Here is a 72,089-nt window from a genome sequence, read left to right on the forward strand (position 1 = left end):
TTTAAACCACCCATATTCCACTCGGAGCAGCATTTGCACACAGTAGCTACTGAGGCTACAAGTTCCAGGAGCATTTAAAACAAAGAGCAAGGAATTGGCAAAGGAAGATGGATTTGGCCCCAGGGCAAGAATGTTTACATACGGCCAGGACTGGAAGGGATGGATGCACTGGCAAAGAGCAGACAGGGAGGAGGTGCTTTGAGATCACATTCTACTGCTAAAAAAATGGAATGTGAAAGGGGAACTGTGGCAGTTTGAGAATTTTTAAAATAAGACATTTTAAACAGAAGAGAGAAGTGACTTTACCATTAAGAATTTATATCTATTTTAATCTAAGCTTGGATTATAATATAGTAGAAAAGGGGTGAAATTTAGAACTGATTTTGTAAAGAACAAGATAGGGAGGTTAGGATAAGTAATACCTTTTTTTAGAGTATATGAATAAGGGAATAGTTAAATAAATATACTGATGGGGCATACTATATATACTATAATGTTAGTGGATCAGATTGTATATTATATAATGAACGTGTAGTACGGTGTTGTATGCCGTGCCGTAGCCAAATTGAAAAAGCCCCCATGCTATTCTGCAATTGTTTAAGTTCACAAGACCATTTTAATTATAACTGTGCTTCTAAGAGCTCAAGTTCCTCTAAATTTTCTTGTTCTCAAAGCCTTATCTCTAGTTTCTGTGACATGAATTGCAACTTTCTTCTTGAGCTACTATGGTCCTTTTTGTTTTAAAATTTAATTTAATTTATTATATTTATATTCCGCCCTCCCCGCTTTCGCAGGCTTAGGGCGGATAAAAATAAGTAAAATAAAAAAATAAATACTCCTCTAATATAATCCTTAAGTTTGTCCAAATGTATTTTATTTACCTTCTATACCACCTCTCTCCACCACATTCAGTGCCTCAAGGTGCTGCATTACATAAATATACAATACAGCATACCTGGATATTAATTTGAAGAAGGGAACTTGGACTCTCAAAAGCTCATCCCCTGGAAATCTAGTTGGTCTTAGAAGTTCTACTAGATCCAAATCTTGCTCTTTGTACAATACAGCTTTTGAGTCTAGGCTAGTAACTAAGTTGAATGCCCAATGTTTTTTTAAACCACCCATATTCCACTCGGAGCAGCATTTGCACAGACAGTAGCTACTGGGGCTACAAGTTCCAGGGAGCATTTAAAATAAAGAGCAAGGAATTGGCAAAGGAAGATGGATTTGGCCCCAGGGCAAGAATGTTTACATATGGCCAGGACTGGAACGGATGGATGCACTGGCAAAGAGCAGATAGAGAGGAGGTGCTTTGAGATCACATTCTACTGCCTTTGGCTAGACAAAGATCGAGCAATGCAAGGAATTTGCAAGGAGCAGAGAAGAAGCACATACTCCCTCATGCAATATTACTCGGTACAGCTACTTTCTCAGCAGCAAAGGACAAAGAGATAGAATCATGTGGAATCCAAGCACAGTGGCTGCACACACCGCAGCCAGACCAACAGATTTCGAAGCAGAGGGCTAACTTGCCTAGACCCATCCCCATTAACAGCACTTGCCCTAAAAGCACATTCCAGAATTCTCACACTGACTTCTGGGATTTGTAGTTTACGTTTTAACAAATTGCGCATGGAAGGTTTACAAGGTGTCATTTCAGGCTGGTAACTCCGTAGGTCTGCAGAACAGCAGGATTTGGGTCCAGTGGCACCTTAGAGACCAACAAGATTTTCAGGGTAGCAGCTTTCAGGAGTCAAAGCTCCCTTCTTCAGATACTACTGCTCTGAATTTCTACTTTGTATAACCACACACCCGATTATTATACAGATAAGATAAACTCAACTCCAGAGGCAAACATACTATCTTCTTTTATCACTCTTGCCTGTTTTGTGTGACAACTAGATTCTGTTGCAGAGATTTTCCAACTGGTGATGTCTGGCCGGAACTGTTTATTTCTTTTTCATGCCTTTACACTTCAGAGAGACATTCTGAGTTCTTCTCTAGTCTAAAACCTTTTTATTCAGTTTGCTGGAAGTGTTTTCTTCACCTATTTCATTTTGCTATTGGATGCTTTTGGAAAATATTTTTTTGCTCCAAGTTTTGAAATTACCATCTAAAAAAATGAGGGTTTTTTTGTTATACTATCCAATAAAGTAATTCAAATTTGTTGAACTATTCTGGCTGTTCAGTTTAAGTTTGGGCTCATCTTTAAGTCTTGATATGGGAGGCACACACCTAGAGCTGAACTGGCTTGGCTGATGTATTTTATATTAACATTCATTCAACATTTATGTGCATATGCACACAAGCACCAAGTCATTACTGACCCATGGGGGGACATCGCATGATGATGTTTTCTTGGCAGACTTTTGTTACGGGGTGGTTTGCCATTGCCTTCCCCAGTCATCTACACTTTACCCCCAGGAAACTGGGTACTCATTTTACCGACCTCGGAAAGATGGAAGGCTGAGTCAACCTTGAGCTAGCTATCTGAACCCGGCTTCCGCCAGGATCAAACTCAGGTCGTGAGCAGAGCTTGGACTGCAGTACTGCAGCTTACCACTCTGCGCCACGGGGTTCTTTTGTGTGTGTGTGTTGTATGTAAAGTGTTTGTGTTACCGACTCCCTTGGTATTATAATGTATGTATATGAGGATTTCTGTATAATAGAACATTTTAAGAATTTGTATAGGATTTTCGCATTCCTTGCTTAAGGTCTTTTCCGTTTCCTGTTTCGGTATACAGGCTTCTTAAAAGACTTGTTCCTCCCCTCCCCCCCCCAACTGGACTCCCCCTTGGCCACTGGGCCTTTGGAGTGACATTTTTCTGAGCATCAGTTTTCTGAAAGTTCCTATCATTTCTCTTTTTGCTGTGAAAGCTACAGATCCCCATCTTGACTGATCATCTGATCCACAAAGATCCATTTCATCCTACCTGATACGTGATTTTTGCTCAGTTTTCTGACAATTGAAAAATTGCTAACGATCTACTTGAATTTTGTCACTTCAGTCTTTTCCAGTTTGTCTTTTGCATCAACAGTGCAGAGACAGACATCTCAACTCACCACCTGGTCCACAGGCTTCATTTCTATGATTTGATTTTATTCAGAGAAGCAGCCTCCTTTGGGGCTGGTGGTGCTTTTCCAAATATACCTTGCTGAACTCTGTGCCCAGCAAGGTGTATTTAGAAAAGCACCAAATGTGACTGTGTGTGTCCCTGGCCCACCACTATTTTCTGTTTTCAGCTCTGCTCCCTCTGCTTCATTGCTTAACCCAAGATTTCAACTCGCATCACAGCAAGTATCTTGTATTTCATGGAGTCCTGGGGGTGCAGCCGCATAGCTCTTGGGCATTTCACATGCAGGACATCAAACAAGCTGTCAGCCCCTGGCAGGTAGACCCCTGAAGCCCATCCGCAGTGAACACACGTTGGTTCCAGCAAAAGTAGCTTTATTAAAATCCATGCAGTTCAGGTCTCTTCTCCATCACGGAGTTTGGCAGAAGTGGCAATTCAAATCAAGCAGTCTCTGTTCTAAGTTGATTTTCCCACGTTCCAAATGACAGTTAAGGTTTTGGCGTGCAAGCCTACATGAGTTCTGTGAGAATCTATTTAGTTATGACTTTGCATCAGGTATACAATAAAGTATTCCCAGCATCTGGGAAGAGCAATGAAAGCTGGCATCTAGACACACCAAGGTCAGGGTTAGCTGAGACTCACATATTTCTCTAAGGGCCAAGCTACAAGTGACGAATGACACTTGAACAGCAAGTGGATTGAGTGGAGGGCAAATGAACAGGGAGGAATACACTTGCCAGGCAAGTGTCATTCGTCACTTGTAGCTTGGCCCTAAGATAACTGGGGAGGCCCGTTCTGGGTCCTAAGCAAGTAACATCTGCAATCTGGTTATGAACGATCAGAGAGTACACATCAAGTTAGCAATAAGGCAGTATAGTTTCAGCGTTTTACGGCACAAGCAATACAACAAACAGACATCATTGGTATGGCTGCACACAGACATGACACAAGCAGCGCTCTGCTGGAGAAGGAACGGCTTGGCTTGGGCTCTCCTTCAACATGCTGCCAATTCCACCATCTGTTTCAAACACGCAGAAAGGTTCTCCTACAGCGAATGAAATCGTCGAAAACTCTTTGTGAGGACACGCTAAGGGGTTACGAGGTCTGAGCCTTTCGGAATTCAGCTGTCTTACCGGCTAAGCAGCTGTTACGGAAAGGCTTTCTGGGGGAAACTCCCATTATAAGGGAATTATACTTTGTGCCCCCTTTTGACTGCAGCGAGATTGAATTATCTCTAGGTTTTTGCATACTTTTCTCTGTATGACCAAGGCCACAGACAATCCTGCTCACTCCCCACCCCTTTCCCATCATCACAACTCTCTCTATCCACTGATGGAGGGCCATGGCTCAGTGGTATAGTATCTGCTTGGCATGCAGAAGGTGTCAGGTTCAATCCCCGACATTTCCAGTTAAAAGGATCAGGTTGTAGGTCATGTGAAAGAGCTCTACTTAAGATCCCGGAGAGCTGCCGCCCATCTGAGCAGAAAATGCTATACATCGATAGTCTTATTCAGTATAAGGCTGCTTTGTGAGTCTGTAATTTGCTGCAGACACAAAATGGGTGCAGGATCCTCGGTTTAAAAATGAGGCCTCAGGTTTATTTCTCTCCAGAATTGCATACAGCTGCAAGCAAGCTTTTCCAAAACTTTGGCCAAGGCAAAGCTGTAATTGAATTGCCTAGCTCCATGTCTCTGCCTTGGGTCTTGTGATAAGACCATGCCCTGTGGTTTTACTGATACTGTTGAAGGGATCCATGAGCAATGCAGTCTTTGTCTATGGTTCACCTATTTGTGCTAAAAGGTTTTCAGTATCAGCAAAGAGATGTGCGCTATGGCAAGATATTTGTCCTGGCAGTTTTCAGGGGCAGAGTGTCCACTGCAAGAAAGAAAAGCACATATTAAATACTAGATCCAGCATGGAATAGCGCTAAGAGTCTTGGGGACCCCAATTCAAATTCCCACTGTCATGTTGCTTGCATGGTGACTTTGGGTCAGTCATACGCTCAGCCTAACCAACCTCACAGGGGTGTTGTGAGACAGACACAGATGGAGGGAGAACAATGTCATAAGCTTCTCTGGGAAGGGGGGGGGTAGAAATCTCTAAATAAACACAGTCTGACCAAGATACACACTCATAGATCCAAAGGAGTTAGCCATGTTTGTCTGTAGTTCCAAAATAGTATAAAGTCCAGTAGCACCTTTGAAGACTAACCAACTTTATTGTAGCATAAGCTTTTGAGAACCACAGCTCTCTTTGTCAGAGGCATTTAACAGATGTATGCATACATCTGATGAAGAGAGGTGTGGTTCTCAGAAGCTTATGCTACAGTAAAGTTGGTTAGTCTTAAAAGTCATGTGTGTGGCTGCTCCTTCCAACCCCTCCCTACCTGAAAGAGAAAAGTATGTTTCTTCTGCTTATTTTGGGAAAGGAGATCTCCCCGAATTCTAGATAACCCTCAATTCCAATTTTAAAAACTGGAGACTTTCAGTGTGAGGCAGCAGGACATACTAAAATGAATGAACAAATACACAGATGGAATCGATGCTGCTATCTTTAAGGAGTCCAGTTGCCATTTCTTGCTACCACGTTATACAGTAGAAAAGCAAGATTCAGGTCCAGATTCATGACCAAATAGATTTATGAGCTTTCAAGAGTCAAAGCTCGCTTTGTCAGAATCTAGCAACTCTATCTGAGGCTCCAGGCTCAATGTCTGCTAGCAGAAAAGATGCAAATTGTCCTCCAATTTTCCCTGAATTTTTGGAAGGGTGTGCATAATAAATATACTCCTAAAATCAGAGAATGGCAACAGCGTACTCAAATGTGAATCTGAAAAAGGTGCTTGCTCATGATACGCACTAAAAACTTCAGGGAGCTTCCAAACTTTTCCAGCAGGCATCCTTCCCTTTCACGCAGCCCCTAGGCTAAGACGTTTCCACCCCGCCTGCTTTTTGCAAGTTATTAGAAAAGCTCCTTCCCAGATCTGAGCTTAGGTGGAGCTGTTTTTTAAAGATTTGTTAAGAAAATAAAATCTCACTAGAACAATTTAGCAAAACTGTAGCTAGGGGGTGGGGAGAACATACCTCTATCCCCCCCACCCCGCTTTGTTTGGGCTTTACCTGCAGCTTCCGCTCCCTCCACAGCCTCTTTCCCACTAGAGCTCAAGGGCTTCGATCCCTACCCAGGCAGGAAGTGGAGAAGCAACCGCTGGCATCCAAGGAGACAGGCAGGGCTGGGCTACCTGATCGCAGGGCAGGAGAGGAGCCAAGGCAGGCACGCCAAGCTCTCCCTAGCTGTCGTTGGCCAGTCCCTGATGGCTTCTCTCGGGGACCCTGAAGGTAAAGTCTGAAGGGTATGTGCCTGCGTCTGGCTGGAGAGTGAGCGAGCGAGCAGCGGAGTGGCCGGTGAAGTGTGATCTGGGCTGGGGAGAGGCGGAGTCCTGGATTGTCCATAGGGGCGGACTCAAGGCACGGACAGCGATCCTCCCACACCGTGCCCCCTCTTTGGAATGCCTCTGGCTGCCTGCTTGGAGCAGAGAGGCAGAGGTAACCGTCGCTCACCTGGCGCTCAGCAAGTGCTGAGCTCCTGCTCAGGCTTTGCAGCCAAAGGTTACAATGCTAAGGACGCTTTCCTGGACTAACATGAATGGGAATAACTAAAGTTGCCAACTCTGGGTTAGGAAATTCCAGGAGATTTGGGGGTGGGACCTGTGGAGTGCAGGGGAGGGGGGCTTTGAGAGAGAGTTCTGAGGTATAACGACAGAGCCTAACCTTCCAAAGCAGCCATTTTTTCCCGGGAAACTGATCCCTATCATCTAGAGATCAGTTGTAATCCCAGAAGATCTTAGAGCCTTAGGTGGACAGCTGCGTTGGTCTGCAGTAGACGAGCAAGATTCAGATCCAGTAGCACCTTTAAGATCAACTAGGTTTCCAGAATATGCACTTTTGAGAGAACCTGCTAATCTAGTTATTCTTGAAGGTGCTACTTGACCCGAATCTTGCTTTCCTTTAGCCTTGCAGCCGTTCAGTAATAGCTCTCCCCGACCTAGTTCAGAAAAATCTCGCCGGGAACCCTACGATTTTGGACGAGCGTCCCTCCCAAATTTGTGCACCAAGTGGCTTTTTCTTTAAAGAGCTCCAAGCGCTTGATGAATCATCCACTTAAACGCCAAATAAATTAAGCCCTGCAGCGTCCCCTCTGAAGTTGAGCGTTAACTGCTCTAAAAAGCTGCCTGATCCAAAAAAAAGTTGCACATTCCTTCGTGTCCTTCAGCGAGAACAAATTTCTACCTGTCTCCAGCGTAATTTGACTACAAAGACTTTTGAAATTGTTTGAAAATAATTTAATTGTGCATGCCACGTGATTTGGACTTGGGTGAGTAGTTTAAGACAGGGGAGCTCAACTTCAGTCACGTGAGAGCCATGATCGTTTTACATTGTACTGTACAAAGGGCATTAAATGAAAGGTGAATCCCCCAAAGCGCCCAGATCAGGAACCCCATTTTATTGGGGGTCTCCTCTCTGATACATTCATAGCTGAATGCCAACCTCGTTTCTTCAGCAAGTCTTGATGCTACACACCTCTATGCACACTTAACAGAGGTGAGTGCAAGGAGACATGATGATGGCTGACCTGTAATTCTACACTTTGGAGTGATTTGGAAAGAAATCTCATAGACATCAATAGAACTTGCTATTGCATTCTGGTTGAGGTGTTAGTTAAAAGGAATACATTCATTAAAAAACTGAATCAAAACTTCAAAATGCTTATGATTTTAGAAAGCATGTAGTAAAATGGAGTGATTTGGGAGGATGCAGTTATTTACTACATTTGTCTTTCTTACTTTTTTTGGGTAGAATTTTTTATTCTCTTAATAGAGTTAAAAGCTCAATAAAAAGTGCTAAGAAATAATGAAAGGAGCATACAAAAAAGAAAAGACAGAAATTAGAAGTTAACAGGAAACAGTAATACATGTTTCATTTACCATTTTTCTCTACAACACCTATCTTATTTTAACATACATCATAGCTTAAATTTTTATCTCTCCAAAACTTCCTTTTCCAATACTGTCCCCCTTCTACTTATTTTTTTTTCCAAAATTTGTCTTATTAAAAATCAGAACCATAAATCATCAAATCATTTCCCCTTGTTTCATGCAGAAAGTCAATAAGGAGTTTCCAGTTAGCCATAAAAACAGATGTTTTATCTCTGATCAGAGCTGTACGTTTAGCCATCTCCGCTAATGCCATCATTTTCACAATCCAGTTCTCGATTATGTCTTAATTTTGTAGTCCAGTTTTTTGCATGGTTTACAGTACATCACCTTGCACTTTTTTATTGCAATCTGCTTGTAGCCTCCAAAGGGGGACTATAAAGAAAGTAAACACCACGAAGATGAAAAGGTGCAGTTTTAAGTTGAAAACCTATCTGAAACAGGATGCCGGTAGCCACATCTGTCCAAAATCTAAAAAAGCCCACATATTGTACCTTTTTATTGAGGCTGATCAAAATGACCCACAACGGGGTGCAAACTTTGGAGTTCTCCAGAGCTCTTTATCAGGAGAGATTTCTTAAAAGGGGAGGGAAATACACAAGGCATCTTTCAGGCCACAGTATAATGGCTTCTTTATAGTTGTAAAGATGGTACAGAAACAAACGGGCAGCCTGCATATATGTACATACATGTAGATAAATATGAAGCAAAAGCTTTAATAACCCCAAAATTAATTAATAGAGTCCCAAAATGATGAGGCAATACTCCCTGTAAGTTACAAGAGCCTTCAAAAAGGACTTAAGTTACACCACATCCCCATATCTTTCAGATTTTACAAACGAAAGATATAGACGGGCCTTCTCTAGCGCACGATTTGATGCATTCCCCTCTGCAGTTTTGTATGGGAGATTCTCTCACCTGCCTTTGCAACAACGTTGTTGTCCCTGTTCAAATAAAATGGTTGAAAATATCACACACATACTTTTGCACTGCGAATTCTATCAAGAAGATAGGATACAATTAATTATTCCACTACTTTATAGATTCAAACCATTACAGTATTATATGGATTTTAGTCCTGAAACCCTTCAGGTATATCTTTTAGAGGATAGTCAGAGAACTGTATCTTATGCAGTTGCAAAATTCTGTGTGACCGTACTCAGGAAGTGGAATCACTTAACAAAGGAAATGTTAATTGCTGGGAAGTGAATTAATGAAGTGAGTTTTATAGTTATATATATATATATAAAATCATCTTTTATGTATTTCTCCTTTTTAAGTATTTAAAACCTGTTCTTTTTTATCTGTACTTAACTTGGCTGGTCTTGCGACCATAATTAATGATTGATTGATTGAAATATGCAGTAAGTTCAGCTGTGCATGTTTTAAATCTAGCCAGAGATTTACAGACTTCAATGGGTGTAGACTGGGGTTTCACTATTCGTCAGTCAGTCTATGTATAAACAAAAATAAGTGTGCACTGTACCCAAACTGTACATGCGGTCACTTTAACTTGTTAACAGGGCTTTTGCCTACGTATTTTAGAATGTCTGTAGGATGCTTAGCCGACTTCCCCAAGTACAGGGTGTGGCTAATGTATATCAGGTTGCATCCCCTGGCATGCTGGGAAGGAGAGAAAAAAAACAGTAGAGTAAAAATACAAAAGTGTATAGTTGGGTCAAATGCGTGTCTAACTCCAGACAGGTATTATTACTGCATGGTAATTCTGTACAGCTGCCTAGAACAGGTTTTCTTTCTTTCTTTGCAACCGAGAACGGGAAGAACTTTTTCTGCCAGTATTGCCTGCTGAAAAGAATCCAATCTACAGCAGAAACAGCTAGAATGGCATAAGCTAAATTACGGGAGACATGAATTATTCCTACAGTACAACAGCAGCTCAAACACAGCCCTGTGCATTTAAGTTAACAAATTATGGCAGGTTGCAGAAAATCAACACATATAGAGGAAAAGATGTTGCCTTGTATCTCCTTGAAAAAACCAAAATGAGTAGATCGTTAAAAATCCTGTTTTTGTCCTTATTTGCCTACCAGTTAAGAGCAGAATCAGAATCCCCCCTTTTGTCAGTCTATGGAGTTCAAGTTACTCTGATTTCATCTCCCAGCCCCTCGCAGCAAGAAATCCAAGGTCTCTTGAGTCAAAGGTTATTTATTGAAAGATTATATTCAAAGTACAGGTGTCCATAGATTATCCAACGGCTGTGCAAGCTTCTGGCTGAACGCAAAGCTTTGTTGAGAATGGTATGCTGGTTACATGTTGCAGTATATCAAACCCTCCTTTCCCTTCCCCCCCATATGCCCAGCCATTGTAGAGGTTTGGGAATGTGAAAGTAACTTCTCCAAGGTCTGTGGCTAGCCATGCTAGGTAAGACTGTCCTGGGAACCACAGCTGTCTTCTGAAACCTGCAGACAAACAACATTGTAAAGTTACAGTAGTGAAATACATAACTAGGAAAGTAATATGGCAGTACTGTGGGCAGCAGACCCGACACCTTTAAAGAAAAGGTTGGTGGGATGTGTACCCTGTTCCTGCTGTTACCAGATGGAACTAAAACCTTTTGCGTAACTCCAAGATGGTCCAATACTGTATGGTCGCCCCCGAGGAAGCATCCATTGTGAAACGAATGAAGCTAGCCATTGGTCAGGAGGAATTATTGCCACTCCATGAATTTTGGAGAAAGTTCCTTATTAACTTTGTGGAAAGCATTTATGGAAGATATTGGATATTACTTTGTGATACGGACTCTTGAACAGTGGCAATTTGCCATATATTTACCTTTGGAATTACTTGCTGTGGGAATGTTTATTATCACAGATCATTGTGGTTTCTGGTTACTATGTAATTGGATTAGAATTGACTGGTATAGGAAATATTTATGTGTATACATTGTAGTGGACTGATAGTCACGTAATTGTTGAATGATACTTTGTATATGATAACTTGCACTGTTGGACATTAGCACTTTAGTAAACTTACTTTAATAGTATTTGAAATAGAGGAGGAGAGTTTTTTGGCTTTGGATATGTACAGGGGCACAGGCTTTTTCTTTGCTGGTGCTACAGCGGTGGAATGCCGTCCTCCAAGTTATTCTCTTGGTAGCTAGTCAGTTGGAAACTGCTGGGTGACCAAGCATTCTGGTAACAGAATTTGGCTTTCATCGGGACTGAAGGAATCCCCTTTACTACCGAAACTGTGTATTATGTTTTGATGCTTTTTACTTAATTTTTAAATCTACTGATCTATGTTCTAAAGACTTGTTCTAAATTTTGGTACATACTTGCAATATATACTTATCTATCATTTTAAGAACATATTCAAAAAATGCCTAGACACATGTGTATTCATCATTGCTGGGCAACTATGGCAGATGTACTGGTGAACTTAGTATCTTTTATTTGCCTTCAGCAGAACATGCAGCTAAAGAACCGGTGGAAGATACAGACCCTAGCACTTTATCCTTGGATGAGGTAGGCAATTCCTGAAATTTTGATGTCTGCACAAAGTTTATTCCATTATTTTAGGTGGTGATTACCGTTTTAAGACCAGCAGAATGGCTGGAGATGACCATTTCAAATTAGATATGCATATTTATTTAGTTTAAAAATATTTGTATGCCACCATTCTATACAAAGGTCTCCAAGGTCAACCAGGAATATGGTGAAACCAACATTGTTTAGAAGAGTATTGTTTGTAAAGGAAGCAATTGTAGTTTTAATTGCTTGTGAAACATCTTGGGCAGTTTCCTAAAATGGTATTTGTCAGACTCCACGTTGCGCTTGTTGGAGCCTTGGGGATGCCCTCCAGGTTGGCCTAAACGTCAAACCCGGCTTTGGGGAAACCTCAGTGCTGGGGAGAATTAGTGGGCTTACAGCACCCTCTCTCTCTCTGCTGGGTCAGCTCGGCTCCTTCTCTCTTACCCTCGTCTCCCTTGCAGTCTCCTCCTCCTCCTCGTCTCTCCCAGCTACTCCTCACTGCCTGCCTCTGCCAGGTTCACTTTTATAGGCCCCTGTCGTTCCACCCACTCTCCTGGGGGTATCTCGCTCCCTCCTGGCTGAGTGTCGGCTCTGTGAGCCAACTTGGGGCTCTCCCTGCCCCTTTAAGACCGTTCTGCAGGGTGTGCTCTGCTCTGTCACAGCGCCAGTGTTTCCCGGGCTTACCCCACTAGACCTGCAGTGTCTCCCAGCGTTGCACCTCCTTGCTTGGCCCTGCGGCCGCTTCAGTGGTCTCTTTGGGCCCCGCAGAGGGCTGCATAGCTGTGCCAGGCCTCTCTGCCGCTCCTGTGGCCTCCGGGAGGCCTGCGGAGGGCTGCAGCACTACACCGGTCCTCTCTATCACTTTGTTTAGTTGGGAAGAAAGAGGCTTTTCTTCATTCAAAATTCAGAGGTTGAAAACCCTTCAGGACATTTTCAAATATACCATTGAGAAAATGGGAATTCTTGTGCCAAAGGGAAAATGGTAAGTTATGGGGTGCTGACAATAAACCGCCTTAGAATTGTATGTTTATTTTTGAGGGAAACACTTCCTGAGAAGAGGTTTTTCTTCACTCCACGTGCTGAGGTTGAAAATCCTTGAGGATTTTTTCCATTAGCCAATGGGAAAATGGGAACTTTGATATAGTGCGCTGCAGTTCTCCAGTTTCCCCCCCCTTCTCGAGTCTAAAATAGGAGAATTGTAGGGCACCTGGCAGGCCATAATGCATAGCTGAGAAGCTGCATTTTGTCCAGAAATTGTGAAACAGAGAAATGAACCAAGATTACTATGCACGACTGGAAATCAGGATGTTGTCAAATGTTTGGTATGATATTGCGTTAACAAGGTCTCTTTTTGTTTCTTTGGGCAGACCGAAAAGTTTCCAGTTCAAGACACACGGTTGCCTAAAGGTAAGGGTGAGGTTTACATTTTTATACTTGAAACGTAGTTCAAGCATAAATATTACTTTACTGATGGTGTGAGACGTCCCGCCAAACCTGCCCTCAGCCGTCTTCCCGGGTGCCTCGGGGGAGGGGGGAGGGCTCCCTCCACCTCATAAATAGGCAGGGGAGGGCATTGTGCCACCTAATCCTCCTCCTGCCTGCTAGGTCGTGCCTCTGGCCCTCGCTCACTTGCTCTCAGGTCACGCCAGCATTCACTGGGAGGCTCCCCTTTTATATGACATCCTTATGGCCCGCCCCCTCCAGAGGCAGCCAATCTGCCTCCCCGCTAGCTCCTGCCTTGTGCCACCCTTCACCTCCACCTGTGCTTCCCCTCCCGGGACTGGCTCTGCACTTGCTAGTCAACTCCAGGTCCCTCCCCCCTTCTGGGCTGTGGCCCAATGAGGACCCTGCCCCACCTACCCCATCATTACACCCAGCCTCCTTCCTGCCCGAACCTGGCCTGCCTTGGGCATCTACTTTGACTGAGTCTCCCAGGGCTCCACCACCCCTTCCTGTCCCGGTGGTGTGAGGGCTGGGGAGAGTCCCACTGGGGTAGCAGCCAGGCAGTGGAAGCCGTCAGCATCGTCCCCACTGCCACCAGAGAAGCCAAAAAACGTAGGGTGAGGTGCCCGGCTGGGCCTGCCGAATAGCTGAGGTACACGAAGCGCAGCAGCAGACACCAATGCTCCCCTCAGCCCTGCTGGCCTCGGCCCAGATCGTGATGTGGCCAGGACGTCCATGGGCAACCCCGGGGGCACGAGTTCCGGCTTGTGTGTGTGTGTGTGGGGGGGTGGCTTAGGAGCTTTTGAGCCTTGTCAGCTGGCTGGCTGAGAGCCCAGGCTGAGGACGAGGCCAGAAGCCAATGGCCCAGAGGGAGATGGGGAGGGAGGACAAGTGAGACGCAGAGGCGGATTGGTCGCCCGACAGGAGGCAGGGGCAGAAGGGAGCTATAAAGAGGGGAGGTCCCTGAGACGCCGGGGAGGAGAAGGCTGGGGTGAACAAGGGCAGGTCAGCGAAAGAGAATGATAGTTCTCCCAGCGGGCAGGAGGAGGGTCAGGGTGACGCAAACCCCCTTCCCTGCCCGACGCCAAGGCTGAGGGAACTCTTCCTCACCTAGCCCTGGGAAGACGGCTGAAGGTGGGCCTCGGGGGGTGGCAGGGTGGCTCACAGTATGCTGTCAGAAAGGCAGAGATTCTGGAGAGATGTTAGTGTGGTCTTATCATTAGCATACTCAGGGAAGAAGTTGGGGATTGTTGGATCTAGCTCTTCACCTAGAAAAGCAGGTAAACCAGGTGGCAATGAGTGCCTTTTGTCAACTTTGTGTGACACAGAAATGGTCCTTTTTAAGACTCCACGTACTTAGCCACACTATTCCATGCTATGGTAACCTCAAGACTGGACTACTGTGACATGTACTCTGTGGGGCTACCCTTGAAGACCTCATGGAAAAGACAACTGATTCAGAATTCAGCTCATGGACTGTGGCCCACAGACAAGCATTTTTGAACCTGTCATCCCAAGTATAAGACAGATTAGCTGCCAATTCGCTTCCATTCTCAGTTCAATCTTTAAAGCCCTTCAGGACCCGAGAACCTCATGTTTGTGGGTCTACCTCCACTCACAATCAGATCAGGCAACGGGCTATTAGTAGTTCCTCCAGTCAGAGAGGTTATGTTTTGGTGGCTACACAGGTTTTCCAAGGATGTGAAAAAGGCCCCAACCATGCAATTTTTGAAATCTAGAGAACAAAGCTTTTCCAACATCAGTTTGATGGCTCCTGAAAGGAGATTCAAAATCAAAAAGAGTCCAGTAGCACCTTTAAGACTAACCAATTTTATTATAGCATAAGCTTTCGAGAATCAAGTTCTCTTCATCAGATGCCTGATCAAAACTGGGCAGATACAGAAGAGGAGGGGGAAAGAGAGAGAAAAGGGAGGGGTCATAAATCACAAGAAGGCAGAATGCAATTAGCATAGAGGCAATCAAAACATTCCTTTGCTTGGAAATGTAAACATCTCCTTTTGGTGTGCAGTCAGTTTGTAGCAGTGAAGGTGTCCAATTCCTATGTAGTATAAGCCTTCGGTAACCACAGCTCTCCCTGCCAGTTGCATCTGACAAAGAGAACTGTGGTCCCCGAAAGCCCACACCAGGCGTCACCGGGCTCCCCCAGATCACGCCTCTGTAAAGAGAATCTGTTACCTGTGGTAATGTGATAACCATTCATAGTCTCTATTCAGTCCCCGCTTGACAGAGTCAAATTTGCATATGAATTCCAATTCAGCAGCCTCCCGTTGGATTTTGGTTTTGAAAGGTTTCTGTTGAACCACAGCGACCTTTAAGTCTTTGGTGGAATGTCCTGGTAGATTGAAGTGTTCTCCCACTGGTTTTTGGACGTTTCCATTTCTAATGTCAGATTTGTGTCCATTTATTCTTTTGCGTAGAGGTTGGCTGGTTTGTCCAATGTACAGAGCAGAAGGACATTGTTGGCACATGAGGGCATATATCAGATTGGAGGATGAGCAGCTGTAAGAGCCAGAGACAGTGTAGTTGATGCCATTGGGTCCTGTAATTGTATTCCCTGGGTAGATATAGGGGCAGAGCTGGCATCTGGGTCTGCTGCAGGGCCTGGGCCCTGTGCTGGTGACTCTGCTGGCCGATTCATGATTGTAAGTGAGAAGTCGTTTAAGATTGGGGGGCTGTCTGTAGGCAAGGAAAGGTCTTCCACCCAGGGCTTCTGAGAGAGAGGTATCATTTTCCAGGATGGGTTGTAGCTCACTGATGATACGTTGGATGGGTTTGAGCTGGGAGCTATAGGTGACAACCAGTGGTGTTCTGTTGTTAGTTCCTTTAGGTTTGTCCTGGAGCAGACTGTTTCTGGGTACTAGTCTGGCCCTGTTAATTTGTTTCTTCACTTCATTTGGTGGGTACTGTAGTCCCAAAAATGCTTGTTGTAAATCTCTTAAGTGTGAGTCTCGGTCGAGAGCATTGGAGCAGATACGGTTGTAACGTAAGGCTTGGCTGTAGACAATAGACCGAGTGGTATGTTTAGGGTGGAAGCTGAAGGCATGTAGATATGAGTATCGGTCTGTTGGTTTCCGGTATAAGGTGGTATTTATTCGTCCATTATGTAGTTGTACAGTGGTGTCCAGGAAGTGTACCTGTTGTGTAGAGTGGTCCAGGCTTAGGTTGATAGTAGGGTGAAAGTTATTGAAGTCCTGATGAAATCTCTCAAGGGCTTCCTTCCCATGGGTCCAAATGATGAAGATGTCATCCAGGAATCTTAAGTATAGTAGTGGTTCCAGTGGATGGGAGCTGAGGAAGCATTGCTCTAAGTCCGCCATGAATATGTTAGCATATTGTGGTGCCATGCGTGTGCCCATGGCTGTGCCATTAACCTGTAGATATAAGTTGTCACCAAATTCGAAGTAATTGTGAGTGAGTACGAAGTGACAAAGTTCAGTGGCGAGGTTTGCTGTGGTTTTGTCCGGGATAATATTCCGTATGGCTTGCAATCCATCTGCATGTGGGATATTGGTGTACAAGGCCTCCACATCCATGGTTGCTAGGATGGTGTCATCTGGTAGGTTGTCAATGGATTGTATTTTCCTGAGGAAGTCAGTGGTGTCCCGTAAATAGCTGGGTGTGCTGGTGGCATAGGGCCTGAGGATAGAGTCCATGTATCCCGAGACTCCTACTGTGATTGTGCATTTTCCTGCAACAATTGGGCGTCCTGGGTTACCCGCTTTGTGGATTTTGGGTAGTAGGTAGAATCTTCCTGGTCGTGGTTCCTGGGGTGTGTCCGTATGGATGCATTCTTGTATGTCCATGGGGAGTGTTTTTAATATTTTATTGAGTTCCCTTTTGTATTGTTCAGTGGGGTCAGAAGGTAGTATTTTATAGAATGTTGTGTTGGAGAGTTGTCTTTCTGCTTCTTGTATATAATTTTGTTTATCCATGATGACAACTGCTCCACCTTTGTCAGCTTCCTTGATTACGATGCCAGAATTATTTTGGAGGCTGTTTATGGCCTCTCTTTCTCCACGGCTGAGGTTCTGCTTTAGGTGTTGTTGTTTGTCAATTATCTCAGCCTGAGCACGTCTACGGAAGCATTCAATGTAAAAGTCCAATGAGGAGTTACGGCCCTCAGGGGGTGTCCATGTGGAATTCTTTTTCCTGGAGTTTTGTAACGATGGTTGTGTATTGCTGGGTTGGGGGGGTGGGGGCTGCTGAGGCTGCTGTGATGGTGTCTGTTCAGTGCTTTGTTCGTCATTTTGTCCAGCAGAGTAGTTGAAGAATTCTTTCAGTCTTAGGCGTCTAAAATAGGCCTCCAGGTCTCCACAAAGTTGTATGGTTTGTGTGGGTCTGGCTGGGCAAAAGGATAGTCCACGTGAGAGGACTGATTGTGGTTCTTTGTACTTGCATTTCTGTGATTTGTGGTTGCATTTGTAATTCTAATCAGATGTAAGCTTCCCCCCCTGACCAAGAGGAAAGCAGATATAAACATCTTACATAAACTAACTAGAAATAAATAATTTGGTTCTCTATTACCTGAACTTGCCTTCCTTTAGAAATAGTACCTGCATCAGCAACAGTTCTTTTTGTACTGCTTTTAAGTAAGACATAACAGACATATAAAAGGAAACGTAAGCAGCACTCAGATTAAAGGGAAAATAATAATTTGAAAGTGGTCGCCAATCTGCTTGCAGCCGATTCTGCTGGAAAACATACAAAGCCAGGAAATCCTAATATGGACATAGCACTTTTATCCCACCAAATAAAGTGTAAGGTGATGTAAAGGTTTTACGAACTGTAACTTCTTACTGCACAATTTTGTTTTCATTGCCCATGATTAGTTCGGTCCATTTATTGTTGTGGTCCTTAGACCAAACATACAAAAACAAATGCATACTTAAAATCCACATTTAAATATAGTAAGAATATAAAGTGGTGATATTACAATATAAATATGCCAACAAGCGCTGACCTCCGGGAATATGTGCATTTATCAGACCAAAACCAATCCGGGCTTGCCCTGGCCGCTCTGGTGACTCTAGATAACCTCGGGCCGATCTTATCAACTTTTGATGGTACTTTCTGTGCCTACCACGGTGACCACAGGTCTTGGATAACTGTGTTAATTCTAGAACTAATACATGCCAATATAAATACCACAAAAATTTCCATAGCCTGAGTACTGCCAGACAGGAACCAGCTACTTGCTAAGTAATCTTGGTGTCTCTATTGGAAAGAAGTAACTCAAATCTAGCTTTTTCTGAGAGGCCCAGATTTTTTTCGAACATCGGGGTAATGGTTTGTCTCAACCTCTTACCTGGCAAGTACAGAATCTTTCGGTAAAAGGAATGTTCTTGTACTTGCCTTCACATGACTAGACATTTTCTATCTTGATCTTCATGAGTTGCTAAAAATTTAGTCTATGTGATGAAAGACGGATGCCAACACTCCTTCCTGCAAGGCAGCAGAGGTTGACCTCAGTGGCAAAATAGGCTTTTTGAAGAGCTGGTCAGCCCCCCCCCCTTTTCTTCTGCTGCTACATCAGTAAAATAGAGAGGGTGGGACTATATTGCCAGTGGACTAGGTATCTCTCACTCTCTACAAAGAGCATCCCTCACAACAACCGTACGAATCTATGAAGATTTTGGAAGGCTGATTCATGTATTAGCACACCATGGTTTGCTGTTCCAGTGGAACAGAGCCTACTGCAAGCTCAGATCAAAGGGGTGGCGTGGGGTCTCAAGCTGAGTTACTGAATTCCAGTATTTGGAGGACGCTGGGATTGATGGATATGATTTCTTTAGGCAGTGTTCAGCTACCGTCCTCAACCGGTCACTAAGAAACACGGCCTGTCCAACAGCAGCAAATATTTAAAGTGTAACAACACAAGAGGGGAAAACTGGACACCCACAAATAACAAAAAAAGGTCAACATCTATTTGAAAATATATAAGCATATACCAGAAAATAGTTGTCATACAAAAACTGCCCATTTTAAAAGCTGGCGCTCAGTTGAGTAACATGTATTCTATAACAGCTGCTTACAGTGCATTTCAAATTATCTTCTTTAGGTGTCATTTTATTTTAAGAAATGCGGCATACACTTCTTTTTCACATAAAGCCACTTGGAACAATCAAAACACTACCAATAAAGTCACCAACTTTACATTCTGGTGTAGGTTTGTGTATTTTTGAATAGATTTTATAATTATTTTTCATTTTTTCTGGGTTTCAGGTTTCCCCCCTCTTCTGTGGTTAGACTTCATATTGTTTCGGAGGGCTGCCTTTTTCTTTTGTCCTTCAGCAGTGCCTTTACCAGAATGTTGCGTATGTAAATTGCCATCAAGTTACAACTGATTTATGGTGACCCCAGCAAGGGGTTTTCAAAGCACGGGAGAAGCAGAGGTGGCTTGCCGTTGCCTTCCTCTGCAGATTCTTCCTGGTGGTCTCCCATCCAAGTACTGACCCTTCTAAGCTTCCAAGATCTGACGAGATCGGGCTAGACCATGCCGCCTTTCCTCCACTAGAATGCTGCATTGCTGAATCAACACGTTAAACCGTTCCCTCAAAACTTCTGAGATCAGTCTGAAGTTATAAATCTGTGATGCAACAAACCTCTTCTACAACAGATGTCTTCGGTTAGGGCACTCCAAGCCTCTGATTTAGGGAATGAATTTCAAACCAAAAGTAATGAGGATCCCTTTGGATTTATCACATTTATCATGTGGTAAATTCCTTTATGGACTTGAGGACGGCATTTATCCCTCTTTTGTTTTATTCATGCAACAACTTGGTGAAGTAATTTAGGATGAGAGGGGGTGATAGGCCCGAAGTCACCTTGTGACCTTTCATAGCAGATGGGAGATTTCAACTCAGGTCTCCCTGTTTCTCATCTAACCCCCTAAACCCCATAGGTTCCTTGCTCATTATGTATCTGTTTAGGCCTTCATTCATAGTGACTTCAGTGTGGTGTGAACAACCAACGGCTGATACAGAGCAAATTCTCACAAGTTATGTTGTTTTATTCCACCTTGAGTATTGTGTGTGAAACTGCAGGGTTTTAACCAACTTCTCTTCTTACTTGACAGCCGGAACAGACATTATCATTGAACTGAATTTTAGGAGATGGCAATACTGTTTCCCCTTTCAAGATCACAGAATGTGACTGACGGTTTCAGCTTTTTTGTCTTTTAGATGAGGAATACCAAACAGAACAAGTGACGTTGGAAATAGCATCTGTTAACATTAGAAGCCTAACGTCTGATTCAGGTCTAATACAACAGGTAAAGAAAACACTGCTAAGCTACCATGTAGGAAGGCTCAATGTCTAATTTGGGAGCCACTGCTAGAAGTGCCATTTTAATCTGGCACATAAAATTGGTCTCCAGTGTTGCTGGCAGCACTTTTAGAATTTTGAGAATGGGGAACGGGGACCACCATTTAAAAATGGCTGCCATGGGGCCAATCACAAAATGTTGGAAGACTGCAAGTCTCTGCAGACACAGAGGTGATGCCTCCAGGGACCAAAACACTTCCAGCTCTCATGAGGTGGCGGAAAGCCTATGTGCTTTGGGCCAGAGGTGCTTTGATGGCACTCCTTGGCATTGTCAGTTGAATACACTCCTGTGGTAAATTCTAGTAAAGACCCTTCGCTGACTGGGATGCCATAGATAGACATAATATTAGGTTAGGTCAACTAGTGGTCTGTTAAAGTACCTTCATATGAGAAGTCCCTGGTTGAATGGCATCCAAATTCTGGACCAAAGGAGCAGTATATGCAACTATAACTCTCTTAACATCTTACGCTCTGGTTTCTGGGGCAGCTGCCTCCACGTGGCCCCGCCGGTAATGTCCGCCAACTGAGAGATGGCAGGCGCCTAAGTGTGGTCTGGCTGTACCCATTCCCTCCGACTTGGTATTTACCAACATGGTTGGGGGGGCTGCACCGAAACCATGGATGCTGTGTCCACCAGTTATTATGCTCCAGGGATGCCCTTGGGAACACCGGGAACGCGTGCGTCGGGGCGAGAGGGCCTCTCTCTGGGCTTACCCTGCTGGGGTGTGGTGTCCTGGTGGCTGGAGCCAGGGCCCGGATTTGATGAAATACTGGACTGATGTACGCTGGTGTGGCTACCCAGAGCCGGTGATTATCAGACGTTCCTGTCATTGTGAGGGAAGGTGCCCTCTGAACTGGACTGGCCAAGAAAGGTTGCGCACTCCCATCTGCGGGGTGCGGTAAGAAAGTCCAGGAATGATTCACGTGTACCTGCAGTGGTGAGAGGGCTGCAGTGTAACTATCGATGGAGCGCGCTTGAGGGTAAAGACCTGGAAGAGGGAGGAAGGAAGAAGGCATCTCTTCCAGGGAGCAAGAAGGCTTAAGGGCGGTTGTTGCCATTACGTTACAAGAAGGGCAACGGCAGGAGAACGAATGCTATCGGACTTGTCAGATGCGAGAACCCACCACGTACCTTGTCGGATTTTCACCTATCCTGTCTCTCCATTCCCTAGCAAACCGCCACATTTGTTCCTGGTTTGAGGTATACACTGTACATTGGCTTCACTGGTTCGCACCATTCAGTGAGATCTCGTAATGATTACTTCCTTGGTCGCATTATGTGCGACTAAGTGCATGTTGCTTTCACTTTTGAAGATGACAATGATGGACGTGCCATCGGGGGCCAGTCACCCCCACTAACTCAAAAGAGAACACTCTGGCTCTAGTTAAAATGAGCAAACTTTAGTGCTATTATTAAAATATACATTAATCCTAACAATACACATTATGTTTACTGCTGCATTTGGATTTTCTCCTATATACCAACACGGCTGCTTGCTTAAAAAAGAAAAAGTCAATAGTGGAAAAGAGGAGGGGACCCTTGAGAGAATTATTCTCTGTATTTGATGGATGGGTGCTTTCTGTCTAATACTGAGATTTTAGATAAGGAAACTAATCTCTTTCCAAATCGGTTTGTGTTACAGAAACACTGAGTAGAGTGAGATTAATATCTAACGCCGAGATAAAGGCATGAGAAATTCTGTTTCTTCAAAAGTAGTCTTCTCAACGAGCAAAGCTGTGTGCCTCGCTACTGGGACCATACTACATAAAATTTCTGTGGTTTATTTAAAATTCATCACTAACGCAGTTAAGTTTAGACAGGTTTAGGGTGTCTGGTTGCAATGTATTCTATAACTGCATAGGTCGCCTGTATTTGCATGCACTGTTTTATGATCTATTCCAGAGAGTGCTGCAATACTCTCAGGTGACGGACGTTATATAAAAGCCAGCAGTACTCGACTGCAGCTATCTAAAGGGGAAATCCCTTCTGCTTTCATCTTTCACAGCTGTAACAAAGCTTTATCCGAGTTTGTAGTGCCCCTGGTAACCGCAGAAGCGGCAGCCACCAATTTTTTCCCCAGACCTTGCCTTCACCACATTCAGTTTGGTATTGGCTTCAGAGACCAGGCACCTCTTTTGTGTATTTTATTCTTCAACTGTTGATTTCTTTTTGGATTATTGTGTAAAACATCGCATTAAAAGGTTCATTCCTCTCTATCCCTCATTGTCTTACTAAATACTTTTTTCCAGACTGGGCTTCCGGGATTGATATTAACTTGCATAATTTTCTTCTAACGCCATTTGTTAATGCAAGATTCCATTTCTTTTCAGCCAGAAGATGACGATGATAACCAAAGCAGTACCGGAGAATCCCCCACAGGTAATATGTCACTCTCAGTAGTGCTCGTTTTTCTCATGAGCCGAACACCTGCTTGCATCAGTGATGTACTTGCAATTTCAAACATGCAGAATTTCATGAAATGTTGGCATCTACGCAGTTCAAGCAGCCAGCTGGCACCTGCAGTTGCATCAGAACTTGCCAGATTTGCAGAGGTGGCTGGAAATTGTCATTTTCTTGGCCTTCTTAATTTGGGAGGCAGTGAAAAGCAAGAACTCAGGTTGAGAAAGACTGGGAGGAGTATTTTACAAGGAAGGTAAAAGCCCTAGTCAAAACCCATCCTCTGTTTAAAGAGGGATTCCTCCATAGCAAATTACTCCCTCTCCTTTGGAAAAGGTAAGGTTGATGGTGTGGAAAGGATTTTGTGGGAACAGAAACACTACCACAGTCATTATTACCGTCCTCATTCCCAAATGTATTCTCTGCTTTATTCTCCAAGAGATGTTAAGAATTTTCAGTGCACAGTTGTTGATCTGCAGAAACGTTATCATGCGTATTGGTATTTTGACACTGCAAGTTGCTTAGCTAGATCCTAACAAAAAAAATTCAGTGGTACCAAGACTGTTCCAGGTCATCCTCTGAGTGGATACGTGTATATAATTGACATTGGGTTCGCTTGTCCTTTTAACTTGTTTGGGAGAAAATCCATACTCCTGCCATTTTTACGGGAAAGTTACCTGGACAACAATTCAAGACAGCTTCGCCACAAGCGTCTGTTCACAAAAATAATTTCTAAAAAAGACACTGTAGATATCTTTATTTCCAAGCAGTAGGGTGAAATCAGGATTAGATTGATTCTGCATAGAGCACCTTTTGAGACAGTAATGCTCCACATTTAACACCTGGCACCTCCAATTAGAAAGATCTTTCAGGTAGGAGAACTTGGAATGATCCTAACCCGGAGATGACAATAGCGGGCCACAAGGACTAGCATTCCTATTTTCCTATGATCTTTCATGAGAAAATGTCTATTTTATTAACAGTGTATGCAGTATATTGTGCTTTGGTATTCCAAATACTTATGTGATGGAAAACAAAACAATTAACTCCTCACTGCAACTGTCATTCTAGCTCCGATGAAATCATGCACAGAAAACGGCCCCTGCTCCATATGTACGTCTCGCCAGCCCATCATCAGCGACTTACTCAACGACGAGGACTTGCTGTATATGATGAGGATAAAGTTGGATCCATCCCACCCGACAGTGAAAAACTGGAGAAACTTTGCAAGCAAATGGGGAATGACCTATGATGAGTTGTGTTTCTTGGAACAAAAACAACAAAGCCCCACTTTGGAATTTTTGCTACGGAACAACGACCGGACGGTGCAGCAGTTGATTGACTTATGCAAGTTATACCAAAGAGCCGATGTTGAAAAAATGCTGTTGAAATGGTTGGAGAACGAATGGCCAAAGAGGGGGCATGGAACCTATCAGAGCAACTTCTGAACGTGAGAACAGCCCATATTAATTTCCACAATGGAAACACCAATTGCTAACGAGAGCAGCTGCTTGCTAATTCTTCCAGCATGACATTTTAATATATATCTGTGTAGCCAGTCTCTGTAATGACATGAATAGTCTCAGGGCCGTATTATTCATAAGGTTAACTAGGCTGAAGCCTAGGGGCCCCGCAAGGACTAGGGCCCCGCCAATTATTTTTTTTCTGAGGCACATCCCCACATAAATTACAACTGATTTTCTTATTTTTAGTTATTTTATTTTCATTTCCTTTGGATTTCTATTCTGCCCTCCCCACAAAGGGCTCAGGGTGGATTACAACATATCAAAACACATTAAAATTAATTTATAACAGTTAAACCATACACAGAGGGTCAGGAGTTGGAGTCTGGCACTTATTGTAACCCCTATTAATAAGATAATTAACTGCTTCCTTATTGAACCGAAACCAATTGTCTCTTCTATTAAAACAATTATCCATAAGTTATATTTTTAATACATTGTTATTCGCTTCAAAATATTACAGAACTGAATAATCATACTTCCAGAATGTGCTTTCCTGAAGAGTTCTACTCACGCAATAAAGCTGTTTTAAAAAATTGTGACTAGAATTCTTCAGGAGACCTTCAAAATGGTTACTGCAGGTGAAAGACTGAAGTGCCAGAGGGGGCTTGAAATACCTGAAAGCCAAGGGGCCAAGCCATGGGTTAATACGGCCCTTCCCACCCCCCACCCCCGAGGCAGGTAAGAGCCTGCTTCCTGAGCCTGCTTGCAGGGAGGGCGGAATATAAATACGGTAAAATAATAATAAAAATAATAATAAAAATGAAAACCCACAGAGTGCTATTCAGGGTGGTTGTATAAACTGTCATTTCTGGTGAAATAAACAATGCTTTTAGAATTCCTGTGCTGCTTCCATTGAGAGATGAATTAAAAATTGAGGAGGAAAGATGTCTTTAAAGAAGAGTCTGTATCTTTTACCTGTTGGTCCCTGCCCACCACATTAAATGTAAGGCCTGTTCCCACTTCTTTTGAGAGGACTGCTGTTTCTTATAAGTAGCAAACTAGGGCTGTTTCCACACTACTCACCTTCGTTCGGAATGCTGTGGAACATCGCGAAAAAAATGCAGAAGATAGCGTCTCACACGGATTTCGCACGACGAAGATGCTATCTTCCGCAGCGTTCTGGATGAAGGTGATTAGAGTGGAAACGGCCCAGAACTGCACTCTGGGATATCCTTGTGTGACTTCATAGGATCTGTTCCTTCTACTTGCTGACATGTGAATTCATGCACTTCTGAAATATCACCATAGCAGCTCCTAATTTGTTTTCCTTTCTTCTGCCACACTACTACGCTTTTAAGTCCCCAGTTGAGAATTGTCATTTTGACTCTACTTCTGAAGTTTCTGATCAGCAAATAATGTTCTTCAGAAAGTTGGATTTTCTCCTACTGTTTTCCAACTCTTAAGATATTATGTAGAACTTTGAAGTTCTGAAATGCGTAACAAAAATAAACTGATCCTTTTATGTTTGGGTTCATTTAATGTTTTGAGATATTCTGGTTCGAGGAATTAATTTGGAAAAAGTAGCTTCATTAATCTGTGCTGCCTAGAGCAGTGCCTTCCGAGTACAGAATCCTGCGTTGTGAAAGGACATTACACATTTGGCTCACAGAGAATTTTCAAGTCCCAGTTGGCCAATTTCTTTCTGGTTTACATCTTTTAGCGGTTTGAATTAAAGCCGCTGAATTTAGAGTGTGGTTAATATATCAAAATATTTTAAGAGTGATTAATCAAAATTGCTCTTTCCCCATGGCAATTAACAGATATGTTAGAACATGGTTTCTGAGACAGTTTGAAAATTAGTGTCAGAGCAAGTTGTTACAAAGCACTTATCTTGACAATGTTGTTAATAGCAATTATAAGAACCCTGTTAATAATCTTTAGTGATGTTACTGAAATGCTCAGAAATGAAGTTGGTAAAATCTGGATCCAAATGACTTTAAACAGATCCTCATGAATTCTTATGATTTTTATATTTAAATAAAACAAAAAGGCGGTCGTATTATAGATCATGTCCTAGTCTACAGAAAGCAACGAAACAATTTAATTTTAATTTATTAGATTTATATTCCGCCCTCCTTATGCCAGCAGGCTCAGGGCGGATTACAATTTACACGCTGATTTAGAATTACATCTGGCAATTCATACAGCTTAAAATTATACATTGTAAAACATCCAAAGACTAAAATACATATATATGTGTGTACATATATATACACACACATATACACAGTGGCACAATAAAATACACTATACATGTGCACAGGGCACCACCCTTTAGCCATCACCAGAGCATTACAGAGGATATTCAACAGATGGAGGATGTCGCTAGTGGGGTGGGCGCGACCCGTACTCAACCAGATAGGGTGGATCTGCCTAGCATCATCCATACGCCTGATGGAATAGCTCTGTCTTGCAGGCCTGGCGAAAGGGTAACAAGTCCTGCCAGGCCCTGGTCTCATTAGACAGAACATTCCACCAGAATGGGGACCAGGGACCTTCAACAGATGTTTCTCACGGGAACGAGGAGTCCTCCGGGGTTCGTATGGGGAGATGCGGTCCCACAGATACACCGGTCCCAGTCCACCAATCAAATATCCACCTATCTGTGGCACTGCCATGGTGCAAAAACGTGCTTTAAAAGCATGGGCACTCTTGATTTTTACATGTGGTCACCCCAGATCCACCATATAATCCCGTATCATGTCTACTGCCATAAATAGCATACGGCACTGCCACGGCACAAAAATACGATTAAAAACCATGGATCCTCATGGATACTCTCGATTTTTTCATGGTTCCTCCCCAAATCCACCATACAATCCCATTATCTTGTCTATTGCCACAAATGGCACCCAAATAAATCAGGCACCTACAGCTTTGTGACACTGCCACGGTGCAAAAACACACTTAAAAACCATGGATCATCATGGATCCTCTTGATTTTTTACATGGGGTCAACCACAACTCAAGATGAAATCCCATGTCATGTCCATGGCCACAAATTTAACCAGAGAAATTATGCACATGACCAAATAATGCACCACAGGCTGTTGATCCACCACTTTTTTCACCACTATGACCCCAAAACATGGATCCTCGCCACCCTCAGGATTTTGATACATTCCTCACCCTAAATTCTTAATGTCTCAGAAAACATCCCTGGACACAGATTGAACCATAGCAATCTCAGATCCATGTATCTGTGGCACTGCAGTTTTTTGGAAAAACTGCCTAAAATATCCTGATTGAACGCCAACCCCCCCGCCCCCCGAGGAGAGGTGGCTTGACCCCGGCCTCTCCGTGCCCGCCATGCCCAGCAGCCGCTTGCATCAACCACGTTCCTGCTGTCGCTGGGAATTGCAGCGCGCTTCTCTTTGGGCACATGGGGTGGGCCGCCAGTGAGCGGCCAGACCCCCCGCCCCGAGGGGAGGCTGCTCATCACCGCCTCCCCGTGCCCACCAGGCCCAGCGGCTGCCGTCAACACCCACCTTCTATACACTGGGCCAACGTCAACCGGTGGCTCTAATGGGGGCCTTGTATTGGAGAGGGTACAACTCCAAGATCCCTTTTGCAATCTTGTCCAAACTTGGGTGATGGCTGTAGGAGAGCCTGCAAAACACTCCTCGGGAATATGGTCTCTAAGTGCCACGGGGACCGTTCCACGCCCCACGAACCAGTTCGGCAATGGAAAATCTTCATTGCGGTTCGTGACCTCGAGATCGTCGTTGACACCGAACAACAAATTGCAGTCGTTAAATTTTTTTGGTTCGTGCTCATGTCTAGTTATCACACGTATGTGTGATACATGACAGACGAAAGAAGTTCTTTACTAAATGAGTCATGATTTAACTGAGATTTCAGTGCCCAACTATTTGTCTGCCTGTTTCTTCAGTTTGCTTTTGGTTTTAAATTTTGGTTTCATTACGTGAAGGCTCTTGCCCTAGATCAGTTACCGAACTCTGCTTGTTTAGAATTTACTGGAGATTTTCTTACAGCTGCTGACTATATGGAAAGTGAAATTAAAGTAGCTTCAGTGAACTGTTTCTTTAAGGAGGTTGTGCCCTGTCTGTTTGTCTGTGATCAAACTAGAGGTGCAAACTGGTGAGAGATACGTAGTCAATTTATTTCTCAAAAGCGTGAGAGGAGCAGATTAAAAACTGACACCATAACTGAATGGAACAGGCCTCCCAAATTCTGTAGACAGAAGTTTCCAGGATGGACTTGTACTGTAGGAGAACAAAATGCTTTATGGTGGAAAAGGCACTGCAAATTCTGTTATCCTGATTATCAGAAGTTTGTGACCGATTCACCATGTAAACCTCATGGTGGCGACATCTTCCTCTATTCGTTCAGAGGTGTGCCTCAGAGAAAAAAATGATTGGTGCTGTGATCAATATTCCTGGATAAACTGTGGTGTCCGACTGTGGCCAAAAAAGGATCCAAAATTGAGGAAACATTATTATAAAATCAAAAGTGGTGCCAGATCAGGAAACTTTACAAAGCACAGTTATATACTGCTTGAACCTTGCAGTGAAATTGTTCTATTACACTACATTGGAAATGAGAAGGAATTCAAGCCACTGCCTCATGGAAACAGAAAGACAAAATTTGTAAGAACACATGTTCAGATAATGCCTTCAATTACAGGCAAGATTTCAGATATAAATGCAAGGCCTTCAAAAATCTATCAACAGCTTGTAACGACCCTGTAACAGACTCAGCTCATGTACTTGTAGCTCAGCCTCAAAACCTAGAACAGGTAAGAAACCTACTTAAACTCTTAAGACAATATAGAAGAATAAGCCATAAAGATTTGAACAACTTTCTGGAATTTACAGAACTTCTTGAAGGCTTCATTCTTAACTATTCACTGATTCTTCAGTGATCGTTATTATGGGGCTACAGGATATTCTATCCAAAATTTGTAAAGTAATAATGACCGGTTTTGCCCATGCTCTTCTCATATGACACAACTTTCCAACTTGGAGACTTTTACTATCTACTTTGTTATTTAATCATGTTCTTTTTATGGAATCACCACTGCTTCCAGCAATGTTTATGATACATGATAGCAGAAGAGAAGATAATCACAGGAGATTTTTGAAAGCCTTTCGAAGCAGTGTCCTTTGCTTGATTCAGAGAATGTGGTCATATTGACGGACAGAGAAAAAGAGATTGAAAAGGCTTTGGATCGTGTGTCGCTAAAGAACCACAGAGTAGTGTGCTGGAGTCACATCTGTAGAGACATCATGTTCTGGCTGAAATAGCATGGTACTAATTCAGATGATACCAAGGTGTACCTTGCAGATATTGTCTGCCTTCTCACGTCGTCCTCTGAGAAGGACTACACACTTCCAGGGCTCTTTTTGAGGGGAAACGCGCTGGAACGCTGTTCCGGAACCTCCCTCTGAAAAGAGATCACGTGGGTGGTGGCCCCACCCACGTGAATCCTTTTCCTGCTGCCCGTATCTTCAGCAGCAGGCGGAGGAGGCAGGCAGCAGCAGCACACCAGGATTCCCTGGTAGGAAGTGGGAGGGGAGGCCCCGCGAGGCAGCATATGCGGCCAAGTCCTCCTGGCTGCAGGCCAGTCGGGGTGGCGCATAGCAGCCTACTGCGCAGCCCCTCCTCCCGGCTTGGAAGCTGGTGCAGGCCACAGCAGCCTTGTAGCCAGACCTGCGCCTCTTTCCTCTGGGCCTGTAAGCGGTGGTGAGTGTTCTCTCCCCCCCCCCCCACCGGGTATCTGTGTTTTGCTGGCTTTGTTCTCTGTGGTGAGCTCTAATCAGTCTAGAAAAGTACTATAGAAACACATTGTGTTACGTCCCCCCCCCCCCAGATGTACAGTGTGCACTTGCAACATTCGTTTTTAAAAATCTGTGTTTTGCCACTCGCCAAAACAATTAAGATTATTATCTTGGAAAACAAAAGAAAAAAGAGCATCTAAGATAATTAATGCAATTCAAGACAAAAATGGCAAAGTATTACACAAATCAATGGATATCACAAATTGATTTAAAGAGTTCTACAACAAATTGTACTCTTCAACTAACCCGTCAGCAGACAAAATTAATTTTTATCCACATCAAAACATATTAAACAATTAAAGGAGGAACACAGTTGTTAAATAACCCAATCACGAACATAGAAATTCAAACAGTAATAAAAAACTTGAAAAATAATAAATCTGCAGGACCTGACGGTTTTCCACCAGAATTTTACAAAAAATGTAGCACAATCATAACTCAACCATTGACAGAAACATGTAATCTTTTACTAAACATGGGAACACAGCCCCTCACATGGAAGGAAGCAAATGTAATAGTCATAGCAGAACCTGGCAAGAATCACCTCAATTCGGCCTCTTATCGCCCTATTTCACTTCTCAATCAGGACTACAAAATTTTTACTTTCGTACTAACCCAAAGATTAAACTCCATAATTAAACATTATATCCATCAGGACCAATCTGGCTTCATCCCAGGAAGAGATATAACAGACCCAATTTCTGTCAAGCCATACTAGCAATATATTCACAAGCCAAAGCAAAAATTCAAATAAATAATACAACATCAACTGAAATAAACCTCACTAGGGGTACCGGACAAGGGTGTCCTCTGTCACCACTTCTATTTGCTATAGCATTAGAACCTCTGGCTAATGAAATTAGAAGCAACTCACAAATTCGTGGAATAAAAATCGCCTCTGAAACTTGTAAGTTGAGCATGTTCGCAGACAACATGCTCATCTATATAACAAATCCAGAAACCTCGCTAAAACACATAGAGCCAAAACAGACGTGACGAATTTCACGTGTCGTCCACGCGATCGCACTCACACGTGTCCCAAGCGGGTTTTGCTGTTCACGTGCCGCCTGTGTGTTTCGGCACCCCCCCTACACGCGTTCGCCGTCGATCGTCCACGGGTTCTCGCTTGTGCTTCTGTGACGTGCTTCCCTTGGCGCATGCTCACTGGAAACCGCAGAGAAATAGGCCGTCACTGGCTGCACCTGAAGTGGCCGGCAGGTGGCGTCCTGGATTGCTCGTCACCATAAGTTGGCATCGAGCACTTGGGCGTCTATGCGCGCTGCCCCGGTTTGCCACGGTTCGCCGGACACTTGTTGGGGTTTGCCGAAACGGCTGTCCGAGGTGACGCGGGTGCCTGCCCCAAGAGCAGCGGGCAGGTACTGTGCCCATCATGACCAGCCCCCACGGTTGTGCAGACACCCTTTGGCACTTTTCTAAAGGACTGGGCTCCCCGGTCCCATGACGATTGTGTTAACGGCTTTAGGGCCGGATCCCCGTCGTGATGTCCGCCCAATGATCATTTTGCTGACATTCAATTTCCCGGCCGGTCCAATAAATCTTTCTTTGGGCGGGGAGGCGGGTCTGGGGGTGACCGAATTGGGGCGCCTCGTTATGATTGACATGTTTCGCATCCCCTTGGGGCACGCAGTGTGCGGAGGAGTACCGTCAGCCGAGGCGGCGGATGGTTACCGTTAGACAAGGGTATATTAGAGTCCATCCAGACGCGCCGCACAGCGTGGAGCCATGCCGCCTCGCGTCCGACCACGCAGCCCCTGGCGGCTGTTCGAGGCACGGATGCTGCTGGACGCGATCCTGCGCATGGGGCTCGCGGGGGAGCTCATGTGCAGGGCGCGGACCCATGCGCCGCAAACATGGGAGGCGGTATCCCACGCCCTGATGGTGTCGGGCGTTGAGCGCTCGGCGGGAGAATGCAGGGCCAAGTTCTCCGCCATCCGGGACCGCTTCCTCTGTTGGCGCCAGGGTGGTTTGCCCCGAAACTTCCCACACCGTCGCGCAATGGAGCGCATGATGGCGCAGTATGAGCGGTTGGCGGCGGAGGGACGGCGGTGGAGAGGTGAGATGCTTTTCCGCTTTGCGTGCTTTGCGCGGCCGTTACTTTCCTTGCAGGCCCCGCTTGCCGGTGCGGGGCCGGGCGCGGAACCGCCCCGGAGAGTGCGGCAAGGAGTGCGCGGTGCGCCTGCTTGGCGGGCCAGGGGAGCTTGGGAAGCTGTGTCTTGACCACGGCTGTTTGCTCTTCTGCAGGGGAGGGCCAAGGAAGCGGGACGATTGCGGTCAGCAGTGGAGAGGAGGCAGAGGAGGAGGCGGGCGTGGCTGGGCTCCGTGCGCCGCCAGCCTCGCCCACCGGAGTGGCGGCGGATAGCCTGCCGCACCCGGAGTCCGCCAGTACCGTGGAGCCAGGTGGGTGTTCCGATTGGACAAAGCCTTGATGGCGAAAGTGGAGCATCGGCTGGGCCTGCAGCGTTCCCGGGCACGTTCCCCTCTTCAGTTCGGTCAAGAAGCATGCCCGGACATGTCCCATTAGGTCAACGAAAAAGGTCAGGAGGTACCGCTTGCCAGGGAGATTGGACACACATGGAGCTCATTTTTGGGGAGGGGTGGCACACAGCTTGCAGGCTTGCAGGTGTGCCTGGACATGTCCCAACAAGCCAAAAAAAACGTGTGGGGAAGGCAGGAGGTCCCTCTGGCCAGGGAGATTGCACGCACATGGCCCTCCTGTTTGGCCAGGGGTGGCACTCAGCTTGAAGGCTTGCTCACATCTCCTTTGCGGCCTTGCTGGGCGGAGGGGGCCCTGGCCTCACCTTCCCCAGACTGCCTGCACATGTCCGAACAAGCCAAAAACAAGGTCTGGGGAAGGCTGGAGGTCCCTCTGGCCAGGGAGATTGCACGCACATGGCCCTCCTGTTTGGCCAGGGGTGGCACTCAGCTTCAAGGCTTGCTCACATCTCCTTTGCGGCCTTGCTGGGTAAAGGGGGGCCTGGCCTCGCCCGGCAGCGTGCCTGGACATGTTCCAACAAGACATAAACAAGATCAGGGGAAGGCTGGAAGTCCCTCTTTGCGGGGGGAAGGCGAACACATGGCCCTCCTGTTTGGCCAGCGGTGGCACACAGCTGGCAGGCTTGCTCCCATCACATTAGAGGCCTTGCTGGGTGGAGGGGGGCCTGGCCTTGCCCGGCAGCGTGCCTGGACATGTCACAACAAGCCAAAAACAAGGTCTGGGGAGGGCTGGAGGTCCCTCTTTATGGGGGGAAGGGGAACACATGGCCCTCCTGTTTGGCCAGCGGTGGCACACAGCAAGGCCAAAAACTGCAAGGCCCGGCTGTCCCAACAGGCCAAAAACAAGGTCTGGGGAGGGCTGGAGGTCCCTCTTTACGGGGGGAAGGGGAACACATGGCCCTCCTGGTTGGCCAGGGGTGGCACACGGCAAGGCCCAAAACTGCAAGGCCCAGCTGTCCCAACAAGCCAAAAAGAAGGCCTGGGGAAGGGTGGAGGTCCTTCTGACCAGGGAGATTGCACACACATGGCCCTCCTACTTGGCCAGCGGTGGCACACAGCTGGCAGGCTTGCTCCCATCGCCTTTGAGGCCTTGCTGGGTGAGGGGGGGCCTGGCCTCGCCCGGCAGCGTGCCTGGACATGTCACAACAAGCCAAAAACAAGGTCATGTCAATTAATATAACACGATCAGATAAAAACAATTTCCTCAGAATACAAATTTCAATGGACAAATAAATATCTTCCCTACTTGGGAGTTAATATTCCATCTAATTTAACCCACTTAATAAAATTTAATCATTTACAAACAATCCAAGATATGTAAAAAAATATTTCAGTATGGAATAAACAACAACACGATTGGTATTCTAGATTGTATTTCGCACCACTCCAGTATCAATACCACGCCAATTGATGAGACAGTGGCAGTTGATTTTTGACAAATACTTATGGAGCTACAAAAAACCTAGGATAGCATTCCATATACTACGTCAAAATACTAAAAATGGAGGCTTCAATTATCCTGATATTGAACTCTACACACACTCAATCTACCTCTCAATAACAACACAAATTATGAAATCTGCAGAAGGAACACTATGGTCACAAATTCTAGAACCACTACACTCTCCAATCTCAATACAGGAGATTTTATGGTGTAAGCATCATCTCAGACCGTCTCAAATTGAAAACAACATTTTCTGGTTGAATTTACTCAAAACATGGGACCACTATAAATCCAGATTAGTCCCACCAATATCACGTTTATTCAACCATACACATGCAAAACTGGTTCCCACCAGGCTGCAACATGATTGACCGCAAACAATGGAAATTCTTGTCCAGTATAGAACTCTGTGACGTATCAACTCATATGGGGATTTTAACAAAAAAAGAATTGGAAATGAAACTAAATACTACTATCCCATGGTTCACATATTTACAACTGACAAATATGGGAAATAAAATACATTTAAAGAATATCATGTCAAAACCAAAAACTCAATTTGAAGAGCTTTTGGATACAGATAACCAACAATGGCGTGGACTGATCTCCAAAATCTATAAAATTATCATGACTCTCCATAAACCAAAACAATATGCCTATAAAAAAAAACGGCAACAAGACTGTAGTGCCCTGATCTCTTCTGACCAATGGAAACAGGTATGGTCTTCCTCCACATTAACTTCCAAAGCAATAAATATAGAACTCCAGTCATTTAAAATTCTCACACGCTGGTATCTAACTCCTAAGAAACTATTACTTGTATCGTCAAAATATTCACTCAAGTGCTGGAAAAATTGCGGCAATGTTGGCACTTTTGCTCACCTTTGGTGGCAATGTCCTAAAATTAATGCATTCTGGGTAGAAATTCTAAAACAAATAAAGTTAATAACGAATTATGATATTCCATTAGACCCCCAATTAATTTTTCTAAACCTCTGGCAAAATCAAAACATACCTCCCTCACAGAAAGACCTAATCAACAACTTATTAACCATTGCCAAATCCTCCATAGCCTACTTTTGGAAAAAACAAACACCACCATCAATTTCTCACTGGCTATCTAAAGTATGGGACCAATTTATTATAGACAAAATAACAGAAAATTTAGTTAAAGACTCATCCTTGTCTAATTTTTATGAAAAATGGTGGCATTTTGCATCAGGAGAGCCTTTGTAAAGCTGCACTGGACTTAAAGCATGTGGTAGATCCTATTGTTAGGGTGGTGAACACAGAGCAAGGGCACTCCGCCATTGAGAGTTCAAATCTTTGCTTGAGGATGTGGAGGCAGAGTATGAAGACGTAATTTACCACAACAGTGTGAGGTGGTTGAGCCTGGGCAAAATGATAAAAAGTCTGGGCATTGCAGAATGAAATCCTCTTATTTCTGGACACGAAGGAGATATCTCATGATTTCGTTACAAAAATGGGATGTGAGGAGTGGAGATATGAGATGTTTGCAGCTGATGTATTTGAGAAATTGAATGAACTGAATGTGACATTGCAGGGAAAGGGGTTGTTGCATGTAAAATCATTCAAAGCAAAACTAGGTCTATTTGCAAGGCAAGCAGGTGAAGACAATTTTTGTCATTTCCCTTTATTAGGAAAACAGAAAGTGCCTGAAAGTGTTTCTGCTAAGATTAGGGATCATCTGCAGAGTTTGGAGGACGAGGTCACAAGAAGATTTCAGGACTTCAAAAAAATTGAGCCTAAATTCAATTTGCTCTCTTATCCCATGACTACTGATATTGATACAGGACCCGAGGAGCTGCAGCTTGAACTTATTGACATGCAGTCAGATCACACTGTGAACGAAATGTTTAATGCTGTGACATTAGTTGACTTTTACAAATCTTTGCCTGCTGAAAAATTTCCATGTTTGAAGAAATTTGCTGGGAAATGAAGATCAACAAGAGTAAATATACTCTTTGACAGACATTAACTTGCAGGCTGTGATGAGAATCTCAACAAGCAATCTCACTCCTGATTTCAAAAAAAATTGTAGAAAAGTATTCTAAAATTAAATGTGCTTGCAGCTATAGATATGAAATTAGCACAATAAATTGAATAAAACTACATCTATTTTATTTAATATATATTTATTGATTTTTATGATACAATTTATGCCTTTTCTGAAATGCAAAGTTAACTAATGAATGCAATCATTTTAAAAGGTGCGGCCCTCCGCTAACCTCCACTCCCACAAAGTGGCCCCCGAGCCAAAACAATTGCCCACCCCTGTCTTAAGTCCAATGGTTTAAATCTTGAAATGAATTTAATTTGTTACATTTAGGCAGTTGGTCAAGGCTTTGATCTGTATCTTTAAATAATCATTAGGTGCACTTAACATGCCTTGTTAAATTGGTAACTGGCAGTGAGGGGAGTGTCCCAGCTGCGAGACTCCTTGATTGTTTGATTCATTTGACTGTGTCAACAATGTTAATTTCAATGTGAGTTTATTTTGTTTATTGCCAGTATTGTAACCGCCCTGGAGGAGGTCTACCGATGAAACAACAGGTTGCACTGCCGGCCCTGTTTGTCGGGCGGATTCTTTGAACACTACTTCAACGTTCTGAAGAAAATTTATTTATTTGGCTGAGTAAGCTGGAGCCTTTCAGCCTTGAACTGGATGGTAACTGGTTGATGTCTTTCACTTGGGACCATGTCAGTGGAATTTACTTTCACCATCTCGGCTTTGGCAACGGGGACGTTTACTCATTAACTTTGGGCAGCATGAGGCTGTATTTACAGTGTTTACCGCCTCATTATTATGTTCATTGATTGAATGTTTTTCAGTAACTGCTTTGTTGATTTGTGTAAATAACATTGCTACTGTGCTAACAGAGTTCTTCACTGTGTTTATTTGGTTTATTCTCTTCATCCCTTCATGTGTAGTTCTCTACCATTGTGTTCCCTGAAAGCCACCCTGTGCCATGCCAGGCCCGGTGGCCACATTCCAACCAGTGCCGGGAATAAGCGCGCGCTCCTCTGAGGCCTGGCTGGCAGGCACATGGGGGATGACGCCGGTGCTGCCAGTGCTGTCCCTCCCTGCGCAGTCCACCCCTCACTCTGTCTTCCATTGCCAGCTCCACAGCACAGCCAGTAAACCCTTTGTCCTCCCTCCCCTGAAACCATTAGTGGGCCACGGTTCAAACTCAATGTATGAAGGCACTTTCGGGCCCTTTGGACTGACCCCCGTGTGGTGTGGTGCGGTGCTGTGTGTGTGATGGCCTGGTGCGGAGGGGCAACGACCCGAAGCACCTTTCATCAACAACCCTGAGTAGGCACCTGAAGAAGCACCACCCGTGCCTATGGTCTCCGTCCTTGGCCAGCGCAACATCTGTCGGGGGGTGATGGAGGGCCGCCAGCTCGTCTGATCCGGGATCGGTGGGAGGATCTGCAGAATGCACCCACAGCAAAAAGCCTTGCCCTGAGGGTGCAGCTGGTGGGAACGGAAGGGTCAGGCAGGCCTCCCTGGGAGAAGTTGCTCCCTCGGGGTCGGGGGTGGTGCCACTGAAAAGGGTGAGGTCTAGGGCTCAGGAGAAGGTGTTCATGTGGTGGCGGAGACAATTGCCCTGCAAGGATTCCCCCTATCGGTCGTGCCAGCACTTTGTCCCATGGTTCTCCATGCCGTCATGGCGCACCGACATGGTGCGCAGAGAGCTGACTAACACCCAAGTCCATACAGTAGACTTCACGGCCAACCTGTGGAGCGGCTGCCATCACGGCTACCTTGCCATTGGTAACAAGAGGACCTCCGCTGGCCCAAGCCAAGATCTGGCACCCGCAAAAAGATGACTATACAAACGAAACTGACATTACATGCAGCATTCCTCACTGAATACAGTAAAGAAAAAATCATTCCCAGGGGGTTGCGCTTACATAAGCCCCCTGGTATGTATAAAGAGGACGAATCTTTTAAGACACGATGGGCGGCAATTCTGAACAAGTGCTCTTGATTTGATGCTCCTACTGATTGAACGTATTGCAAAAGAGAAGGATGAGACTTTAGTTAACATTGAGAAGTTAAAAGAGGAATTGAAAGCCTCTTACACGGATGAGGAATTTATTAGTAGAGCTAATGAAGTGGATCGGGTGATCAAAGGGTGTGCGTTGAAACTCGAAGATCTAAAACTTAAAAAATTGAATAGAGACAAGAGGGATTAGTACAGGGAACATCTATAATTGGCAGGAGACCAGACCCTGTAAATGGGTGACCCGGGTGGATTTTGATACCACTGACCCTTCTGATACGGATCAATCAGGGGATGAAGGGGGACACACATTCAAGAACCAGACAGTTCCAGTACAACAACCCAGGAGGAGTTTTTTAGGACAAGGACGCCTCTCCAGGACAGGGAGATTCCAAACTTAAGTCTTCAACCTCTCCTCTAGACCCTTGACAGACACGGAACTCAGAACTTTGAACAAAGGTTTGGGGTATGTCCCAACATCTAAATATAACACCTTTGACACATGAGTTGATCTATTCAAATTGATCCGTTTATTATAATTAAAGAAACACTTTGGAAATATGCCTGGTGCCTATGTTAGTAGCAGGTTAAAGCGACGTTCCACTTTCGTTCCTCGAATGTCAGACGCACAAATAGATACATTCGAGCGACTGGTCCTGAAGGAGGTAACTGAAATAGAGTAAGAAATAGAAGACATGGCATAATTTGACTAGAGAGGAGCATACAGTTTTAACAAGTTTAAGAATGGATGACCAAATTGTGATAAAACCAGCGGATAAGGGGGGCGGGATAGTCATTTTAGATAAAAAAGACTACAAATGGGAGGTACAACGACAATTAAATGACAAGGAGTATTATTTACCAATAGATCATGACCTTACAAATGAAATCAGGAGAGTAATAAAAGTCATGCTTGATGAAGCCTTGGGTAACAATGACATCCATCAAGCAGTGCACCGTGATTTGTTGAATAACGGATCCTCGGGTGCCAATTTTTTACTGCCTCCCAAAAATCCATAAAAATACGCGCCCTCCACCGGGTAGACCTATTGTCTCTGCATCCAATTCTATCCTGGAACCGCTTGCCGTATATCTAGATGGCATTTTACAACCTTTCGCAGACAAAGTAGACTCCTATATCAGAGACACCACGGGCTTTATTACTTTTGTAGAAAGTCTTGTGCTCCTTAAGGACGCCCTTTTATTAACTATGGATGTACAATCTTTGTACACATCCATCCCGCACCAGGAGGCCAGGCAAGTGGTTGAGGCTATTTTGGATCTTAGACCTGATAAACATCCCTCCACACATTTGTTAGATTTGTTGGTCCTGGTCCTAGAACACAATAACTTTAGGTTTGAAACCCAGTTTTACTATCAAACCAAAGAGGTAGCCATGGGGTGCTGCTCTGTAGCCCCCAGTGCTGCTATTCTCTTTATGGGTGACCTTGAAACCCCTTTTTTGATCAAATTATCTGCCTAAAAAGGTATATTGACAATATCTTTTTGGTACTGAAGAGTGCAGATTGCAGAGAGGGCTTCATGAGTTGGATAAACAATATTAATCAAAACAAAATTTACCCATCATGGCAGCCAATTTTGCGTTACGTTTTTGGATGTGGTGGTCTTTAAACAGACGTCCACCAGGTTAGGTGTCAGGCCATATCGCAAATTAATATAGAATACACCTCGTTTCATTGCCTGAGCTTAAAGAGAAACATACCTTTTAGCCAATTTTCCCAAATAAAAAGGAATGCGACCAGATTTGGTGATTACAGTAGAGAGGCCAATAACATGAGCAGAGCTTTCGTATCTCGTGGTTATCCCCTACAAGTGGAAGAACAAGCAAAAAGGAAAGTGGATGTTGCCCCACGTAGTGATCTGCTTAGATACAGGCAACGTAATTTACAAAAAGAAAATAGAATCACTTGGGCTGCTGACTTTTCACCTCTCTCAGGTAAAATAACTGAGGTAATAAAGAAAAATTGGCACATTATTCAGGATCTTCCAGGGTGCAATAAGCCCCCACAGATTGGCTATAGAAGAACAAAAAGCTTAAGAGATCTTTTGGTGCATTCTGATTTAAAGCAACTGATTGTTAGGAGTGATTTGCCACAGGAACATTTTCCCTGTGGACATTGTAATATCTGTTCATTGAGTACTGATTTAAAGAAAGTGAAACATCCTGACACTAGATGCCCTTTATACTCTTAAGGATTTCTCCACCTGTATCACATCTAACGTTGTTTACCTAATAATATGCACTTGCACTTTGATGTATGAAGTACTTCACGCCCCATTCGTTTATGTACCCAAGAACATCTAAGTTAAGAACTTTGAATACAGAAGCCCCTCGCACACAACATTTTGAAACCCACCATAGGAATGAGAGGGAACTCAAATTTACAGTTTTGTTAAGAAGTTGTTGCTGAAAGCTGAAGCCAGGTAGATTTTTAAGCTTAAACCCTTAATGCCCAATGGTCTTAACCATGAAATTGATTTTTCAGTATTCTTATAAAATGAGCTTGTCTCTTCCCCCCTATAAAATCAAACTGAACCCCTTTTTAAAAAAACAACCTTTTAAAAACCACCTTTGAAAACAACCTTTAAAAAAATTGCTGCTAGCCGAAGCCAGGTGGATTTTTAAGCTTAAAACCTTAATTTTTCAGTATTTATAAATGAGCCAATCGAATTAAACCCCCTTTTAAAACAAACAACTTTTTAAAAATAACCTTTCCCATTGGCGTCTTTACTTTCTATGTATAGTATCTTTTAATATTTTTTTCTATAAATATTATTCTCAAACAATTTTCGATGGATTATAATTAGAGGTGGGAACGGTTCGCATAACGGAACTAATTCCGTCACGAACTTACCCAGTTCGTCCTTTGCGAACACGCGGGCCATGGGCTTGTGGTTTTCTCACGAAAGCGCCGAACAGTGGGGCTTTCTGTCCGTGTGTCCGTTGGCTCGTCATGCCAGGATTCCCACTCAAACAATTTCCTAGGCAACGGTGGTCCCCGTTTGGAACACACCAATCTTAGCCCAAGAAACCTTGATTGCCAGCTCTGTCAGCTAAACAGAGATCACCAGCCTTTCTGCATAAAAGATAAAGCGCGCGAAGCCCCGCTGCATTTTGCTGGCGCGGGGACGCGAGGTTGCTGTGGCGAAGTGTTTTTTTGGGAGAGCGCGGCTTGTGCCTTAGGACTTTGGGGCTTCTGGTGCAAGAGAGCTTTCTCTTTTCTCCATTTCTGTTTAATTTTTTTCTCCTCCTTTCTATTCTAGTTTTCTTGAGAGCACTTTTAAAAAAATCCTTTTACCGCATTATCGGGTTACTCTGATTTCTTTCTGCGTTTTGAGTCCTTGGGTTCTTCTTGGGCTTATTCCCCCCTCCCCCCCAAATCTCTTCCTTTTTTCTGGGTTGCCGGTGGGTTCTATTGTGCTCTGACGCCACCCACTCACAGACCCACAGTGGGTGCAAGGCAGCTTTGGGCGCTGTCTGCCTGAGTTCTTGCCTTCTTTCCCCCACGTTCTTTCTTGGCTGCTGATGAGATGCAAGGGGAGGGAGACTGCTATTAAGGCTCTGTGAAACACCCACTCCCTGATGACCAGCAGCACACTTTGGGGCGCTCTCTGCTTCACTTCTAAGCCTTTTTCACTCCCTAAATAGTGGGTGACTTGGGGGGACATTTCCAGCCTGGCTTTTGAGGTGCAGGGGGGCTGCTGCTGGCCTCGGTGAAACACCCACCCTAGGACCACTGGCAGCACGTTTTGGGGGGCTCTCTCTGGCTCTCTAGAGTGTCTTTTGTGGTCAGAACTCTGCCCCTAACCCAAGCTGACACACAAGCCCTGTCCCTGGCACCTTCTAAGTTTTAACCCCACACTTTGGCGGCACTTCTGAACCATCCCAAACGACCCGTGTTCGGTGCGTTGCCAGGTCTGCTATCAAGCAGTGGGGTGAAGAGGGCTGCTGAGCAGGGAGAAGGACAAGTGGAACAGGAGTCCACCCCTAGTAAGGCTCACACCCCTGAGAGCGCTGTGGGTGGGAGTGGAACTTCTAGGCAGGCTACCCCTCAGGAACTTGTTCCCTCTGGTTCGTCCCTGCCAAGCGAAAGATTCAGGGGGAAAGCTCAGGAGGCAGGAACTCGTGTACTGGCTGAGATGATAGCCCTGGATGGACTCCCTTTGTCTGTGTTGGAGGATGTGGGCTTTCACAGGGCAATGCATCATTTTGTACCCTGGTTCACGACACCCTCGTGGCGGACTGTTGGCCGGCGAGTCTTGCCCGCCATCTACAACTATGTGGCAGAGATGGTCAGGAACCAGCTGGCAAGAGCAAGAGGGCGGACTGTGCACTTCACAGCAGATCTGTGGAGCAGCCATCATCACGGCTACCTCGCCATCACTGCCCACTGGTGGCAACCGGAGGACCTCCTGAACACCGCAGTCAAATTGGGGGCCCGAGAGGAGGAGCCACCCCTGACGGCGGGCTACAGATTGGTTCTTCTCCAGGCACGGGGGATGGATGCGTATCAGAACAGGAAGAAAGTTGCCACTGTGCTGCAGGGTTCACTGAAGGGCTGGTTGTCCCCAGGTGTTGCTGTCCTTCGGATGCCGGTAAAAACATACTGGCAGACCTGAATGAGGCATCCCTGGAGGGCATTGTCTGTCTGGCTCGTAATCTGCACCTGGTCGTGGGGGATGCTCTCGGGTTGGGTAGCACGGTCAAGCCCAGCTGGGACCAGGGAATGTTGGAGATGCCGGGCCCGGCGGCCGCCGTCCTCACCCACCTCCTTCCTTTGCCGGGATTCCGCCCCGCTCTCCTCCCCGGCCCTGCTGGGCCCGGTGGCTGCCGTCCTCATCCACCTCCCTTCCTTTGCAGGGATTCCGCTCTGCTCTCCTTTGGCCCGGCAACTGGGCACATGGGGGGTGCCGCTGGTGAGCGGAAAGACCAGACCGCCCCGCCGACTCCCTGGGCATGCCGGGCCCAGCGGCCGCCATCCTAACCCACCTCCTTCCTTTGCCAGGATTCCGCTGTGCTCTCTTTGGCCCGGCGGCCAGGTACATGGGGGGTGCCGCCGGCGATTGGCCAGACCCCCCGCCCCCTCAGGGGAGGCAGCTCAGTGCCGCCTCCCTGGGCCTGCCGGACCCAGCAACAACCACCATCAGACCCCTTCCTTCCTGGCGGGGAATACCGCCCTGCTCCCTTCTCGCCAGCTACTCGAAGCCCAACCAGGGCCAGTGAAGGGGGGCGGCCGCCATCGATACCCACCTCTCCCACGTGGTGGCCACCCTCTCACCAGCCACTCGAACCCCAACCAGCATATCCTTCCTTTGCAAACGCCGCCACGTTCCGTCCTGCTCCCGCAAGCGCAAGGGCCCCTCTGAGGGTCAATCCCCAAAGTCCGGTGACAAGGAGGACAGTGGCCCAGGTCAGCTTGCTTGATAGCAAGCAAGCTGACACACGACGACTCGTTGTCCACTGCCCAAAGAGGCTCCTTCTGAACAGGGTAGCACGAGTTTCCTTCCCTCAAAGTGTAGAACACATCCTTTCCTCCCCGTTGGCTTTCACTCAAGTACATCCATTCATTGCCCATCATGGAGAGTTGGTCTCCCTGCCCCCGGGGAGGGCGTCTCTTGTTGATGCAGCCCCATAAACAGGTGAGTTTCGTGGGTAGGTGGGTTTTGTGGCTGGACAGGAGCACAAGTCTCTCTCCTTCCCCCAAGGGCGGGTAAGGGTCAGTGAGAATAGGGGAGGGAGCGTTGTTGTTTTGTCTCTTTGGAAAAGTGATAATCGAGGAACGTTACAAGAGAACCTTTGGTGGGGAAAGTCGACCGAAGTGAAAATGTGTGGGAAAACCCAGGCCTCCCTGAACTGAACCGGGCCCGGTCCGTTAAAAGTCCGTGGTCCGTCAAATTCTCCTTCAATGATTTAATATGGAACAAACAAATAAACAGACCCAAAAGCATTAACAAAAATACGTTTTTATTAGCAATTTTGCAGATATGGGACAAATTTAAAGCTAAACTAATTCCAGAAAAATCCAGATTTTCTTCATTTGTTAATCAGTCTTGGTTTCCTCCAGGTCAAGAATCAGATTTCATAAATATATTTCAACAAGCTAAGATGACAAAATTAACTGACATCGCTACAAATTCAGGCCTGATGGAGAAATCAGAAATAGAAAACAAATTAAAGCAAAAAATGTCATGGTTTAGATACTTACAGATTAAAAATATGATGGAACAAATCGGCATAAAATCAATAATGAAAACTCCCCTGACGGAGTTTGAAATGATATTACGATCTTATACAGCTCAAAAAAAAGGAATGATCTCCATACTTTACACTACATTACTGAACACACTGAACAAAAAGCAAATCCTTTGTCAATCCAGCTAGGCTAAAGATTGCAATGTAGATCGATCTCTTGAAACATGGAATAAGATTTGGACCTCAGCCATATTTAAATCAAATATCACTCTAACTAAGCTGCAAACATTCAAGATTATTCATAGGTGGTATCTCACGCCTAAGAGATTATCCTATATATACCCATCTGCTTCCCCACAATGCTGGAAAAATTGTGGAGAGACGGGTACATTTGCCCATTGTTGGTGGGGTTGCCCTTCTATAAAAAGTTATTGGGGAAAAGTGATTGAATCAATCAGAACAATTACAGGATATGAAGTCCCTTTAGATCCCAAAATCATTTTTTTAGACCAGTGGGAAGACTTAGCAATACCTAAGATTAGAAGAGAATTGATTGCAACTCTTTTTGTAATCGCAAAAAATGAGATAGCATTGGTCTGGAAGAAAGATCATGCACCCTCTGTAGATTCATGGTTTGAAAAAGTATGGAATCATTTCATAATGGAAAAAACCCATAACGATCTCTATATAGCTGAACAGTTTCCTGCAGTTTCTAAGTTCATGGAAAAATGGCTTCCATTTTTTGAATATGTTGATAAAAATAATATCCAGCCTAGATCAAAGATACTCCAAACAATTACTCTCTCTAGAAGCTTTACATTATAGCTTATAAGTTTTGTTGAACTATATAGCTTTTAATTGTATATACTTAACTCTCTCCTGTATCACAATTGTTTTGTACTGGTTAATGTTTCAAGTTATATGTGTATGTTAATATGTTGTAATGGTTTAACTGCAATAAAAGTTTAATAAACTGCAAAAAAAAAAAAAAAAAAAAAAAGTCCGTGGTCCGTGAAAGCCGACGAACCCGAAACTGGCGGTCCGTAGGCAAATGCCGGTCCGTGCCCATCTCTAATTATAATATATTTATTAATTGGGTTTTGGAACAGCTATTATCGCTGTCTGGGGTGTTCACTGTCCGTCTTCTGTGCAGCCCCACATGGGACTGCGCCTGCGCAGGCCTGCCGACCGGATTTTTCTTTTCTAGCAAACGTCCACTAGGGGGCGCACGTCCGATCCAATGCGCATGCGTGGCCGTTTCCCGCCCGAGCGACATTGGGCGACATCGCCCCCTTTCCCCTCAGTTTCTTCTTTGCCGCCAACCGGTAAAGATCTAGCTGTCCGCTTTGTGAGGAAACTTTTTTTGTCGATAATTCGTAAAGATGTCGGAGAAGTCGCTATTTAAGCGCTGTTCCACCTGCTCCACGAAGATGACGAGGACGGACGGTCACTCCGTGTGCCTCGAGTGCCTGGGCGAGGGGTACATTGTCGGGAAATGTGAGCACTGCCAACGGTTCACCCCGAAGGCTAGGGCTGAGAGGGCGAATAGGCTGAACGCCCTGCTGTGGAGAAGGGCGATGCGGGCATCGGGGGCCCCGGGTACCCCGGGGGGGCCGCCACCGGCTGGTGGGACGGTTGACACCCCCTCTGAGATGGAATCTGTCCGAGGGGCCGCTTCCACTTCGCGTTCCCGCTCGCCGGATCGCCGACAAGCCCTGCACCCGACCCCGGATCCGAAGGAGGCTGCGAGTTCCACGTCGGGTCGCAAGCACTCAACTCCGCAGTCGGATCCGACTCGGAAGCGGCACCGTTCCAGGTCCCCGTCGAGGTCGGAACCGACCGCCACACCGGCTCCGAAGGTGCCGAGGACTTCATCAGATCCGAACATCCCGGCTGGGTCGGTTCCCAAGCCGTCGGATCCGACTCTGACGTCATCGGCTCCGAAGCCCAGACGGGCCCTCGATCGGTTGTCTATGTCGCCGGCTCCGATTGACCGGAACCGAAGCTCTGATCCAACTTCAGCCTCCAAGGGCGAAAAGAAGTCGAAGAAGAAATCAAAGCACCAGCAGTCGACGTCGGTCCAGACGGATGAGGTCCTCTGGGAGAAGCCCTCGACCCCGTCACCGCACCTGTCGTCTCCGTTGCACCACTCCACTGATGACGATGGTGATCTACCCGACGCTCCACCTCGGGTTGCCGAGACGTGGCATGCTGATGACTATATGGGAAGGGCGGACCAGCCTTATCGCCTTCCTCGAAGTGGCTTTGAAAGAGAGGGCTCCCTGTATGCCAGCTCTCCATCGTTTGGCAGGGAGTATTGGGGTGACACTCGGAGTGAGTTCTCCCACTATGGTTCTCCCAGGCGCGTCTCACCTTACCAACGTTCAGAGCCTTATCAGTGCCCGAGTCCCAGCCCACCATCTGACCCGTCACCAGATGACATCATCATTGGGACTGGTCGTGTGTCACCCTCTGAGGACTACCGGCTCTATTCGGAGCAAATGGTTAGGATGGCCCGTTCTCTCGACATCGAGATATCGGCTGTAGACCCTAAGCCAAAGGACAAAATTCTACAATATGTCCAGTCCGGTAACCCTCCGACTATTGCTTTCCAATTCACCGAGGGTTTGGTGGAAATCATTCACGACATCTGTGAGAAGCCGGCCTCTGTGTACCTGGAGGCCCTGTACAAGACGCGGGATGACGTTTGTGCGTACCTCTTTGCACATCCGCCTCCTTCTTCCCTCATTACAGAGGAAATGCAGACCCGCCAACGCCAGGGGTCTTATGCGGTGCCCATTGACAAGGAGAGCAGGAAGCTGGATTCCCTGAGCAAGAAATTATACTCCTCTGCTGCCCTGACGCTGAAAATCTCTAACTATTCAGCCATCATGGGGGCGTACCAGATATTCCTTTGGAACCGTATGGCGGCCTTCATGGACAAACTGCCGGCAGACCAGAGGGTGTTGGCAAAGGTGATCCTCGATGAGGCCCTGCGGCTGTCTCGGCAACAAATAAATGCGGGCCGTGACACGGTTGATACCTCTGCAAGGGCGCTAGCATCCTCCGTCGTCCTCCGCAGTCACTCGTGGCTCCGCACGACTGCGTTGCCGGTCGAGACACGTAATAAAGTTGAGAATCTGCCCTTTGAGGGTCAATCCCTGTTTTCATCTAAGACAGATGACTACCTGTCGCAGAAGCGCAAAGATCGGATGATGGCCCGTTCCTACGGCATTCTCCCGACCAGACCATCCACCGAAAATCGGTTCCAGTATCGCCCTTCACAGGGCTATCGTGGTCGGCAACAGCGATACCAGCCGTATCCCCGTTATGGGTCCTACAGGCAATTCCAGCAGCCTGCAAGTTCCTTTCAGCGCTGGAGGCCTAGCTACCACCCTCGTCGCGGTCCCCAAGCCCACGATGCCAAAGAGTCAGCAACGCAGCCAAAGCAGTTCTGACTAGAATTTGAACAGTCTGTCATGTTTGGGAACAGATTGGTTCAGTTTGCCTCTGCATGGGCAGAAATTACATCCGATAGTTGGGTTCTTAAAATCGTTAATGTTGGATATAAAATTCAGTTTGATGTTTACCCAATGTTGTCTCTTCCTGACCACTCAATGCAATCCTCTTCTGATAACTTACAGGCTGAGGTTGTAGCACTGCTGGAGAAGGGGGCTGTGCGGGAGGTACTCCCTCAGGACCCCCTCTTAGGTTTTTACTCCAGGATGTTCCTGGTAGACAAGAAAGATGGAGGGGTGCGACCCATCTTAGACCTACGAGAACTGAATAAATTCGTTCTCGTCAAGAGGTTCAGGATGCTTACCTTGAACACGGTCCTCCAGTTAATGCCCGAGGACATGTGGTTCGCTGTCCTGGACCTCAAGGATGCATATTTTCATATTGCCATCCATCCTGGTCATACGAAGTACCTTAGGTTTCTATGTAACAATAAGGCCTACCATTACCAAGTGCTTCCCTTTGGTCTCTCAACAGCCCCACGAGTTTTTTCTAAGTGTATGGCTGTTGTAGTGGCTTATTTGAGGGAACAGGGTTGTGCCATCTATCCCTACCTTGACGATTGGCTTCTAGCAGCTCCCTCTGCTGATGCACTCCTGGCCCAGATTCATACAGTGATGCTCACCTGCTCCCGGTTAGGGCTTTTGGTTAATTTGCAAAAGTCTAACCTTACCCCATCCAAGAGAATACTGTTTATCGGTATGGAATTGGATGGCGGTGTAAACAGAGGTTTTCTCCCCAGGGAGCGTGCATTAAGAATTGGCAGGATGGTGAACCTTTTTTCCAAGTGCAGGTTCCAATCCGTGACAGCGATCCAGAGGCTGCTGGGCCTAATGGCCTCTTCTACAGCAGTCACCCCTATGGCCCGGTTGCACATGCGACCTCTCCAGCTGTGGTTCCTGTCGGTTCATGATTTTGAACACGAGTCCCAGAATAAGCGGTATTCCATCCCCAGAGGGATTATCCGGGCCTTACGATGGTGGCTTGATGAGGCTAACCTTCTTGGGGGTATTGCTTTTGGGTCCATCCAAACCGAGATCACAATCTCGACTGATGCCTCCACGGTAGGATGGGGAGCCCAGTGTGGTGCCCTGAGGGCACATGGGGTTTGGTCAGAGCAGGAAAGGAAAGATCATATTAACCTGCTAGAATTGAGAGCGGTCCGTTATGCCCTTATCGCATTCGCAGACACGCTGCAGCAGAAAGCGGTTCAGGTGCTCACAGACAATTGCACCACGATGTTCTACCTGAACAAACAAGGGGGCACTACATCCAAGGCCCTCTGCGACGAGGCCGTTCGGATCTGGAACTGGGCCATGGACAGAGGCGTGTTCATTCAAGCGGTCCATATTCCCGGCACCACCAATGTCATCGCAGACAAACTGAGTCGGATGCGATTCGAGAGCTACGAATGGACCGTAGCAGACAATTACCTGAACGCCATCTTTTTGGACTGGGGGTTCCCAGACGTAGACCTCTTTGCGGCAGAGACCAACAAGAAGGCCCCGCAATTCTGTTCCAGGGGAGGGCTAGGTCACCGCTCCCTGGGGGACGCGTTCCAGATACGCTGGACAGGGCACCTGTTTTATGCCTTCCCTCCGTTCCCACTGCTGTCTCGGGTCGTCAGCAAAATCCAGAGGGATGGCTGCCATTTCAGCCTTCCATCCTAAAATAGATGGGAAGACGGTGTTCTCCCACAGTTTGTCGAAGTCTTTTTTGAAAGGGTTGTATAATATGTTTCCACAAGTCAAGGAAATTGTTCCCCAATGGTCACTGCAAGTAGTGTTGGCGGGGCTTATGAAATCACCCTTCGAACCACTGGCCACCTGTGATTTAAAATGGTTATTCTGTAAGGTGGCCTTTTTGATAGCCATTACATCCGCCCGTAGGGTTAGCGAGTTGGCTGCACTGAGGTGGGACCCTCCCTTTTTGAAGGTCCATCAGAATAAGGTGATGCTGAGACCTGACCTTCGTTTTAGACCCAAAGTGTCCACTCAATTTCACACCTCACAGGACATTGTCCTGCCTATCTTTTTTCCTGACCCTTCCGGTAGCTCTGAAAGAGCCTTACATTCCTTGGATGTGAGGAGGGCTATTTTATTTTACCTCCAACGTACATCACAGTTTAGGAGTGCCAAACAACTGTTTGTGTGCTATTATGGGCCCAGGAAGGGAAAGGCTGCAACAGCCCAGTCAATTTCACGTTGGGTCACTCAAGCTGTTCGAGCCTGCTACTCGCATGCTCAGTTACCTTGCCCCTTGGAACTAAAAGCTCATTCCACCAGAGCACAGGCTGCTTCGGCGGCCTTCCTTAGGGGCGTGCCCTTGCAAGACATCTGCAGGGCTGCAACGTGGTCGTCTTCTGACACGTTCGCTAAACATTACGCACTAGATGTGTGGGAAAGGAAAGAGGCTGCTGTTGGTAGTGCAGTGCTTCAGTCTCTTTTTCGGTGAGAACACATGCCCGCCTCCTGGGTAAGTGGCTTGTGAGTCTCCCATGTGGGGCTGCACAGAAGACGGACAGTGAAAACAGAGTTGCGCTTACCGTAACTACTGTTCATTGACGTCTTCTGTGCAGACACACAACCCTCCCTCCTACCCCGCTGTGTTCTTCCAGATAATGTGAAGACATTCGGCGGCAAAAGGAGAAACTGAGGGGAAAGGGGGCGACGTCGCCCAATGTCGCTCGGGCGGGAAACGGCCGCGCATGCGCATTGGATCGGACGTGCGCCCCCTAGTGGACGTTTGCTAGAAAAGAAAAATCCGGTCGGCAGGCCTGCGCAGGCGCAGTCCCATGTGTGTCTGCACAGAAGACGTCAATGAACAGTAGTTACAGTAAGCGCAACTCTGTTTTATTTATTCTATTTCGTGATTGGCTATTTTCGAAAATTCAAATGGGGCAATGGAATGCTTCAGGCTTTTTTACATCCAAGGATTTCAATGGGATAAAATTGCTTAGGTTTTTGTGTACCTTGTTTTTTGAGCTATGAATTATACCATGTGGGATTCGAATATGGGGCATCATCATCATCGTTGTCCACTGCCCAAAGAGGCTCCTTCTGAACAGGGTAGCACAAGTTTCCTTCCCTCAAGGTGTGGAACAAATCCTTTCCCTCCCGTGCCTTCTATTCCAGCAAGGGACCTTTGAATTGCTGCATGATGTTAAGGTTTCATGAATAATGTTATGCTGAAGGGACAATTCCCCTTTAGAAAAAAATCACTGAACCGTACGAGAGCAAGCACTATATATTGGGTATTCACGGGAAGCGCCTCACCCTATTGTAATGGATTTATATTGGCAACGGAGATTTTGAATACGTGGAGTCATGACTCAATGTGAGTATCACTGTGGCTCTTGGTTCAAAACCAAAGGAATGCCCATGTGCCAAAATCTATCGGTGTAATTGTATTGTACTGTGGTTGTTTGTAGAATTAACTAGCCGGAAGAAGAATAGCGTCAAAATGAGCCAAAGAGAATTATTACGGCCGGAGAAGCTCGTAGCCAGGTTTTGGAAACGCCAATTGCCCACAAACTAGGTTGGAGCTCTCCCTGTCACAGGGGAACGAACGGCGTTAGTTCACCCTATCAGGACCAGACGGATAGCAAGTTTGTGGACAAGCCAGCTTACCCCAAGTCTTTTTGGAGGTCACTTGCCTCCAGAGGAACAAGCGGCGTCAGCTTACCCTTTTGGGTCGAACTGCTAATGAATTACGCTCCGGGGCTTTCCTGATCTAATGTATACTTGTCATATACTTTGTATTCATGTATTGGGCCCTATTGATGTATTTATAATGTAACAAAATGGTTACCAGGGGTGAAATGAGTGCCAGTTGCTGTTAATCTGTCTTTAAAGAAAGGGGAGGAAATGTTCCCCATGAGGTCTGATGGGCTGTGGGGCCATGGAGAGGCCTGCAGGAGTCTTGGCGTGGGATGCCCTTCTTCCTGGACTACAACTCCCAGCTGCCCCGGGCCAAGAAAGGGCGGGAAAAATAAGGGGTGGAGCTGGAATGGACAGACTCAGCAGTTCCTGAGGGAAAAAAGTCAGTTAGTCACCTTCTTGAGAGGCTCCTGCTGCTGGGTGAAACCCAGTTGCCTAGGCCCTAAATGTGGAGGGCCTCGGAGGCAGCACAAAGGAAGTAAAGAGTGAACCTTCCCTCAGACCCCCCCCCCTTAAGGTAGAGTATGGAACAGTGTGGTAGGGAAAGCAGACGGCGGTTCTCTTCCGTTTGATTTTCTGCCCTATGAGTTCTGAACAGGGGGGTCTACCCCTATGTGTTGTGCCTTTACCAGCTCCGTATATAGTGCTCTGTATATAGTTATTATTCTTTTTTGGAATATAAAGGACCTTGTGGTGCTCTGACTACGTAAGCTTCCCCACTTGGCACGCTACAGGAAGGGAGGGAGCCCAGGAGAACTGATCAGGCCAGACCTTAGTGGGTAGCCAATTCTCCAGGGCCCACCCAAAGATTGGGTAATTCACTTCCCAGTAGGGAAATACAATTCAGTGAGTGGTGGCAGCGACAAAGAGTGTGAGCCACACCCACCAGAGACGGTGGGAGGCGGATAGCGGGGCTAGCAGGCCATTGCCGGCGGCTGCCAGCGCCCATTCTATATATATATAATCTTTTTATTGACATCAACTAAGTGAAGGCATTATAGAGTTTGTAATTGTGCTTCAGCATGGGAACCTTTTTCTTGTTTCCTCTTCCTTGAGCAGTTTGCTCTCTTACTGTTAGTGACCCGCAAAAAGGTGCCTAGCTTGACACTGAGCTACAGGAAGTTCATCTCCAGGCATGGGGAATGGACCTTGCCACCACCATAAAGGCGGTGACGGATGTGGGAAGCAACATGTTGGCAGCCCCGAAAGAGGCATCTCGCGCACAAGCTGCACCTGGTGATGTGGGACATGCTCAGGCTGGGGAGCAAGCTGAGGGACAGTTGGGACAAGGGAACCTTGTGGACGCGCAATCTGCTGGACAGCTGCCATCGCATCGCTAACAACTTCTCCCGCAGCATCAACTCTTCCAGCGAGCTGTTCGGGGGAGGGAGGAAACCCCAAGCACCAACTCTTCCAGGAACTGCCCACCCGCTAGAACTCCACCTATGATATATGTCATAATGGGCAGAAGGGCCCGTTGCAAGACATCCTGTCATCTCCGAACGTGCTGAGGAGGAGACAGGAGTTGAGCCTCAGCTCCATTGAATGGAGAGTCCTTGAGCAGATTTGCCAGATGCTGAAACCCTTTAAGGATGCCACTGAGCTCTTGTGCTCCTACGAGGACAGCCTGGGTCAGGTCCTCCCTGATCCACGGTCTCAGCCAGTTCCTGGCCTAGGAGCTCCAGCACGAGCAACAGCTGCTCTCCAGGGTCTGGGACTTCGTGAGGATCCAAGCATGTGTGGCTGATCACCTGCATCCTCTATGCCGCATCAAATGGCCTCCCTCTGTGACCCCTGCATCAAGGGAAGCATCGCCACGCAGGCGGGTCAGATGTTGCGCTGGTGAAATGCAGCAGGAACAGTGGGAGGCGGATAGCGGGGCTAACAGGCCATTGAGGGTGGCTCAGTTGCCCGGACTGAGAGCCAGAGCCCGTTCCACCACAAGGTGCATCCTTATCCCCTCCCCCCAAGCTGGTGAGAGGGGTCTTCTCCTCCCTCAGGAACCAGCAAGCACCTCTGCCACTGTCTTCACAATGCCGCTGTCTTGGTTCTGTAAAGGGGTGAGTCGTATGGGATGTCAGGATTACCAATTACGGCATCGTGTTAACAGCGACATTTTGAGGAAGTCCCTTTAGCAATCGTTCCGATATGGATAATGGAGAGTAAGATACTACTTCAAACAGCACTGCAGGAGTACACCATACACCCACAATGTGTATATTACAATGCATTTACTCCATATGAGTAAAATTGCACGTATAATTTTTAATTTATTATTTTGTTTCCTAAAAACTAACCATAACAACTAGCAACAATAATACAACTATACCAATTACAAATCACAAAAATTCAACCTCAATTTTAGGCATCAACAGATTCCACTTTCCCAGTCTGTCTTAGGTACCTTTGGATACAGATAGTCCTCTGGAACAACCTTTCGTGAAAGAGATACCCATTAGAAGGCAACCCCTCAGTTAACAACTGTGGCATCCCTTATGAAGGAGCTTTTTAAAGATCATTATCGATTGCAATTAAATAGAACCGGACAGGAGACTTTTGAAATTTAGCATAGGATCACTATCGCAGAAGCATAGGTTGCAGAACAAATAAAGATGTGTAGAATCGTACGTCCTCATAATGACGAAAAAGTAGGAACTTTGTTGGGAAAGGTGGATGAGCTGACGGGACCACGTGGTAGACAACCTTGCTCCCACTTTCTTTTTAACCCAGGGTATTGGAACTATGAATCCTTGGCAGAAGGCGAGTGTGGGAGTCTCTCTGATGGTGGTTTTGAAGAAGTGTTCGCCAGAGATGCATAGCGAACCTGTTCTGGGCGTGCAAGAGGCTGATTGCTTTTCCCAGGGTTTTTCTCAGTGTCAAGGTTCCAGCCCAGGAAAGGAGATGCTGCCGCACCTGCCCCAGCAGCTTTTGAACTCAGGCCAGCAGTGGTTCGGGGCTTATCCATGGCTCTAGTAACCATGAGGTGTTCAAGTACAGTGAAAAAGATCCCGTTTCCACAATTTTTAAGAAGACGTTAAGCACTAAAACTGATCAAACGGAACAGTATTGAATTAGGAAACACAAGAGACCACACTTAGTAATAAGCACTGCTGATGCTACAAGTACCAAGACATTTTTTTTAACTGCTTCTGCTGTCAAATATTTCCTGGAGATGCAACTGCCAATTGAATCATCTGATTGTTTCCCAATAGACAAAGAGGCCTAGGCAGGAAACAAAGGTGTGGAAAATCTTTCCTCCCTCAAGAACCAGCAAGTGACTCTCTAAGTAGACATAGACATAAGGTCGCTCGAGAAAGCTGCAGGCTGAGTTCATACAAAGAGAGACGATTTTATTTGTTTATTGGCTAAATGTCAGTCGTTTGTGTTTTCATGAACATTCCTTCCAGTTTTTAAAAAAGAGAAACAGTTTGGGTTTCCTGGCTATCGACGGTTAGTTAAGTCGGTATTTTTTTCTCTATATAATTCCTTTTGTTTTTCTAGTAAAAGATCATTTCTTACTGCTTAAACGCAAACGATACACGGGTTTTGACTTAATTATTATTTTTATAAGAAATAACCAATCACCTGGATAATATTCCTATAGGTACAACTGATGAGCTTTACTTTACTGAACTTCAAAGCAGAAAAATTAACTGCCACCCGAATGGACAGAACGTTCCAAGAAATGTTCCAAGCTTAAGCACCAGATGTTTACCATGTGTAACATTTTTTAAAAAAATTCAAAAACATTGGGCTACTGTGTGAGGGCACATACAAAACACTGAAACCAAGTAAAATGAACCTTTACATATCCAATTAACTCAACTGTCTCACGGAGCAGCTCTGAAAATATAAAGGAAGCATAGAAATGCTTCTCAGAGACGCCAACAGAGGCAGCGGAACCTGCAAGGGGAGGGGGTTGAAATGAAATGTGTAAGTAGTTGTGTATATAGTTTGATAGTAAAGTCCATAGGTTTGTTTTTTAAATCATGGTATAAACAAACAGATCTTTGTACGGTAAGTAAAATTCGTGTTTAGCAATCTGTTCAATAGTGGTAATGGGGAGGTAGATATTACTTCATACAGCACCACAGGAGTACACTGTGTACCCGCTATGGGTGTCTTACAATGCAATATAATACAATTACAATCTGGAAAAGAGATAACCATTACAAGGCAACTCCTTTAGGTTAGACACAATATGCTCATAAATTTCAAAAACTTTGGGCTGTGTGCGAGGGCACATATCAAGCATTGAAATGAAGTATCCAATTAACTCAACCGTCTCAACAGAAATGGAGCAGCTCTGAAAATATAAAGAAAGCATAGAAATGCTTCTGAGAGAGGCCAACAGAGGCAGCAGCACCTGCAAGGGGAGGGGGGAGAAATAAATGTGTCAATAGTTGTGTATATAGTTCAATAATAATTTATTAAAAGTTCATACTTTTTTTAAAAAAAATAACATTCACGTATTTCTTTAAAGTATGCTTAATACGTTGGTATAATAAACAAATCTCTGTATGTTAAATTCATGAATACAGTGTATTCATTGGTTTGGTAATGCATGTTAACAGTGACCTTTTGAGGAAATCCCTTTAGCAATCTGTCTGATAATGATAATGGAGAGGTAGATATTACTTCACACAGCACCACAGGAGTACACTGTGTGCCTGCTATGTATGTATTACAATGAAATACAAAAAAATTACAATCTGGAAAAGATACTACGTAATCTTGTAACAGACTTTGGAAAGGAATCATCCCTTGAAGAACAAATCACAATTGAATAAAATCAGAAAAGAGACCATAAAAGTTAAGCAAAGGATCACTATTGTAGAAGCACAGGCTATTTCTTAGAATGTAGTATATAGCTATTAATATAGGGGACATATTATATTGTAGGTTATTGGATATTATTGATAGATAGTACTAAAAGACATTGAATGTTAGATAATGATATTTATAATTAGATAGGTATTATTTTATATATAGTTTAGCTTGGTTAAGGTTTTATTTAAGAGGTAATAAAGGGAATGGAAAACTGTCGGAAGTAAACGGAAAAGGGTGGGGGGAGGTATTACAATATGATGGAAAGTTAATTGTGTATGTTTTTATATTTGTATAATGACCCATCCAATAAAAATTTATTTAAAAAAACAAGAGATTGTGGGATGCCATGCCAGGGAATGTTCCAGGGAGATATTAACATATAAAAAGCAGCTTTTCCAATGTTAAAAACAAGTATCTGTTAAAGCTAAAGTCCTTTGTTGAAGCTTGAACTGAGATAAGCTTTCACAGCTCACCCACGTGCTTGCCTAAACGAGGTGTGGCTATGGCCACAGTACTTCCAGCAGAAAACATATATAGGTGTGGGATTCCTGTTGAAAGCAAGGCCCTGGAGGGACTCTTGCCAACACTGTATGGATGAAATCGCAAGGGGAGACTCATGCAAGGAACAGCTAAAGAGGAAGAGTTCAAGGGTTGTGGCTGGAATTGGAACTCTTAGGGGGGAAAAGGAAATTGTGCAAATTCATAAAATCCTGCTCTTTAACGAGAGATCTGTCCTGATACAGAGAAATGACTTAAACACATGAAGTATACACATGGTTAGTTTGTAGAAATGCCTTCTAAAAAGCTTACTGTACTGTGAAAAGACAAAGTACAACAACTCATTTGCAGAAAAAGACAAGTATGTAAAAATTCCTTCAGTCAAAAGTGGGTTGGTTTGTGCCGTAGTAATGTTACAGTGAAAAAGGTTCTGTTTCCATACATTTTTTTGCAAGAGCTAAAACTGATCAGAGGCCAAACGGAATAGGAACTACAACTGACCACGCTTAGAAATAAATACTGCGGATGCTACAAGTACCAATCTAGTTTTATTATTTTGCTTCTGCTGCCAAATATTCCCAGGAGATGCTACTGCCAGTTCTTCACTTGTGAGTACCAGAATTAGGGACTGGAAAGACTCAAGTTTATTCTGAAAATGTCATCCAGAATCCACGTTAAGATCAAAGCAGCGTATTGATGCCAAGTGACAGCTGTGACGGAATAGACATAAAAATGTCAGGATTGCCAAATACTGCCCCGCAAGTGACAGGTGACAGCTTGAAACAGCAACAAGAAGGGAGGGTGATTGACAGGTCCCTTTCCTCTTCTGTGGTTAGCCTGAAAGGATGGATGTTGGGTTTAGAACGAGCTGACAGCTGCTAACAGGAGGGGGTGACTCCTAATTGCTGAACTACGCCATCTTTCCCCCCTCTATTTTAAGACCTGGTAGATTCCACCGGGGGGGGGGGGGATCCGGTCCAAGCAACACCTTTAAAACTACAGTTCCCAGGTAAAAGTGCAAAACCAGATACTTAAGACAACATGTATAGTAGTTCCCTCTAACTATCCATCCTATGTGTGAATAAACCTTGTTACCTCTTAAATTTCAAGAAGTCCTGTGCGCCAGTTTCATTTGTAAGGGACCTGTAAAGCATTGTTTCCCACTCTACTTAAACTTGGTTGGGTAACATCACAACTTATACGTTCCTTAAGGGTGGGACAATAAATAAAGGTAAAGCTCTACCAACACAACCATGCTGCTGACCGTTTTCCAGCCCAGTGAACAGCTTCATACACTCTGGGAGGAAAATTTTACCTCTGAGTAGGGGAAGGACAGCACAAACTTGAATCAGCAAAAGGTTTGCAACACCAGCAATCAAACAATTCAGCACTGGAGGGGTGTGCTTGAACACTTGATGGCTATTATGCATTTTGGGGATCTTTGGACAAATTAGAATAAACTGATCATCCTTTTGGTCAAAGGTACGTTATCAGGTTGGACAAAGCGAAATATTACTGACATACTTCATTGCACACCTGATGCAAGTGGCTCTGCAAAGGTGTAAGGTTTGTGTCCTTGGCAGCCAAGAAAATACAGGCAATTTAAAGGCAGCCCTTCTGTACTCAGACAAGATGCTTTTGTGTTTTTAGAGCTTTTAAAACTTTAATGTTATAATTTGCTTATGTTCCTTTGATGTCGCAATTGTAATGGCCTTTGGCCCTATACAATAAGACTTCAACTACGTCAACTTCAACAGCAATATTCGTTGTCAGGAAAGTCACTTTCTTGGTTCAGCTGAATGTGATGACAGTCGTGACACGGAAGGTCAGCCAGGTTCCCCGCTGGTGTGAGGGGGAAATTATCCTTGGCCCTAACTGTACATCTTTTTTGTCTTGAGGAGGAATTCTAAGTATAAAAGCCAACACAATCTGAAACCTGTTTACACAGCCATTTTTCAAAGAATATATAATTCTACATGGACAGCCTTCACCAGATGGTGCCGGCATAAAAAGATGGATCCACTGGCAGCTTCTTTAGGAAGTATCTTATGGTTTCTGCAGGAGGCCCTCAAGTGGTGGCTATCAGCACAGTGGTACCCATTGTGGAGACGGAAGCTTTAGCCCTTCATCCCCATGTCAGAAAATTTGTAAGAGGAGCCTCATTACTGAATCCTCCATCGATTCACCGTTTCCCTACATGGCGCCTACAGGTAATCCTGTCAGCACTCACTAAAGCTCCCTTCGAATCGCTGGGAGACATCCCATTATGTTGGTTACAGCTGAAGGTCATATTTCTAGATGTGATTACTTTGGCACGTCGCATCTTGGAACTGGGAGCCTTGTCCATTATCTATGTGTCTTCCATAAAGAAAAGGTCGTTCTAAGGATGGACCCAATCTTCCTACCAAAAGTACATTTCAGATTTCATCGATCCCAGGAAATCCTCCTACTCGCCTTCTGTCCGAATCCGAAGCATCCGAAGGAGGAGTGGCATACCCTGGATGTGAGGAAGGCTTTGAAAGCCTACTTAATCAGAACAGAGTCTATACGTCAGACAGATACGTTGTTCAGAAACGTCACTCCCCCTAAAGAGGGGCAACGCATGTCACCAGCGGCAATCGCATACAGCATCATGATGTGTATCAAGGAGGCTTATAAAGCTCACAAAATTAACATTCTATCTGGCATCACAGCCCATTCAGCTAGAAGCGCCGCAACCAATGCATCCCTTCGCAATAATGCATCTGTGGAGGACATTTGCAAAGCAGCCAAGTGGTCCTCCTTGTCTACATTCATCAAGCATTATCACATTCACACCTACGCATCAGCAGACGCAACTTTCGGCAGAAGAGTACAACACATTGTAGAAGATCATGTCCCACCTGAACATTAACATAGCGCTTTGGGAGTTCCCAACATGTCCTCCGCCTCAGAGGGAGAACGGACCTTTGGACACTTAAAGGGTCCTTCTCCTCTGAGGTCATCTTGCCCTCCCTAGATCTTCACCTTCTAGCTCTTCTATCTACACTGTCTGTTCTCTGTTTGTTCCTTTTTCTGTAGCAGTCCCACATAGAGAATTGGTTCATAGATGTTGTTATAGTTCAACTTTGTTCAAATTCCTAGAGGACACTGCTGCGGGGATTCACCTAAACTGAGAGGGTTAGTCCCACACACCAGGGAAGAGGAAGCAAATTTAGACTTCCTGCCTCCCCGATTGGATGGTGGGAATCACCCAAGATGTTCTCTGCCTCAGAGGGGGAATAACTATACAATAGCCCTCCTAGTAGACATGGAAGTCCAAGAGTTCTAAAGGCTTCCTTAATTTTCTGTAGGGTGTGGTCACGAAACTCTATAAAAGAATCCAACCCAAAAAGTACTCTTTGAACTTGCTGGGAAGATACGAACAGAGAATTGTTTTGCAAGCTTCAGGTAAACTATCGTGGAAGACAGGCACACTTGGATAGGGTGAAGTTGCCCAAAAAGGAGGCTCCCCCCAGCAAAAAAGCCAAAGACAATGCAAGGGTATGGGGACCAGACATTCTTGTTTAGGTTATGGAAACCACCCTTCCTCTGTTTTGATTTCAATTTCAGGTTGACGCTTTACACCAGATTATAACATCAGTGAAGAGTTTTTTGAGTGCAGTTACCATGTGAAGGGATCCATGGCTTCCTGTATCATACCACACAATGTATGAGATGTTAAGTTTCTGGATGCGTGGGTTTTTGTTAAAAGTATTACTGACCACTAAGAAAGGTCCAAGGCTGAAACGTGTATGATCATAGTATTGGTCATGTGACATGTTCATCAACTGTCTGAAAATATCACAGCTTATATAAAGCTTGCTCTGATTCTGAATGCAGCCTGACATCGAAGCCTTACGTTTTTAGTTTTACTATTGTGTACACCACATAACCCCCTTATCCCACACCGGCTCAAAGTGCCGAGGGGGGTGGCAACGTATGACTTACCATCCGTGGCTGTCGTACGGCTGAGTGTGTTGGGCTGGGGAAAGCAATGGTGAACTACCCTGTAAAAACTTCACTGCGACGCGCTATAGGACAGACAGGCCTGGAGGGGGACGATCTATGGAGTAGCTGAGGGTTGGACACGTCTGTGGGGCTTGGATCGGATTGGACACCACATAAAATATATTCAAAATAAATATTTAAGTATCTGTTGAAGCTCAACCCTTGAAGCATGTTCAGTTTCAGATCGAGTGTGGTTTCCTCCCCCTTTTTTTCCAGGTACACGTGGCCATGCTATCCAAGGGGCCTCTCCCACCCCAAGACAATGAACACAGGATCGTTCTCGCTACCCTTCCCCCCCAAGATTGTCCATGCCGATTGTCCCCTTTCACCAGCAAACCACTCTAACTCAACATCATTCAGCAATATACGGGGAGGGGGGGTTGCAGTTATTCACAAGAGCATTAATCTAAGATTAGTTATCAAAGGATATCTGGAAAACAAAGGAGTCAACGTATTTTGGCTATGTGCTAATGTTGTAATTGTCCCTTTTCCCAAACAACATGCCTCCCAAGTTTTTTTAGAATATAAACAAACACCATTCAGTGATTGAAGGAAGCAGATGTGCACCAAAGGGGAAACAGCACACACAATTCTCTCGAACTTCTCCCAGTACACTACAATAGGGACGTATGACCAGATGACCAGGAGGTTGTGTGCATAGCAGAGGCATGTAGGAATGCTCCCAGACAAGGTAGTCATACATACAACTGAAAGTGGGTGACACTTGGACAAACTCTCTTAGAACATCCCATCTAGTTTCACTCTGTTTCGAAGCCCGTCTTCGGGTCCCATGGTAGTCTGGCAATCAGCATCTGCTTTAGTCCACGTCTCCAAACGTAACTCTCCCAAAACAGCTGGGCGGAACCAAATGCAGCTGTTGGTAGCTGCCAACCTGGCTTGTCCTACCAACCATGTTTTCCTCACTTAAAAGGGGTAGCATGGAAAAAAAAGTAAAATATTCTTTAACCAGGAGCGTAGCCCAAAATTCCACGTAACCACCTTTCACTATATTATCTTACCGAAGCCTGATAAACGAGGGCAAGTCTACAATACCAGTAGAGCCCAAAGCTTTGCATACGCAAGGTTCCAGTCTAACATCTACAGTTCTAAAGCCATCCTGGGTAACAAATGGAAAAGACCCCGACTTGTAACCCTGGAGAAAATTTCAGAGTTGTGGGAAGGATGGAGTAACGGTCTAAATCAAGCGACACCAGCTTCACACCAAAGACTATCCTGTCCTCGGAGAACTTCTCTGTCAAGGGACCTTACAATCTCTGCCAATCAGTCAGAATGTGTTTGGTTTCATCAGTGACTCTTCCATATTCTCCCCTCCAGTCTTGAAAAGAAATCTCAAAGCATTTCAGCCACGCAAACCAGACTGAAGTGGCAACATCAGGGCTCTGTGACAGCCGGCTCGACAGCCCAATCTGGCTCAGTAAGAGACCAAATAGGACACTAAAAAAGGAAAAGGAGGGCCCACGGCCCAGTGGAAGAACATTTGCTTTGCATGCAGAAAGTCCCAGGTCTGGTCCCCAGGTTCGCCAGTTAAAATGATCAGGTAGTATGAGGTTGGACAAGCCTCCACAAGAGACCCAGAAGAACCTCCAGAGCTGGGAAAAGTACAAAATAAATTAGTGTTTGATAGGGTTGCTGATTCCAGACAGAGAAATTCCTGGAGTTTTTTGAGCAGAGCCTGGGGTGAGCAAGGTCTGCTTAGAATTCGGATTGAAACTCTTATTTGAAAACTTTTAGCACAAGATTCTAAATCATTTTAATGGAGTAATTTGAATGCAACTGGAACGTGGTTTACAAACATAAATAATTTTAAGCCTTCAAGTAAACTATATAAACAAACTTATAACAACTCTTTGAAATACAGCTACGAAGGTGACTGGCTGTGTTTATTTCCAGTGTGTGTGTGTGATCTTTTAAATTGTCATTCCACATTCCAGGCTCTCACGTCAGTAGGGGGTTCAGTTGCAACACACACACCCCGCCCCCAAGAGCCACTCTGGCTTTTCTTGCCCTGAGCTCAACGACCTCATCGCGCAGTAGAGGTGCCAAAAGGAAGTATTGTTTCCATAAAACTTGACCTGTAAATAGAAAATACGTGGGTGGTCAGTGGACCATGAAGCCTTTCCAAATATCCCAGGTTCCTCTTTTTGAAACAGGTTAGGAGTGGGTTTATTTGAATTACATCTTTGATATGCTTGGAGAACGTCCACAGTTCTGTGTGCAGGATTAGGTGGCTATATGGGGCAAGTAGGAACGGCCCAGGTTTTATTCTTTTCTTCTTGCACCCTTCCATATTTAGCTTATTTTTATCCAGTCCTATGGGGGGGCCCTTATCTTCTGACCTATGACCCTAAATCACCCACAAACTTTACAAAAAGAGAGAAGATGTGATTTTCCAGTAAGAAAATCACCAATCCTATGTTAAGATTTTTTTTAAAGTTCTGGTGCTGATACAAAATGGAGGACAGATTTATCCTTTGGGGGAATAGTTAACGTTGACTGGTCTATGCACCCTTTTCTGGAAGACTTTTGTTTTTAAAAAGTTATCAGCCACCACCCATCAATAAGTCAGAAATGACTATTTCCTTTTTTTTTTTAATAAAATTTTATTGGTGGGTATCACATCTTATACAATTTCACATTATTTTAAAATATCATTAATTGTCCAATACATACTTATTTACTCATTATCCCCAATTCTGTCTATTTCCTATACCCACCCACCCCTAATCTCCCTTTCCATAATTGACTTCCAACAGCTTTGTATCCCCCCCAGCTACTCTTTGTTTACATTTATCCCCTACCACTTTTATCTTTATAATCCCCTTTATCCACCAGTAAAGACATTTTTAACTTCTCATTTTAATAATTCTCCAACGACCATAGCTTTCCCATTAGGTCCCATTTTTTCTCTAAGTAGTTTTTAACTTTCCCACAAGTCTTCACGAATTCTTCAGGGTCTTCTTTCAGTTTGCGTGTCATTTTGTCCATTTCTGCCACATTCATAATCTTCTGAATCCACTCTTCTACTTCTGGTATTCTCCAACACTTTTATTTGTTCTTGTAGCAATCTTATCTCCTGTTGTAATTTTTTTCCCCCAGGTTTCTTCTTTAAGGCTCATTCCTTCTCTGCTAATTTCTCTAATATTTCTTTGGTTTTGGCCTCTTTGTGTCTTTTCTCTCTCGCATTTAAATCCGTAAGTAGGCCTCTTACAACTGCTTTATAGGCATCCCAAACATTCTTAAATTGAACATCTTGATTTGAATTAAGTTGGATAAAACATTTTGGGTTTTTTTGTAGGTATTCTACATTTTCCTGCTTTTGCAAAAGCTCTTCGTTTATTCTCCATCTCCATTTTTCTTTCCCATCGAGAGTTTCATTAACATGGGGCTATGGTCTGATCTTATTTTTGGCATAATTTCTACTTGCTTAGTCCATACAACTATTTCCTTAGATACCCAGATCATGTCAATTCGTGAAAGTGATTGATGTCTTGGTGAAAAATACGTATAATCTTTCACCTTTAAATACTTCTTTCTCCAAATATCTTCTAATTCTTCTTGTTTAATCATTTCAAAAATGGATTTTGGTAACTTTCCTGTTTTAGATTTAATCAAATCTGATTTCTTGTCCATTTTTACATCTACCACTCCGTTAAAATCTCCAACCAATACCATTTGGTCATATATACATTGATCCAATTGGGTTATGATTTCTTTAAAAAATTCTTCTTTCACATCATTTGGTGCGTATATTCCCAAAAGTAATGCCTTTTTCATATTCATCATAACTTCTACAGCCAAATATCTCCCATTAACATCTTTGAAAGTTAGTTTTGGTTGTAACTGTTCCTTAATGTACATCACTACCCTTCTTTTCTTTTGCTTGGCAGCAGTGATAAATTCTTGACCCAATTTTCCGTTCTTTAAATATTTTATATCTTGATTTTTAATATGGGTTTCTTGAAGACAAATTATATTGCAATTTTGTTTTTCAAGCCAGTAAAATACTGTTTGTCGTTTCTGCGGTGAATTTTAATCCATTCACGTTCCATGAAATCAACTTACATTCCATGTTCATTTTCTGCTTAATTTTGGTAAGTCCTTATCGTTGTCAAACAGAAACACATCCATATCATGCCTCGTTCTAATAACAATCTTCTTAGTCTTGAATTCAAAGCTCAGCCCTTCTGGTAATTCCCATCTGTATCTTACATTCATCATTCTAAGTCTTTGGGCTAGCTCTTGGTATTTCTTTCTCTCTTGTAATACTCTCTTTGGGATTTCTTTCATGATTCTGACTTTGTTCCCACTCACTAACAGAGGTTTCTCATAGTGCCTTTTAAGTATCTCTTCTTTTAGCCTTTTAGTTACCAGCTGCACTATTGCATCTCTTGGTAAGCCTTTCTGTTGAGCATAACTCGAATTAACTCTGTACACTAGATCCAAATTAATTGCAATTTCCCCTGGCTGTTTATCCAGAAATTCCGCTAGTATTTCTGTTACTTGTTCTTGGGGTGTTTGACTTTCAGATTCCAGGATCCCTCTTAATCTTAGTTGTTTGTCTGTACTTTTACATTCGATTGTCGTCAATCTTGCCTTTAAATCCAAATTTTCCAGCTTTAAATTCGATGCTAGGTCCTCATTTTTCTTTTCCATCTCCTCCACCTTCTTATTTGTTGTCTGAAGCTCCATCTTAATTGTCGCAATATTCTTGGCTATTTCTGCACCTATAAGAAGGGCTTTCTGGGATTTTTGTATCGTGTCATTTAATTCTTTATTTCCTTCTCCAATGTTTCCATAGCTGTTTCCATATTCGTTTGCCATTCCTTATCCATTTTCTTCGCCATAACTGGGCTTTGTCATGATCCTGGGCTTGGTTTAGAACCCCCCCCCCCAAGTGTCCACTTTTCTCCGGAGCTCCGTCTTCAACCTTCCTATTTAACTTAAATTACGTCTGCCATCCAGCTCCTTCTTATCCCCCTCGCAATAGTCCGCCGTCAATTTAACTCAAAACTCACCCGAAATCCATAGATTAAAGAAAAGTCCGATCCAAAATGTCGGGCGCTATTACTCAATGGTAAAAACGCTGAAGTCTCTGCCCTTTCCCTTAAATAAAATGTCCTATTTCCTGTCTTCTTTGCTCTTCTCGTGTAGATCCTCTCGCAGCTCTTCATATTATTTTGCTTACGGGTCTTCCCTTGTTGTTCTCTTCCCCTCTACCGTCACCGTCTCCATGGTCTCCCACTCTCCCGTTGTTTCTCGCGATACTTAAAACTTTTCTTTCTCACGCTTTCCTCTTCCTGCCCCCGCGCCGAAACGACAGGTATGTAAACAATTTTCGTTTTCTTCGATTTTAAGCTTTAACTCTCCCCTTATGTTGTTTCAAAAAGCTCCCGCTAGTTGAAGTTCACACTTTTAATACTTTCTGTTTGTTGCTTCAAAATTTATCTTGGTCTTCCGTTTGTATTTTAAATGTCCAATGTACATTAAAATCTTTACCTTTGTCGTTCTTTTTCAGGGTCCAATTGCTGTTTCTTCACACCCAATTCCTCTAATATCAAATTTAAATTGATCTCGAAGCTTGGCCGTAGCGAACTTATGCCAACTGAATGACTCAAAGCGGCTGCAGAGATTTTTGCCCGTCCTTCTTCAAAGGGACCTCAAGGCTGGGGGAGTGTCCTTAATTCAGAACCCTCCCCCCTGCCGCCGAGATCTCTCACTCTTAGGACCGCAGAGCTTACTAGCCTCCCTTCTGCCTGAAGGGGGTGGCCGCAGGTGATCCAGCACCTCGCAAGCCTCACAGCCACTTCAATAGCCCAGGTGCCTGGGCTACATCAGTCCACCATCAAAGCCAAAACGGAAGTCCTTGACATTCAGCTCTGTTTCCAATAGCGCCTCTGGCTCCATGAAAAGCACGGCCTCTCTGGGTTTCACCACTGGGGAAAGGGGGGGATCTTTCAGGAGACAGGATTCTTTGAGGAGGCCAGCCCTTTCCACCAGCAACTGAAACTTAATTTTCAATTATTTTTTCTTGAGGTGAGGAAGGGGAGTCTTTTCCCAGCCAATGGCTGCTGTCTGTGACTGACTCACTAAAGCAGGAAATGCCTGCAGGCGCGTCTTAAGGTACTTTCTCTTGAGGTGACCTTCCAGAACCTTCTCTTGTGAGGAGACATATTTGGTGATCCTGCCCTCCCAGAAGGGCCGTTGAGTTTCTTCCATTCTGGAGCTTCCCTGCTGAAATTTATCTTCCTCGTACCTCAAGGACTTTCCCAAAGAAGCTGAGGGAAGGAACACCTTCAAGGATGCCAGGATTCTGCTCGGCAGGCCCCGTATCTGCTGCAGCTTCATTCTCTGGACATGGCCTTCGAAGAGGCTGCACAGGGCCCGGAGAAGGAATGCCAGATCCTGAGGCAGCACAGAGATGCCCACCATCGCCTTAGAAAGACAGGGCAGCATGGGCGGGGCTTGCATGAATCCACAGAGCGACTTCTGCACAAGGGTAGGCAGTCCCCATTCGTGCTGTATCCTTTCCTTCCTGATGTGCAGTTCAAAGGTCGCTGGGTCCAGTCCAAAGGCAGCACTTGGGGGCTTGACTGGGTGGGAAGGGAGCCTGGGCACCATCCCATCAAGGGCTTCGATGTAGTGTCTTCCCTGGCCCCACAGAGATGCCAGATGGTGACCTTGCAAGGCCAGTTCTAGCTGATTTATTGCCTCTGTGCTAAGGGTGGCGAAGGAGGCGTGCCAGGGTTTCAGATCCCTGTGGCCTGGGGGGATCATCTTGGGAAGAGGCTGCCTCACGGACCACAAGCTGTGCCTCCGAGAAAGGCTGGGGACAGCAGGGGAAACCTCCGAATGGACATCCACACATGAGCATCTGCTCCTTTACTGCAGTGGTCTCTCCGCCTGCTTTGATGTGTTGTGTTTTTCATGAAGAGAACAATGGCAGGAAAACATAACAAAATCAAAAACTCTTTATGTTGGCAATAAACCTTAACTGATTGGGAAGTGTTGCGCACAACACTGGACATCTTGCAAGAAGACGCTGTTCTCACATGATAACTGCGTCTTCTCATGAGATTTGGCTATTTTCCACAACCAGGTAAGCTGTGGAGAGGGTATAACTGCAAGAACCCTTTTGCACTGTTGTCCAAACTTGGATGATGTCTGTAGGAGAGTCCACTACACCCTGTCTGTGAATATGCGCTGTCTCTGAAGCGCTCTGGGGCCTGTTCTGCCCCTTCACAAACCGGATCGGCAATGAGACACTTGTTTGCAAGCAGGCCTGCTCTGCAGGGTGGACGTGTTGTGTTTTTTCGGGGGGGGGGGGTGCTTGCATGCCACCTGACTTCTAACTCTCTGGCCCGGCTTCTCCACAGTGGCTTCATAACTGTCTAGGCCCAAAGCAGATCTGGGCCTTGACTTTTAGAGGTTGTGTGTACAACATGTTTGACTCTGTTAACAATGCACCTTTCTTAACAGCATCGCGGAGGAGGACCAGCTGCATGACTGCCTGAACATCGCTGGACTGCAGGACTGGTGAGTGAGTCTGTGGGCTTACATTTGGGTGGGCTTAGGGGTGGGTTTTTGCTAGCTTGGGAGGAGGGAGGCACATTTTCAGAACACCACATCCACACCCCACACAGACACACCACAGAAACATTGTTCCCGCTAAATATTGTCTTAGGCAGGTAGGCCAGTTGGTAGGTATTCAGTGGCTAATTGCCCTCAACTTAATCGATAGGGAACCAAGCTATATAGCCGTTAATAAGCTTCCCATTAGTGCCCCTATAACTAGGGTTCCACTGCCCATCTCTGGCACCCGTGGTGGAGCCAGGCCGGCCCGGGCATACTAGTGTGTGAGTGTATCAGGCTTTCACCTGTTATGGGGGTTTAGGGCCAGCTCAATTCCAGAGGAATTCAGCTGTTTGGCAGGCTCAGGTTCCCCAACATAAATAGGGTTGCTTAAAAAGGCATTTGAGTGTCCATCTCCAGGGAATAGAGCCACAAGAAGAGCAGATTTAGAATCAGTTAGGTCTTGAAAACAAAGTTAACCTTTGTTTTCCCAGGATTTTCTGATTAGTGTAGATTTCGTGAGGGGAAAGTATGTCAGAAAGGAAAGCAGAGAGGGGCCCCGGGGGACGGGAGGGCGAGGGGGACTGCTGCGGCAGCACTCCCATCTGAGCGGAGAAGCTCTCCCCCTGCGCTGCTGCCTTCTGGTGACAGTAAGAAGGTTCACAAGGCTCTCTCTACTGAGGCAGCTGCTGGGAGGCCACCACCGACCCAGGTGTCTGAGGCAGGGGCTGGCACTGGGCAGGGGCCTGCTGCTGAGGCTCCTCCTCCTCCAGTGGTTGAGACCCAGCTGCTGGAGCAGGGGCAGCATGTAGTGTCTCCTGGGATGAGCGTGGAGCACATGACTTTCCCTGTGCTCCCGCTCACCCCAGGAACCCGGAGGATGTTGGAGGAACTGACCGTGACCACTTCTCCTGTGAAGCGTGGGCAGCCCTTTACCTCCGAACTCTGGAAGCACTTCCAGACAACGGAGGATCCCCGAGCAGCCCAGTTTCTGCATTGTAGGCAGCGCGTCAGCCGTGGCAGAGATGTCTGCGATGAGGACCCACATGAAGAGGCACCACTAGGTGGTGCTTCTTCGGGAGGAGAGTTCAAGTGGTGCCAAACACCTGCAGGAGGCAGGCTCCTTTAGTGCTCTCCCCCCAAGGGTTCCTGTAGGGCAGGGACGCCAAGCCTCTCTGCTGGAGATGCTTGGTAAACAGGGACCTAGTGTGCTCAGAGAGGGGATCCAGAGGGCGAGCCAGCGCCACATCATCAACATGGTAGTGGTGGATGGGAGACCGTTTTCCATAGTAGAAGACTTTGGCTTCTCAGGGCTGCTCCACGATTTCCTTCCCTGGTACACCGTCCCTGCTCGCATGATGTTGAGCAGATCGGTGGCCATGTGAAGGCACAGCTGTCCCGAGTTGCCGGGAAAACTGTGCATTTCACATCCGACATCTGGACCTGCCCAAGTGTGCAGCAAGCGTACCTCTTGCTTACTGCTTCACTGGTGGGAACCCGAGGCAGTTCTCGGTGGGGGCCGGGGGGAGGTGCCTAGTACAGCTAGCCAGGGAAGGATGGGAGACCGCCGGGCCGGCTACTGCAAGGCCTTGCTTCATGCCGAGGTGCTCGACGTGTCCCACACAGCAGAGAACATTGCTGCCACCCTAAGGAGAGAGTTGGAAGAGTGGGTCGGCCAGGGACCTGCCACCGTGCGATGCATGGTGACGGATGGTGGCAAGAACATGAGGGCAGCGGCGCATCTAGTGAGCCAAGAGCGCATTTACTGTGCGGCTCACAAACTTCACCTAGTGGTGAGAGATGCGCTGGGGTTGGGATCCTTGAAAGAACCCCTTGATACCCGGACTCGTGAACTCCAGTTACTGATCCAGAAATGTTGGAGGCTCATGAGCCGCTTCTCGCGCAGCATGACAGCCACGCACGAACTGTGCCAGAAGCAGGTCAGGACAGGTGTGCCGGAGCACGCTCTGATCACTGACGTAAGCACTCGCCGGAACTCCACCTGTGCCATGCTTGAGCGCTTGGTGGAGCAGCAGGCCGCACTCCATGCGTGGCTCTCCAAGAGCCGCAGTGCGAGTCAGGTGGGTGAGTTCAGCCGGGAGGATTGGCTCACCGTCACCCAGACAGTGGAGGTCCTGAAGCTCTTCAAGTACTTCACTGTGGCGGTCTCGTCAGACACGGCGACCCTTGGTCTGGTCATTCCCCTGGTGCACATGCTCCAGAGGAATCTGGCCACCCTTGCAGACCGGGTCGCGCCTCATGCTGACCTCGTTCCAGCAGTTGCCAGACTACTCTCACGCAGATCGAGACATACATGTTGGCGACCACGTGTGACCCGCGCATCAAGGGCAATTTTGCCGAGCGGGATGGGAACCTCACCCAAGCCAGAGATGGCCTCTACTCTTGGGTGAGGCGCAGGCAGGCCGAGTGCCGAAGGAGATGGAGATGCTCTGGTGGGCCCTCGTCCCCTCTGGGGTCGTGAGTAACGTGAGAGAGGATCTGGCGGAGGCAATGGTCAGGGACTACCTCGCGGAGCCCTGCGAGTCACTCTCCACCGATCTGCTCAGCTACTGGGCCAAGGAGTCGGTCTGGCCGGACCTCTCCCTCGAGGTGCAGCGGCTGCTCTCATGCTCTCCGACAAGCGTGGAGAGCGAGCGTGTGTTTTCTCATGCAGGCGACATTGTCAGCCCACATCGCACTTGCCTTCTCCCATGGAGAGTTGAGCAGTTGACCTTCCTGAAGGTCAACTCTCGCCTCTTCTATTTCTCAGGACTGGACTTCCAGAGTGACTGAGGTGAGCCCAACTTGTGGCCTGCATCCTCTGCGAGTCCAATCCTTTGGAATCGCGCTCTCCCCTGCATAAAACCCTGTAGATGCAGTTAAAACCGGCCAGTAGAGGGAGGGTGGTTAGGAACCAGTGGCAAAGGGAATCCACCCAGCAATTTGAAAGCCTCCCCCAAGGGAATTCAAAACATCTCCCAGCACTAAGACAGACCCCGTGGGACCAAATTTATTCTGAAAAATAATGTCCCAGAAACATGCATTGCCACTGGAGGGAGAAATAGGTTAGATAGGGATTGCTTAGGTGGGGATTAGGGAATGGGAAAATGTCAGATCCTGTTGTCGGATGTCAGATCTGAATGAACAGAGCATTGTTTCCAGTTCTGAAAAACACCAGGCTAACAAAACACTCTATACTCGACAATAGCCTTGCAGAGAAGATTAGCACATCAAGCACCAATCCATATGCAAAAGAACCTCCTCAGGATACAGTGAAGCCTCCCTCCCTTAGCATTCCACACCCTGGGAAACTCTTATAGGATGACTCAGCTCAACCCCACCCCTCCTGAGTAGATACAAATGACCTACATCTTTTCCACACTGTGACACTGAGAGATCTCTGTCTTTTGGTGCTACACCTCTGAAGATGCCAGCCACAGCTGCTGGCGAAACGTCAGGAACTACAATGCCAAGACCATGGCAATACAGCCCGGAAAACCCACAACAGCCATCAGATCCTGTTGTTTGGAATGTTTAAAATGTTTTTCAGAGTTGAAATCTTCGTTTAAAAAAAAAAAACCTCAAAAAGTTGAAATGTTTTTTAAGAGTTGAAATTTTCTTTAAAAAAAAAACAAAAAGTTGTAGTAACATTTTTTCAAAATTGAAATGTTTTTAAATAGGAAAAAACAAACAAAAA

The 72,089-nt window shown here is 45.6% G+C and overlaps 1 protein-coding gene across 1 annotated transcript; it reads left to right on the forward strand.

The window, feature by feature from the left end:
• The first annotated feature begins 6,221 nt into the window (after window positions 1-6,221).
• LOC129337862 (ectodysplasin-A receptor-associated adapter protein-like) lies at window positions 6,222-24,807 on the forward strand. Its single transcript, XM_054991818.1, has 6 exons — window positions 6,222-6,409; window positions 11,488-11,549; window positions 12,923-12,962; window positions 20,201-20,289; window positions 22,674-22,722; window positions 23,812-24,807. Exons 1-6 carry the CDS (start codon window positions 6,385-6,387, stop codon window positions 24,186-24,188), a joined length of 642 nt encoding a protein of 213 aa, XP_054847793.1. The 5' UTR covers window positions 6,222-6,384; the 3' UTR covers window positions 24,189-24,807.
• Window positions 24,808-72,089: the final 47,282 nt, after the last annotated feature.

The sequence above is a fragment of the Eublepharis macularius genome, chromosome 11 (assembly GCF_028583425.1).
Source record: "Eublepharis macularius isolate TG4126 chromosome 11, MPM_Emac_v1.0, whole genome shotgun sequence".
NCBI lineage: Eukaryota > Metazoa > Chordata > Lepidosauria > Squamata > Eublepharidae > Eublepharis > Eublepharis macularius.

What these genes read in the sequence shown, in the direction of transcription:
- LOC129337862 (XM_054991818.1), top strand. Translation starts at nt 6,385, where the DNA reads ATGGCTTCTCTCGGGGACCCTGAAG. An exon ending in AGACACACGGTTGCCTAAAG is followed by an intron (nt 12,963 to 20,200) that starts GTAAGGGTGAGG and finishes TTTGTCTTTTAG; the next exon opens with ATGAGGAATACCAAACAGAA. An exon ending in TACCGGAGAATCCCCCACAG is followed by an intron (nt 22,723 to 23,811) that starts GTAATATGTCAC and finishes CTGTCATTCTAG; the next exon opens with CTCCGATGAAATCATGCACA.